This window comes from Panthera leo, chromosome A3, assembly GCF_018350215.1.
Source record: "Panthera leo isolate Ple1 chromosome A3, P.leo_Ple1_pat1.1, whole genome shotgun sequence".
NCBI classification, from domain to species: domain Eukaryota; kingdom Metazoa; phylum Chordata; class Mammalia; order Carnivora; family Felidae; genus Panthera; species Panthera leo.
In genome coordinates, this window is record NC_056681.1 from 136,847,734 (window position 1) to 136,919,822 (window position 72,089).

General features: G+C 44.6%; 2 long non-coding RNA genes across 2 annotated transcripts; one reads left to right on the forward strand and one right to left on the reverse strand.

Annotated features, from left to right (window-relative positions):
* Nucleotides 1-3,365: 3,365 nt before the first annotated feature.
* LOC122215180 lies at nucleotides 3,366-5,810 on the reverse strand. Its single transcript, XR_006200292.1, has 2 exons — nucleotides 5,645-5,810; nucleotides 3,366-4,247 (listed from the first exon to the last, which is right to left on the reverse strand). It is a non-coding gene; the product is annotated as an uncharacterized LOC122215180 (long non-coding RNA).
* Nucleotides 5,811-5,906: 96 nt separating this feature from the next.
* Nucleotides 5,907-30,792, forward strand: LOC122215181. The gene is made up of 3 exons (XR_006200293.1): nucleotides 5,907-6,057; nucleotides 30,118-30,404; nucleotides 30,597-30,792. It is a non-coding gene; the product is annotated as an uncharacterized LOC122215181 (long non-coding RNA).
* The last annotated feature ends 41,297 nt before the right edge of the window (nucleotides 30,793-72,089 follow it).

Here is a 72,089-nt window from a genome sequence, read left to right on the forward strand (position 1 = left end):
GATGCACCTGTCTCGTATTTGGATAGAAAATAGGGCTCCCGGAGTAGTCTCCTCACTGCAGTACGCGTCCACCCCACCCCACCCCAGCCGCCACGTGTACACCCGCGTAACCCGGATCCAGGTGGTGGCGGCAGCACCCCGGCTGTCAGCATCCATGCTGCTGCCCCACCTGCTGTACTTGCTGCACAAAGTGACTTTTTGCCTGAGATATTTGACCGCCGGCACCTATTTTATCCTGTTATGCAGTGGTGGGTGTGTGTGTGTGTGTGTGTGTGTGTGTGTGTGTGTGTTCTTTTTTTTCAATTTTTAATGTTTATTTTTGAGAGAGAGACAGAGAGACAGAGCATGAGCAGGGGAGGGGCAGAGAGAGAGGGAGACACAGAATCCGAGGCAGGCTCCAGGCTCCAAGCTGTCAGCCCAGAGCCCCACGTGGGGCTCGAGCCCATGGACCCTGAGATCATGACCTGCGTGGAAACCAAGAGTAGGTCACTTAACCAACTGAGCCACCCAGGCGCCCCAATTTTTATCATTTTCGAAGATTAAAGAAGAGGCATAAAAGATCAAGACTTAGCTTAATCTTTCATGAGTTAAGTCAACAGACTTTTATTGTCTGCCTTCTATGGACAATGACTGTTATTTAGACCAGTAGTTAGTTCTCAAGCTAGCGCCCAAAGAACATTTGCGAATTTGGGGGATTTTGTTGTTGCTGTTGTCATAATGGGGGGGGATGCTCTTGGCACCTGGTAGGTAGAGGCCAGGGATGCTGTTAAACATCCTATCAGTACACAGGACGGCCCCACGGCCAAGAGTCACCTGACCACCAAGTCAACAGTGCTGAGGTCGAGAAACCCGGGGAACCACCAGTCACACCACCGGCCACCATGAGTCACTGGCCTTCGCCCTTTAAAAACACAGATGTTCAACAGTCATCAACTTAGGGCATCATCCTGGAGGGAAATTTAAAGCGACTCATTCCATCCACGATTTGGCCTCTTACCGCTCAACATGCTTTCATGACATTGTCCCGCTAGGGAGAGAAAAGGGTTCAAGGTCTGTCAGAAACTGTGGGTGGTATAAATGCGCACAGAGCAAGGTTATCCTCAGCATCAGGGACTATAAGCCCACATTATCAAGGCGATAGATATTATATTGTACCGAATTCCATCTCCACAGGTATGCATCCAAGGATTAATTACATCCCAATGAGATAACGGAGTTATTCCTGATTTATAGATGAAGAATGTTACAGTTAAGTGACTTGCCCAAGGTTTTTCCAGGGATGTGATTTAGGTTCTGAAGTTTCAAAACACAAAAGGCACAGAGCAAAGCATCAGCAGACACTAGTTTGTGATCGTAAATGGCACATGCCAGTCAATGCTTAGGAAAAACACGTGCATATATTTTCTTTGGCTTTATTATCCATATAAATCCCAGCTTCTGCTCTGCAGGATTTTATCTGAGAGATTATTTCTCATGTGTCTTCCTCTACCCTTTCGAGCACGCCGTTATCAGTCAGCGGGGGTGGCCACAGCAAAACACCGCACACTGGGAATTTGAACAACAGTTTCTTACTTACCTTCTTCCGTTTATGGGTGCTAGAAGTCCAAGATCAAGGGGCCAGCGACTCTCTTCCTGATGAGGGCTTTCGTCCCAGCTTATGGGGGCCACCTTCTCACTGAGAGGGAAAGCAAGCTTTCTGAAGGCCACTCATCCCACATGGGGGGTGGGGGCCCACCCTCATGACCTCATCTGAACCTAATCACCTCCCAAAGCCTGCACCTCCAACTGCCATCACACTGGGGGATGAGAGCTTCAACATACGAATCTGGGGAGGGGGGACACAATTCAATTCACAGCATGGATCATTTGATGCTGGAAACTGAAGTTTCCTCTTCTGAACAACTGGGCAAGGTAGACTAAAAAGCAGGCAGAAGAACAACAAGAAAAGGCTAGACTTTGAGCTAAGAGGCATAAATAGTTCAACCTCAAAAACCATCATTTCCACTTTTTAAGACGGTGGACATTTTCTCCCAGCTAACGTGATTGAGCCTTCTGTGCTTTTTGGTAATGGGCAAAGGCAGTTAGTGTGTACGGGTAGAATGACTTATTTATTTGAACAATTCACTGCTCTCTCGAGAAAAAAAAATGCAATATTTCTACGTGAGATCCCCACAAACCTTGCCAGGTATGGGGTGGGATTTTGTGTGTGTGACAGGCTGTGTTGTCAGATCAGACAGAAGCCCAAGGCATCATGAGCGGCATTGTTTATTCTGTGTGTCTTCAGATCCTGTGAACCCTGCCTTTGTCTGTGTGAAGCAGACCCGTTCACCTACCCCTCCTGCTCACGCGGGTGGGTCCTCAACATCCCTGGCTGCTCTGGCCCCCAGCCACCCTGCCTGGTATCCCCTTTCCATTCTTGCTGTATGCAAAGTGCTTTCCCTCATCTTGCCCTGCCCGTAAGTGGTCTCCCCTCTTTCTGAAAGTTTGCCTCTGCAGCCATGACCTTTCACCTTCCTCTGGCCTTTTGAATTCGGCTGAGTTCTGCCTCGGTCTTTTTATTTCTTTGTTTTGGGAGAGAGACAGCAGGCGAAGGGCAGAGAGAGAGGGAGAGAGAGAATCCCAAGCAGGTGCGGGCTGGAGCCCGATGTGGGGCTCGAACTCATGAACCACGAGATCATGACCTGAGCCGAAATCAAGAGTCAGACACCTAACTGACTGAGCCCCCCCACCCCCAGGCATCTGTCTCTGTCATGTTGTAACTGTGGCTTCCCTGATGGTTGCCACGTGATCCTGAGACAGAGAGATGAACTCTGTCTGTAACTCACAGTTATGTAGAACTCAGCTCTGTCACCCGGGTCGGCCTGAGGAGTAGAGAATTAAAGAGTTCTTTGCACCAAGCTGTATCTGCTCATGAAGATCTAAAGGGGTTTATTGTGCAGAAGGTATGTTTTCGAGGCCTTACAAGATCCTCAGACGATGTCATATTTCGCTTTAAATGAGTACAAGTCTACAACACTCAGCGGTCAGGATGGTTCACGTTTACCATTCCCAGTGCTGCTGGTCCTTCATACTCCGCTGATACAACCGTTCAGAAAACAGTCTGAAGTTACAAGCTACGTACAAGGTACCTTTTACTCATGACCAAACACCTTCATTCCTAGGCACACACATAGATGCCCGCACACAGGGCCGTGTTATTAATCATACCCCCAAGCTGCAAACACAAATCCGTTGAGGGAATAAGTAAATCCGTACAGGCTCACGTACGGGGAGGCTATACAGCAGCATGAGGACAAGCTACCAATTCTAATGCAGGTGGATCCGGCCAACACTATGCTGAATGAAAGAACTCAGACACGAGAAGGGACTTACTGATGGTGTGTTTTATATCAAGTTCTAAAAACACTGGCAACATGAACCAAAAGTATCGAAGACACGTGCTTAGTTGGTAAAATTTTATGGAAAAGCCAGGGCCGTGACATCCATAAGAGGCTAGTTGTCGACTTTGCAGGAAGGAGACAAGGAAGGGTGTGGGTGACGGTCTGAGGCCCTCTGGAATGCTGGCCGTGGATGCCTCCTACCTGGGCTGTGGCTGTGTTATTGGGATCTGCACGGTGACAGCCGCTCAACTATTCCTGCACACGCGTTAGCGCCTTTCTGTGGTAGTGCTATAGCTTACTGGTTAAAGACTGGCGCGTTTATTTCATGCAGACTTTTGGGAAAAGTCAGGTTTTTCCTCCCTGTTTAGGCCAGTTTCTTTAAGCAGATGTATTGATTTTATTAACCAAAATAATGGCCCGCACGTGTGAGGACACCTTCCGTCTTCCAGAACACGTAGGCTCTTTGCTTTGAGTTCTGAATCCATCAGGCGACCCGGGTCTCTGCCCGACCGGCTCTCTGGCTCCACTGTCAGGCTGTGAGCCTTCCGGAAGGGGCTGAGGATTCATGACAGGAAGAGGCTCTTCTCCTACTAAGGCTGCCCCTGCCTCCTAACGGTCCTTCACTAAAGATGGTTGAAGAGAGGTCTGGAGTTTAGTTCACGGCCATGCGCAAATGTCCGCTTCTTCATTCCAATGGCCGTGCCAGGATAATATAAGATGTCGGCATTGGATGACACCGAGGGAGAGGCACATGCAAACCCCTGTACCATCTTGCCAGCTTCTGTGTCAAGCTAAAGAAATTCCAAAGTGCCAAGTGTATTACACGTCACATCTTCTCTTTCCTCTTAGCAAAGAAGACAGAGAGTCCTGGAGGAAAGGATTTAACCAATACTTCTTAAGTTCCCACAGAAGAGAGAGAATTGCAAGTCTTCAGAGATAGAAAGAAAGAAAGAAAGAAAGAAAAAAAGAAGGAAGGAAGGAAGGAAGGAAGGAAGGAAGGAAGGAAGGAAGGTGGAAGGAAGGAAGGAAGGAAGGAAGGTGGAAGGAAGGAAGGAAGGAAGGGAAAGAAAGAAAGAAAGAAAGAAAGAAAGAAAGAAAGAAAGAAAAAAGAAAGAAAGAAAAAAGGAAGGAAGGAAGGAAAAGAAAGAAAGAAAGAAAGAAAGAAGAAAGGAGAAAGAAAGAAAGAAAGAAGAAAGGAGAAAGAAAGAAAGAAAGAAAGAAAGAAAGAAAGAAAGAAAGAAAGAAAGAAGGAAGGTGGAAGGAAGGAAGGACGGAAGGAAGGAAGGAAGGGAAAGAAAGAAAGAAAGAAAGAAAGAAAGAAGAAAGAAAGAAAGAAGAAAGAAAGAAAGAAAAAAGGAAGGAAGGAAGGAAGGGAAAGAAAGAAAGAAAGAAAGAAAGAAAGAAAGAAAGAAAGAAGAAAGGAGAAAGAAAGAAAGAAAGAAAGAAAGAAGGAAGGAAGGTGGAAGGAAGGAAGGAAGGAGGAGAAAGAAAGAAAGAGAGAAGAAAGGAGAAAGAAAGAAAGAAAGAAGAAAGAAAGAAAAAAGGAAGGAAGGAAGGAAGGAAGGAAGGAAGGAAGGTGGAAGGAAGGAAGGAAGAGAAAGAAAGAAAGAAGAAAGGAGAAAGAAAGAAAGAAAGAAAGAAAGAAGAAAGAAAGGAAGAAAGAAAGAGAAAAAGAAAGAAAGAAAGAAAGAAGGAAAAAAGGAAGGAAGGAAGGAAGGTGGAAGGAAGGAAGGAAGGAGGAGAAAGAAAGAAGAAAGGAGAAAGAAAGAAAGAAAGAAAGAAAGAAAGAAAGAAGGAAGGAAGGAAGGTGGAAGGAAGGAAGGAAGAAGGAAGGAAGAGAAAGAAAGAAAGAAGAAAGGAGAAAGAAAGAAAGAAAGAAAGAAAGAAAGAAAGAAAGAAAGAAGAAAGAAAGGAAGAAAGAGAAAAAGAAAGAAAGAAAGAAAGAAAGAAAGAAAGAAAAAAGGAAGGAAGGAAGGAAGGTGGAAGGAAGGAAGGAAGGAGGAGAAAGAAAGAAGAAAGGAGAAAGAAAGAAAGAAAGAAAGAAGAAAGAAAGGAAGAAAGGAAGAAAGAAAGAAAAAGAAAGAAAGGAAGAAGGAAAAAAGGAAGGAAGGAAGGAAGAAAGGAAGGTGGAAGGAAGGAAGGAAGGAAGGAAGGAAGGAAGGAAGGAAGAGAAAGAAAGAAAGAAAGAAAGAAAGAAAGAAAGAAAGAAAGAAAGAAAGAAAGAAAGATGGAAGGAAGGAAGGAAGGAAGGAAGGAGCATTTACTTCCCGCGTCTTCCTCCAAACGCCCCCCACCCCTCACTCAGCCTTCCGGATGGAGGGTCGGCCACTGGTTGGCGGGACCGGAGGAAGCCCCGTGGGGGAGCGGCTCCCGCACCACCGGGTTCACTGTGCCAGCGTCTTCCCTGCAGCACATAACCTCCTCTGCGCATGCCTGCCCTGCCGAGGAGACCTGCGGTTGGCTAGGTCTTTAGTGACGCAGAGAATACCGGGGCGTGGGCAGCGCTGAATTATCCGAGTTCATCTGGGCCTGAGAGGGGCCGTGGGCTTCAGCTCAGCTTAGAAAGTAAAGTCAGTTACTTTGATCCTCATCTTCATGTTCGCGTTCACTTCTGCTTGTGCGCCCGGAAGTGAGCTCTGTTTCACGGGGGAGAGTTGAGTCTCAGTGCCCGGATTATGTAAATTTGTTCATCTTTACCCGTCTCTGACTCCCTTGACCAGTTCCACGTTGCCAGCGTTTGGGCAGTGAAAACCCAGACCGTGTATATTCTCATCCGGCTTCGGATGTAAAACAATAGGGAAAAGAAGATTTCCTGATATTTACGATAGGATTGTGATAACATAATTTGAATTATGTTGTCTTCCAGCCCTGGTAGACAGTTTTCTAGATTGGCTTTTATAATGAGTAGCAGATGGATAGCTTATGATATGATATGATATGATATGACATGATAGATAAAATATAATATCTCTGTTGCAAACACAGGATTTAGGAGAGTTCAAAATTAAGGGAAATAAGATAAAGTCATGGTGAACCTTTGGAAGGCTGTGTGTGTATGTCTTTGCTTGCTAATGATGCAGTAAAGATAGCACACTAAGGACTTCTAAAGTATATTTTATACTTTTTAAATAAATATTAATACGTGCTATACTGTTAATGCCCATTAAGCATTTTCTCCCTTAAACTTATTTTAGCTATCCCATTCCCTGAAATTTCAATGGGATGACCGTGAATTCATTTTTCTTTGTTGAAACTGAAACAGAAGATCAGAGACATTTTTCTTTGTGTGGCTGGCCATCTAAAGGTTGGATGTAATCTATGCTATTACTTCTGAATTTCATGGTTTCCCCTCCCACACTATGCCTCCTGGACTTACGAGTGACTCCCCTGTACCTTTGCCTGCTCATCCTGGCCAGGCCCCCCCCCCCCCCGGGCCACACTGTCCCAGCCACGGGGTCGGGGTGGGGGGGAATGTTGTCTGAGCTGCTCTGCTTCCAGAGGTATCATTTTCTGCTCCCCATAAAATTCAGAATTCAGGACTAATGTTTTTTCTTCATTTGTATCGAGGCTTGGACACAAAGAGACACACAGACAGGTGGATGGATACATCGATAGGTAGATTTAAAATCTTGAGGCTTTCTCTGCATCTTTGGTGATTCCCATTTCATTAATTTCTTCTTCTTTATTTTACACTCTTTTAAATGTTTTTATTTTTGAGAGACCATGAGTTATGGAGGGACAGAGAGCGGGGGCGGACAGAGTCTCTGAAGTGGATTCGGTGCTGACAGCAGATACCCCCAACATGGGGACTCCAACTCACGAACCATGAGATCATGACCTGAGCTGAAGTCAGATGCTTAACCAACTGAGCCACCCAGGTGCCCCTCTTTCATTTTTTCTGATTAACAGCCCCCCAGTGACTAAACATTTATGTATAATGAAACAGAAATGACACGTTTGACCAGAAGTTACTCACAAGGGAACAAGCTCTTGTGTGTCTGGGGCCACAGGAGGAAAATTACGAGCTGGCGAGACGGGCTTGCGTAACTCGATGAGACTTGGCTTTTCATGAGTTTACGATTCAGGTAATACTTGAGTGACTGATGCAGAAGCGCAATCGGGAAGCGACAGTGAGAAACACGTGCGTTCTAAACTGGTGTGTAGAGTGGTCAAGACCCGGTCACCGACATGACCCTGGACGAGGCATTCGCTGTCCTGAAGAAGAGAGCATCTGAATTGTTAAGAGGATTCTAAAAATCCATGAAATTACCCACAAATTTTCAAGAACTCAGCCCTTACTTTACCTTTGCTTATTTTATTTCAGTTTTACTACCCGCGAATAGCGCTCCTTAAAGAAACGGAAGAGCGCTTCGAAATTCTGCTGTGGCCCGGGAGTCCTCTGTCTTAGCCTGACTGAATTCAGAGTCTCTTTCTGATTGCTGAGGTGTGGTCAGGATGAGGGGGGCTCCCTGAACCCTCCGTGTAGCATGCACGTGACACCCCACATCACAGGCGAGAGCCAGGGTTCCAGGTGATTGACAACAATGTCTTTCTTACCAGGATAGACCATCATGCGCGTCTCCATTTTTACCTTTATGACCCCAAGTGCGGTCTCTACTCCTCCCCACCACAGAGGTGTGTGTTTTGCCACATCATCCCAGGAATGGAGCCCTGCATTTACCGTCTGTGTTTTGGATCGGCGTGCCCCTTCAGATGTTGGCAATGCCATAAAATTTGCTTATCCCGCTCGGCCATGTTGAAACTGACTTCAAATCCCCTGTCACTGGAAAAACACCGAATATGGCCGGTGTGTGCAGGTGTGCAAGTCTGCAAGGTGTGCAGGGAATGGGGAGAAGGTCGAAAGGTGGGCTAAATCCATGCATTTGGTAAAACATTTGTCCCTTGGGGACAATGACTGAGGAGCTGCTTCGATGGGCTCTCAGAGCATCCTCACTGTCACATTTCTGCTTAATTGCCAACAATATTGGTCATTTAGGAAGCACATTATTAAACAGTTTGAACTTGGATACAAGGAGAAATGCTTCTCTCTAACCACTGCCAGCACACGCGCTCAATCCCACCACCTTTCTCTGCCACTCTGGGACATCTTAGGCTCCATAATCTCATACCAGCCAATTTTGTGACTTGAACATGTGAACGCATCCTGCAAAGCCTGCGTCGCGCTTCGTCCTCCTGTCTAATTCAGTCTCCCTCCTTGATGTGCACCTCCCACAGCTGCCCCTCTGGGTCTGATGGTTGCCGAGGGGTCTCCTATGGATGGGAACACAGATGGCCTGTTCTCTTTTTCTTCCACCTCTTTGTTTCTTCTCTTCTGGCTAATTCAGGGTCAAGTAGGGAAAGAGATATTAGCAGAAAAGGGATGAAGTGCTTGTAGATTTGTCCGTTACCTTAATTGCTTCTGCTGGTGCACCTGTCTCCTGGCTAACCCCGGCTTGCCATTGACTACCCTGGTGGGGCGTGTTAGAACAGGCGGTGTCAGTGCAGGAAGCTTCCTGACATCGTAAGCTAGTCCTCACTCTTCTGCCCCGGGGAATAGCCTCTAGACCGCCTTCCCCTCAAACTCTCACTTGGGTTGACTGCCATCTTGGTGCAGCGTCTGTAAGACGGCTCAAGCCTACCAACTTCGATGACATCTGCTTGGCCGAAGGATGTGCCACAGAGCGACTACCTCCTTGCCTGCCATCTCAGGCTGCTCCCAGCCTCTCACCTTCAAAATTTTCATAGATAAGAAAACGCTGGTTCAATTACTTATCCCAGTTCCAGCAGACGCATGTCAGATTTCTCTCCGTTGTGCTCCGTGTCGAGTCAGGGGAGCCCGAGTTTCAAAGCTCTGCAAGCACCCAGCCACGAAGACAGAAAATGCCCTTTGTTGCACCACAAGGCACGCCCACCATGTTGCCGACTCATTATGTGCCCCCCCCCCAACCTGGTTGGGATGGAGTCTTCTCACAAGTGATGATACACTTGTGCTGTGAACTCGCCACCTCGGTGAACGGCTCTGGAGGGCTGGTGTCCCAGTTGATCGTATATTTGCGGGAGGAGGTCACATACGGGTCCTAGCAGGGTATAGGCAGGGCTGGCTGGCTTTCCCCTTAAATGCTCTGCAAGAGATTTCTCACTGCCCACTGCTGCTATCTTTGCACAGATGCTTCCCAGCTTCCGTGTTCCATCTGGGGACTTCAGACAAAATTCTGAGACAGGAAAAGTAGCAGTCAATATCCTGAATGACTGCTTGCTGTAAATTGTTTATGGATCTTGATTAGCAAGTGCACGATGTTATTTTACATTCATGGAACATGAGATCTGCAGATCATGAATGAGTGGCTTCAATGACTAAGATAAGTCTCTAAGATTATAAATTGGTTCTTTTTAAATTTAGAACAATATTGAAACCTTTGGTTTTCTTCATCAAGAAATCTGTGCAATTTAAATTAACTTGATTTCTTTCCTATATATGTATACACACATACATATTCAGAGCAAAATATAAACCGTAAGATGGTACGTACTTTGCAGAACACATCGTTAGACACGATTCCCACAGAAAAGTATTTTTTAAGCCAAAAGAAAAATCAGAAGGAAGAACCATTGGTGATTTTTTAAATTATTTTTCTTGCTTACGCAGAGTCCCTCCTCATAAAATTTCAATATACTAAGCTCGAAAGATATGGTGGTACTTTAAAGCTAAATAAAAACAAAATTCCTAAAGAATAAAACTGAAGACGCAACGTTTCAAAGCTGCTGCGATGTCTCAAGATCATAGCTTGATAACACGGTGCGTGGATGGTTCGGAAAGTACGTTAACACATTATTTCATAATTTCGTGGCCCTGACACCTGAAGCTCTTATCGTGTTTACTCTCCATCGACCATTTGATGAATTCAGCTCACCGGAGCCTGGCAGCAGCAGGCTGAGTGCAGTAATAAACCGTATTTACGGTCACGGGTGATAGAGCTGGGGGGGTTCGTGACAGAACTGTGTCCGAAAGAGGGCTGGAAGGTAAAAAGAGCAGGAATGTCTGAAACAGGGAAAAGAGGGAGCCAGAGCTGAGGGGGGTGGCCACGTTGAGGGCCGGGCATGGCGAGCGTCTGGAGCCCTCGAAGCAAGCCAGAGTGCAGTGGCTTCCGTCCTCACACCGTGAGGCTCGGTGTTGGACCCCTGACTGGTATTCACCTTGGTGGGGAGAGGGGGCCCGAAAGGGTCCCACAAGGGCTGAAGCGATCGTGCCCTCCACATGCTTTCCTCCCATCCTGGTTTCCCTCTGCTTACTAGTTTTGTGCTCATACATGTTGAAAGAACCCCGTCGGCGGATTTCCTCGGTCATGGTTTGCCTGTTTGTAGTCAGACCTTTCTTGGCGGTCCGCACGTGCAGACAACGTTGATGTGTCCAACAGGGAATGGAATCTCCCATTTCCGGCGAGTTCTTACCTCTTCTAGTGATATGTTCTTCCCACCACCAGTGCCTTGCTCTTTGCCGCTTGGAACCAATATGTGGCTGAGAGTCCCTAAGACATTTTCAGGACGCAGTGCTGCCGGCCGACAGGGTTATTCCGCCTCTACTTTTGCATGGAGGCGGGGGTGGCGGGAGGCTTCAATCTCCACCAGGGTGCAGATGCCACTTCACCTTGATCTTACTGTCTCTTCCCGGCCGATTCCGTCTTCATTTCTGTACGGAGGGTGGGAAAGGAGTCTTCAGGAGAGAACCATTCCCTTCTCTGAAAGTGGTGCTGGAAGGAACGTTCAGCTTTGGGGGTCAGTAGACCTCGCGTCTCTGAGTTTGGGGAGCGTGAAGACACAGTATCTTCGAGGTCTGCACCTAGAAGCAAAGCCAGCGTCATCCTTGAGAAGAATCATAGGGGAGAGGGCTTCTTAATATACATCCATTTTTCTCCCACTGAGTATCAGATTATGTCCGATTTAGAGCTTTCAGGGGTTGTCATTTGATATTTTCAGCGTGACGAATTGTGGCCTCTCTTTCTAGCCCTGTGGCGTTCCGGTGCGGACACGGGTGCGGAGGCATCGCGGGCTGCCTGTGAGACATCATGTTGACCCTAATGCCCCAACGTGAGAGTCTGAGTGATCTTCTCTCTATTACAAATTAACAACTGGACACATTATTTTATAAAGTTAAAAACCACAGTTCCATAAACACACTTCAAACACTGATGCACAATGCATGATCTTTTCTTTAAAAAATATTATGACACCTCTAGGGAACTAATAAAATTTTCCGCATACCTTCTGGGCCCTTCATCTCTTAATCAATACTCTCATTTGGAGGTAATGTGCTGAATTCAGGACTAATTGAAAGGATGCATATTATTAATGCCAGACATTTCCCCCAGCTGCACAATCCAACAGGGCTCATTTTTGAGATGAGCAAATTAAAGATTAATTCCTATGGCAGAAAAATACCCAGCGAGAGAACCCAATCAATTTATATAGTGAGCCATCCCTTTTGGTCCAAAAGGCATATAGATTAGTAGCTAATGCATTCAAGCTTAGACCAAAGAGACAGGACTCTAACTGCAGCTTTCTCAACAACTCAGTGGTATACTATTATTTCTCTTGGGCTAAGTTTCTCGTGTGGCAAAACACAAAACCTACTTGTTTCCTTCTTAGCCAGGGACACTACAGAGATCAGAGATTTTAGAAATTCCTACGTAGGGGCGCCTGGGTGGCTCAGTCAGTTGAGCGTCCGACTTCAGCTCAGGTCACGATCTCAAGGTCCGTGAGTTCGAGCCCCGCGTCGGGCTCTGGGCTGACGGCTCAGAGCCTGGAGCCTGCTTCCAATTCTGTGTCTTCCCCTCTCTCTCTGCCCCTCCCCCATTCATGGTCTGTCTCTCTCTGTCTCAAAAATAAAAAATAAACATCAAAAAAAAATTAAAAAAAAAAAAAGAAATTCCTATGTAAATTAGCCTGGAAAATTATTGCTACTTTGTTGGTCCTGCCTTTGTCAGGTGAGATAACACAGTCTTCATGCTCAGTGGCACAGTATTGACATGCACACTCAATGGACCTTTGAGATGGTGCATGACGCACTTGAGAGAGAAAGAAATTCATTCTAATGAGAAGAGTAGTTGGAAAAATAGCGTACTAGGCAGGGTTCTCCAGAGAAACAGGCCAAGAAGGCATCTATCTTCATGTATATATTTAAAGATTTATTATAGGCATTGGGTCATGCAATTATGGGGTCACAATCTGTCGTCTACAAGCTACAAAGTCAGTTCTGTAATCTGGCCCCAGTCCAAAGGCCAGAGAAGTGGGGACCAATGGTGTAAGTCCCCGTCTGAGTCCCATATTCCAAGAACTAGGAGTGCCAGCACCTGAGGGCCGAAGAAGATGGTTATTCTGACTCAAGCAGGGAGTAAATCCTTATTTCCTCTGCTTTTTTTGTTCCGCTCAAACTCTCAACATGTTGGACGATGCCCACCCGCATCGTCTTTACTCAATCTACAAGTTCAAATGTTAATATCTTCCAGAAACACCCCCCATGGTAAAAGTGATGTTTTACCAGCTATCTGGGCATCATGTAGCCCAGTCAGGTTGACACAGATTTAACCATCACAAAGAGTACTCCCCCTTTTCTAGTAAATAGAATGTTAAAGGTGAGGCTCTTGAGGGCGCCTGGGGGGCTCAGTCGGTTGAGCGTCTGACTTCGGCTCAGGTCATGATCGCACGGTTCGTGGGTTCGAGCCCCCCGTCGGGCTCTGTGCTGACAGCTCAGAGCCTGGAGTCTGCTTCGGATTCTGTGTCCCCGTCTCGGTGTGCCCCTCCCTCACTCATGGTCTGTCTCTCTTTCTCTCAAGAATAAAGAAAACATTTAAAAAATTAAATAAATAAATAAATAAATAAATATGAGGCTCAAAGTGGTTTTGAGGAGATTGATATGCGAAAACTGGACAAGAAAGTACTGATGGTCATTTCCCAGCTCACCTGGACCTCACTGCTTTGGACTTCAGAAGGAAGGAAAGAAAAATATTTCCAGTTGAGACCGTATCAATGATCAAAATAGGTGCCTACCAAAGGGAGAAGCGTGAATTCTTTTATTTTCACTGCTCAGTCTTGTTCGTTCATTCGTTCAGCTAGAGTATCCGCTAGGCTTTGGGATACAATATGTTCTTTACCATTAATTGTCATCATTGTTTTCTGAATAACAGTTGTAGTATCGTCTTTGTAAGTAAGTATAGCCAACTAGTTGGGATGGGATGGAATAGTATTTCATTTAGAACGTAACGTACGCAATCTGGTATTCTAGCTACTTTCTATATTTGCACATTATGTATTCCGTTGTCTTCTATTTGCTTCGGGCCGTAGAAAGATGCAACGACTGCTGTATCCCTGTGAGTGAGTTTCTGTTCGCTATGCGTTTTCTGGGAGTTATTTGAAAATTTCCAGCCATTTCAGCAGCTCAATGTGTCACTGTTAGAAACACTGCTCATCTCAGGAAGGAAATATAATCATGAACGTCCCTCTACCCTGGCAACAAGAAAGAAGTAAAGAAAAGACAAACCAGTCTAACAGCTTCTCGTTGCCATATTATTTCCACCTTCCTGGTGGCAGGCAGGCTCCAGGCGCTGGCGGTGCAGGGGCTGAGGAGGGGGTTTTTCAGGCTTGGATGCTGGCCTTTCCATTCCAGTGCTGTGACCTGGGGCACATTCCTCAGCCTCTGTGTGCCTCAGCTACATGACTTAGGAAATGGTGACAGTCATCGTTGGACTCGGTTGTTGTGCGAATCAGATGGGCCGGTTCTCGTCGTGTTTAGATCAGGTCCTGGGATACAGTGGCAGCCAGTGAAGTAATTAGCAGTCATAATACCAGGGCTGATACCGTAGCAGTTAGCCAAACCGAGCCTGGATGGAAATGAGGAAGAGACAAGTGGAAAACAATAAGTGTAAAATGTTTGAATGTGAGTCGGTGCCATGAGGCAAGGCGAGGGACTAGGGATAGACGGCAAGAATCACAACACATATTCTCTCTGCTCACTTCTCCAGCCGCATCCTGTGCCCACTTCCCTCACGGTCTACCCTGTTTCCCCACTGATCTTTCAGCGTCTTGCAGTCAGCAATGCTCCACTGCAAAAGCACAGTCTTTGAGCCTCTTGTCCCTCGGGTCTGGAATGGCCACCCCCTCCCTCCCTGGCCTCGATGACTCTGTTCTTTCTTCCGACCTCTGCTCAAGCTCTCTCACCTTGACCTCACATGTAGCATTGGAGCAAGCACTTCTCCTTTCCTGCATTCATCAAATTTGGAATCATAAACTGATTTGTGAAATTCTATGAATGTCATCCTCCATATGATATTATTAATACATTTGGGGGGAGATTCTCCGACATTCCCTACCACGGGCCCTCATGAAATATTTGTAAGAATGACTGACACTGTCTTCAAAGTCAGGATCAAAATTCGTCTTCAGAACTATCATCCCAACGCTTGGATGAGGTTTGCCCCTTCCAGCGCTGAGGTACAACGGCACCGCACGTGATTTCCGTTATAATTATTTATGGAGAGGGTTTCTCTGCCTTACGAGATCATAAGCAACCCAAGAATGGGATCCATTTATTTGATGCATTTGTTTCTTCCAGCCAACCCAATGAGAAACTTACATCTAGCTTTATGAGCAGAAGGCACTAAGGAACCTTGCTGGGTAGACAAAGTCATACTTGTGAGAATCCCGGGCTTGCTGACTACCACAAAGAAAGAAAACAAAGTTACAAAGAAAGTAGTTTGCAGGTACATTTCAATGATTTTCTCAAAACGTTAGTGAAGGAAGCTTGTACCTTAGAAGTTATCTCGAATACAAGCCGGTTTTCGCTGCAAAAAGAGCTTGCATCAGTGTATATTCATAATATATTTAGCATTGCGTTAAAATGAGATTTATATGTCTTCGGATCTATGACTCTAGCACGAGTAACCTCCTGAATGATGTGAGAATACCAATGTTAGCCTGTCCTCCACAGACGCCTCCTCTGGACCACAGCCAACAAACCCATCTACCTACCCCACCCCCGCTTTTTAAAATGAATTCTCTTGGCTTATTTTTGTTTGGCATACTATTTATGTATAGGTTCCTTTCCTCTCCTTTTTGCATGAATAAGGCACAAACCGGTGCTACTGTGAAAGAAAACTGCCTGCCTTGAGAGAATAGCCCTGCAAGCTGGTTTCCTCCAAGGAGCTCAGAGCTGTGTCTGAAATTGATCACCAACAGATACTTACCTAGATGCGCTCACGAAGTGTCGGGAAAAGTGAAAAAAGACTCTGGGTCTACTGTCAGGGCAAACAGAGACAGATTCACAATTTGTAGATGGCTCTGCGTCTACGTTGAGATTGGGGGGCAAAGCACAAAAAAAAATGATTGCTTGGGAGTTAAATTGTTTTTTCTGTAATGCAAGAGGTGTAACTCCAAACTGGGGCCAACGCTTCTACTCCTGCCCCTGTCCAGACACAGCAGAAAGTGCCAGCCACTCTTCTGAGGTCTGAAGGGCAACCCGCTCTGAAAATGCTCAGAGGTAAGAGCTGTGCTGTCTGACAGGATGGCCCTGCTGCATGCAGTGACAGCTTCCACCTTTCTGGAATACTGCCCATTTCTGGAATAGACACTGATACTCTCCTTTTCACGTTGATGGATGCCTTCAAAGAAAAGAACATTTATTAGTCTTCACAGATGTCAGGGGCTTCCAGCTCCACGATGTTAGCTAACTGTCATAAAACCTTTGTGAGATTATGGACATCGAGAGAAATTCCAAAGGTCGTCTGGGGTCTCACTTCTAGTCGAGTGACCGGGTCAGGAATCAAACCTCAGGTATATCACACTACAAAAGTCGTGCTCCTTCTGGCACACGGCATCGTCTTTGTTTCTTTCTTTGTTTTGAGGAGGCAGTCCCCATGCATGACACAAAATGCAGGAGTGACAGTAAGGAAGAGTGGGGAGATCCCTCTCCACTCATGGCCCTGCCTTACCCTGTTCCCTCCCATGTCAACCACTATTAACCAGAGACTTTTATATCCTTCCAGACACATCCCATGCGTGTGTATTTACAAACATACCGACTGCATAGTCTTTTCCCCCAAAACATGGTAATTCCAAAGCAAAGCTCTTTTCCAAAATCTCTTAGAGCTTGATACATATATCACCATAGATGAAGCTTTTTCACCCTCCTTAATAGATGGAGACTATTCCATCGTAAAAATAGACCACGATTATTTAATTGGTCTCTATCAGTGTCGTTTCATTTGGTACAAACTTGTCCACCCTCCCACTCTCTAGAAACACAAAGAATTGCCTTTAAAGCTTAATATTAGGAGGTAATTGGAGGATGGAATAGAGAAGGGGTAGACAGAATAAGGGTGCTCAACGCCACACCAAACCAGATAGAAGACTTTGGAAGAGGTGTTGTCAGTGAGTAATTTTTTTCTCAGACAGCCTCTTAATATCACTCACATAAATTAAAATAAGAAATAATGTAAAGAACAAATACAGTCAGCAGGTCGACAGGATCTTAAAAACGCAGCCAGCTTAGGGGCGCCTGGGTGGCTCAGTCAGTTGAGCGCCCGACTTTGGCTCAGGTCACGATCTCGCAGTTGGCGAGTTCGAGCCCCGTGTCGGGCTCTGTGCTGACAGCTCAGAGCCTGGAACCTGCTTCAGATTCTGTGTCTCCCCCTCTCTCTGCCCCTCCCCCCGCTCACACTCTGTCTCTCTGTCTCTCAAAAATAGAATAGAAACATAAAACAAACGCAGCCAATTGCCACAGCACACAGCTGCTTTCCTCTGTTCAGTGTTTCAGGCAAACTGCAGCCATTTCCCCAAACACCACTCAGAACGGAAAATGTGGCTTTGTTCCCAAATATCATCTTACCTCGAGATTAAACTAAAACACTACTCCTTTGTCAAGGTTACGGTTGTCACCACGGTAGCACAACCTTATTAGCTACACACATTGGGTTTATCCCAACTGCATTCAACTCTTCCTTGCTTTAAAACACCTGTTCCAAATAAACACATTTTCATAAGTCTTTCAGGCAATTATAAACATGTGCTTTCAAATTTTTATTATTCATTTCAGTTTTGCCATTTTTTTTTAAGGGAGAGAGGATTTGCAAGCTGAGGGGAGGGGCAGAGAGAGAGAGAGAATCTGCAAGCTGAGGGGAGGGGCAGAGAGAGAGGGAGACACGGAATCCCAAGCAAGCTGCAAGGCTCCAAGCTGTCAGCACAGAGCCCGACACTGGGCTCGAACTCACGAGCCATGAGATCATGACCTGAGCGGAAGTCGGACGCTCAACCGACTGAGCCACTCAGACGCCCCAACACATTTATGTTTAAAGAACGTGATATAATCCGAATTTCAGGATTTCGGCCACTAAGCTCTCAAGGAAAGAAGTAGACACACAAAAGAGCATCGTTAGTAACATCCCTGTAGTCAACACAGGAAGTCTGTGTGGTGTAAATATTGAGAGGCGGGGGCCCGAGAGAGAAGAAGACTAACACTGAGAGGCCAGAAAGAGAGCAATTCAGGAAGGCATTATATTAATTTGGTTACCCCATTACTACTTCATGATGTGTTTATTTGGTAATTAGGAGGGAGCAGTCAAATATCTAGACTTCACTCTGGTCCTCGAAAGTCAGACACTCCCGTGAGCTCTGCGTTTTTCCCACGGAGGTATTTCCCGCCATGTGCTGATGGACAGCATAAGGCTACAAAATGATTTTTCTTGTCAGGCACCCCTTCCGTGCATAAAAATTGTCAGTTGTCGCTGACCTATAGAGCCAATTAATTAATCCTAACAGTAGACTGCAGTGTATTCAGATGTAGTCACAGAGCTATAATTATTTATGGCACGGAAGTTAATTAGATAATCAGCTGAGAAAGTAAAAGTATAGGAAAACGTCCAGCATTCTTCATCAATGAACAAGAAAGTCATTTTTTTTTCTGAAGAGCCAGTGGTTGTGTTTTATATACACATCATTTCTTTCGAAGGTTGCAAAAGAACACTGCCCTACAGATAGAACATCCCAGAGACGTAGCTAACATAATTTTTTTGGTACCTAGTTTAGTTCAAAAGGATTAGGTAAGTGTATTCAGAGATTTTAAGCCAATCAAATTGCAAAGCCAATCCCTGCGTTAATTTTCCAGCTAACTTAATTATACAGCCCCAAGCTCTGACTTCTCTCATCAATTAAGTCAGCTGTAAAACCTGGAGCCCAATTCTACAATGTATTAATCAACACATCTGATGTAAGGAAACAGACTTTATGATGGTCTCTGGGCTGGAAATCAAACCAGTAACCACTGTTGATTTAACCATATTGAGCTTAAAGACGCATTAATACCTTCATTAGTCAGTTTTTAAAAGTTGGGCCAGCTGACCAGATAAGATAGCAAAGCAGATACATAAAAAGCAAGGGGGGGAGAAAAGGTGCTAGTGACAGAACGTTAACTAAAGCATTTTTTTTTTTTAATTAAATGAAAAGTCAGAAGACAGGTACCAAGTAGCAAGAGCTGTTCAAATAGGATAGAAAAGAGGCGAAATGACAATGGACCATCAGGAATCGTCCCGAAAACGGCCACATAAAACAGCCCCTTTCGTCGCTCTGCCCCGGGTGCATTCGGTGGCGCATCTAGTCAGGCCAGACTAGAAAGGTCCAGAGCTATTCCGATTCAAGATGCCCTGTTATCTCATTAGAGGCTGTCCCTCCAAAACGTCTCCAAGATGATGTGCTGGGCTTGCGTGATCGCCGTCTGTCAGGCAACACAGAAAGATGGAACATGGAGTTAGTGACAGCCCATCCCTTCCTTTTACCGCAGGATGACGTAAGCACGTGGCCCAATGGATCAGACGTCTTTTGGTACAAAATTAGCAGACATCTGAGACTCGTGGTCTGTAGTTTTCAGGATAGAAGGAAAACAATTTTGGAAGGACTCTCAGTTAATTTCTTTTTTTTTTTTTAAGATTTTATTTGTTTAAGTAATCTGCACACCCAACATGGGGCTCGAACCCACAACCCGGAGATCAAGAGGCACATGCTCCACCGACGGAGCAGCCCGGAGCCCCAGTTAATTTCAGTTAATAACAGTTTAGCATTTGTACACACTGGCATCTTCCAGACACACGTGGTATTCAGGTCAATCTTAACTAAAAAATCAAATGGGTTATATGCAGTTAAGATGTACTTCCTGCCTAGAGACCAAGGTCCAAAAAACTTGCAAGGATGGTGTCTCATTTTCCTCTCATCCCATCTCCATGTGACAGATAGAGTCTCAAAATGGACCCAAAACCCCCATGCTTCGAGCTTTTCCCTCTTTGGTCTGCTGTCACCTCTGTCGAAAATCCAGGGACCATGGAACGAGAGTAATGGATGGCATATTTGATATACGTTTTTTCGGAGGTAGAAAAGTCAATAAACTTTTTCTTTTTAACTTAAAGCCAAGAGAAAGTAGTTAGTGCTTGCCAGGAAATGGACTCATAAATGTGATATCTGGGTCACATGTCTTACCCACTAACAGCAAAGTCCCACCTCATGGGACTCAGGGAGATTCCACCATGACCTTCTCCTCTAGCGAAACTTCAGACCACTGCTCATCCCACACCCTTGATGAGCCATGTCATTCGCCTTTGGGAAATCTTCCTCCTTCCTCTTCCCACCCACCATCATCACCCTCATTTCATATGTTCTCAAAGCTTAAGAGACATGTTCTTTCTCACACAGAGGGTATAATCTAAAGCTACAAGTGTCCATAAAGTCTCCATTAGTCCCAAGATCTGGATGTCAACTGTATAATCTTATCATATCCCTATAAGCTTATTCTAGCTTACTTCTTAGTTTTTGCAGCAATTAGACATTGTATATATATAATGTAATATAATTATATAATTATATATAATTATTATATAATTGTATATTATATATATGTATATATAATGAATAAATATATATAATAATATAATAATATAATTATATATAATTATTATATAATTGTATATTATATATATAATGAATAAATATATATAATAATATAATAATATAATTACATATAATTATTATATAATTGTATATTATACAATTATATAAATTATTTAATTTTTATATAATTATTGACGAAATATAGATATCATGATTATATACTTCTAATTATTGATGAAATACATACATATCAATCATTATTATATACCGTCTCAACTCCAAAATCTTTGCATTTTGCATTTACGTCTTTTTCATTTTTCTTTTCTTCCTCCAATATCATTTGCCTGCGTTTGTCACAGTAAGAATATGTCCTGTTTGATGAAAGTAAGATTTTTTTAAGTTTATTTATGTATTTTGAGAGAGAGAGACAGAGCACACAAGCGGGAGAGAAACAGGGACAGAAAGAGAGGATCCCAAGCAGGTTCCGCACTGTCAGCGCAGAGCCTGACACGGGGCTCGAACTCACGGACCATGAGATGGTGACAGCCGAAATCAAGAGTCGGATGCTCAACCGACTGAGCCACCCAGGCGCCCGACTTCAGCTCAGGTCATGATCTCACACTCCGGGAGTTCAAGCCCCGCGTCGGGCTCTGTGCTGACAGCTCGGAGCCTGGAGCTCGCTTCGGATTCTGTGTCTCCCTCTCTCTGTTCCTCCCCTGTTTGCACTCTGTCTCTCTCTCTCAAAAATAAATAAACGTTAAAAAAAAATTAAACATCAATTGAAATGTAATGTTCTGTATTAATACCTACACATATATGAAATTCAAAGAGATGAGTTTGAATGAGTTTATTTCATAGAATTTATACAGTGGATAATAAGCGGGATTGAGTGTGGGCCCCTACGGTCATGTAGCTGCCAGTTCGTATCAGTGACATTTACTCAGGCTTAGCTCCTTCATCCACGACAGGGATATAATAAATCATCACAAGTTTATTGCGATAATTCAATGACTTTCAAGGAGGTAATATGAGTGAAGACATTAGCCACGTACTTGGCATGTCATGAGCACTCGGTGTATGGAAGCTATTATGCAATAAGAAAGAGGCCATTAGAGAGGATCCTTCATTCGTAAATATTATGGAATAGCTATGATGACTAAGTGGTCAAATGGTCTTGGTGTAGCTTTTGGAGGAGTGAGTTAATTTTGGAGTCATGTAATCTCAGAGCGGGAAAGAGTCCTGGAGATAAACTCCCATAATCTTCAGGGTGCACACGCGGGCGGGGGGTGGTTGATCACGCCCTCCCCCCAGAAAATCATGTCCAGCCAATGGACACTTGTACTGCGAGCAGTTTCTTCAATTTACTTATAGTTTATGTGATACAATCTGCTGAACAGTCCTGTAGCATTTTCTATTCTCCAGGGTGTACAGAAGGGGCAGGATGAGAACACAGAGGTGGGAACGAAGAGGCAGGAATGTTAAGTCTTCTATTTCCAGCCACGGTGCACATGACAGCGTAAGCGAGGGGGTCACCGACACTTCTGACTCCGGGATTTTTCCTTCTGTAAAGAGACCACTGCATGACGGAATGTAATTGCTTCCTTTTACCATCCACTTGCACTAAAACTGTATTCCCCTCAGCCAAAGAATTATAAATAGCTTTGGAAAAGATTGTTTTTAAACAAAACCTGGCTTAAACGAGCCCGCGGTACACATCATATGCTCTGCTTCCAGAAGAGTCCTTCTCTCCACAATGACAACCACAGGCAAAGCCCCTTTCAACACAAAGAAAATCTGTCTTTGATCTCAGCGGGAAAGGTCCTTTCTAATCACCCCTGGAAGGGATTTCAAACAGCAGGTATTTTTAGCTTTCTCTCAAAGTTAGAAGAGGCGTGTGTGTTCGCCTGTATGTAGGTGTGTGTGTGTGTGCGCGTGTGTGTGTGTGGGCGTGCACATGCATGTGTGACAGAGAAATGTGTCTATGTGTGTTTAGTTCTCTTGGATTATTTTTACACATCCACATTCTGTATTCCATCGGACTGCACAGCAGATAGCTCATGAAGGAAACAGCAGAGAGAACTAAGATAGGACTTTATTAATTAAGGTAGTTATTTTAATCTATACTTGAACGTATTAATGCCGGATAGTATGAAAATACCAATCAGGGGAAAGTTTCACCCAGGGACACCATGCTGCCCGCCCATATTGGGAAGACACTGCCCTTTCGAAGTTGGACCGACTGCTGGTAAACACCCTGTACTTTTCATTTAAAGAAATCTTGAGTACTTTTCCATTTCCTTGTCTCCTGAAACATAAATTTAAAGAAAGAATTAGGAGCCGGGAACCAGAGGGCAGGAGAAGCCTAGGGCACAGAAGCAGGTCTAATAATATCACCACTTCCCTAGTCTGGTTTGACAAAGGGATCTCTGGGGAGGGTGCTTTCTTCCTTTCTAAGCCCTTGCAACAAACCACCTCCGTGTCTCACAGTGTTGTGTTCACTGTTCGGCAGAACTGATGGGGGGAATGGCCGGCTCTATATCAAGGGCAAAGAAAAGAATCCCTAACCGCCTGTGCACAGCTTCTCACCTTCCATGATGAGGGGAATAGCTCAGTGCAATTGGTATTTTGACCAGATTTTTAAGAAAAGCTAGAAGTATCTTGTCGGTAAAATTACAGGACAATTTTGTTTCCTGGAAGACATTTGCCACAACCTTTCGGGAGAATGAAACAAAACGAAGCAACACACGCCCAGAGACACACACGTTACCTGCTGGGTGGGACGGGCAGGGCCAAAAACCCAGCCCTCTTCCGTCAGTACTTTTTAGTAATCTGTAGAATAAAGCACTTCGCACGCAGTTATAAGCAGTTTAACAATTTCCAATGCTGTTTCTAAAAACTTTGGAATCAGAGAGTCCTTGTTTCGATCCCCGCCAGAGCTACTTGGCCAATCTATAGCAAAGTATAATCTATATTTTTTGACTTCCGGCAGATCGCTTCGTGTTTTCAGCTTAGACTTCTCCACCTGGTGAAGTGGGGTGAGTGGCGTTGGCAGGAGCCCCGCCCCCTGAGGTTCACCAGGGCCATTTGCCCACATCGCCCCCATCCTTTGCGCTCAGCTCGGACCCTGGGAGCTGGAGTCGGTCGTGGTGGGGGGATTTTGCACCCTCACAAGTGGCGAACCCTAAATGTGTGTTTCCTCGATAGCTATAGCTAAACGTTTACCAGCACAAACCGCTCTTTCGGTCGTGATGCGTTGTGAACGAGAGAAGATTCGGGACCAGCAAGTGTTCGGTGATTTGGAGCTGCCATTTCTTGCCCTGATGAGGTTGGCTCTTTCCCTCCTCCAACATTCCCTAAAACAACCTCGGGTTTGCCTGACAGCTGTACAGAGCTCACTGGATTGAAACAGAAGGGAGATTTTTGATAACCGATTCAATTTCTTCACTGGGTATGGGTCTGTTCAAATTTTCTATTTCTTCCCGTTTGAGTTTTGGTAGTGTGTGGATGTCTACGAGTTTGTCCATTTCTTCCAGGTTGTCTGGTTTGTTGGCATATAATTTTTCATAGTATTCCCTAATAATTGTTCGCATTTCTATGGTGTTGGTTGTGATCTCTCCTCTTTCATTTGCGATTTTATCTATCTGGGTTCCCTCTTCTTTTTGAGAAGTCTTGCCAGGGGTTTATCAATTTTGTTTTTTCGTTCAAAAAACCAACTCTTAGATTGACTGAAATGCGCTACTCTTTTTTTCTTTTTGGATTCTATATTATTTCTGCTCTGGTCTTTATTAACTTCGCTTCTTCTGCTGGGTTTGGGGTTTCCTTGTTGTTCTGCTTCTGGTTCCTTTAGGTGTGCTGTTAGATTTTGTCTTTGGGATTCTTCTTGTTTCTTGAGATAGGCCTTGACTGCAATGTATTTTCCTCTTAGGACTGCCTTTGCTGCATCCCAAAGGGTTTGGACTGTCGTTTTTTCATTTTCATTTGCTTCCATATATTTTTTTAAGTTCTTCTTTAATTTCCAGGTGGACCCATTCGTTCTTTAGTTGGATGTTCTTTAACCTCCATGCATTTAGAGGCTTTTCAAATTTTTTCTTGTGGTTATTTCAAGTTTCATGGCATTGTGATCTGCAAATAAGCATGATATGATCTCAATTCTTTTGTATCCAACAAATAAGAGTCCTGGCACATGGCTTCCCAGGGGAATTCTACCAGACATTTAAAGCAGAGTTGATACCTATTCTTTCCAAGCTGTTCCAAAAAATAGAAATGGAAGGAAAGCTTCCAGACTCATTCTATGAAGCCAGCATTACCTTGATTCCCAAACCAGACAGAGACCCCACCAAAAAGGAGAATTAAAGGTCAATATCCCTGATGAACATGGATGCAAAAATTCTCGGCAAGACATTAGCAAATTGAATTCAATGGTATATCAAAAGAAGTATTCACCATGATCAAGTGGGATTCATTCCTGGGCTGCAGGGCTGGCTCAATATTCACAAATCAATCAATGTGATACATCCCATTAATAGAAGAAAGGATAAGAATCATATGATCCTGTCAATAGATGCAGAAGAAAAAAACATTTAATGAAATACAGCATCTTTTGTTAATAAAAACTGTCTAGAAAGTTGGGATAGAAGGAACATACCTTAACATCATAAAAGCCACATATGAAAAGCCCACAGCTAATATCATCCTCAATGGGGAAAAAATGAAAGCTTTCCCCCTGAGATCAGGAACACGACAGGGATGCCCACTCTCACCACTGCTGTTTAACACAGTGTTGGAAGTCCTAGCCTCAGCGGTCCGACAACAAAAAATAAAAGCATCCAAACAGGCAAAGAAGAAGTCAAAATTTCACTTTTCACAGATGACGTGATACCCTATATGGAAAACCCGAAAGACTCCACCAAAAAGCTACGAGAACTGATACATGAATTCAGCAAAGTCACAGGGTACCAAATCAATGTACAGAAATCAGTTGCCTTTCTATGCCCCAATAATGAAGCAACAGAAAGAGAAATCAAGAAATCGAGCCCATTTACATTTGCACCAAGAACCATAAAACACGTAGGAATAAACCTAACCAAAGATGTAAAGACCTGTATGTTGAAAACTATAGAAAGCTTATGAAAGGAACTGAAGAAGACACAAAGAAATGGAAAAACATTCCACGCTCCTGGATAGGAAGAACAAATGTTGTTAAAATGTCAGTACTACCCAGAGCAATCTACACATTCAATGCAATCCCCATCAAAATTGCACCGGCGTTCTTCTCAGAGTTAGAACAAACAATCCTAAAATTTGTATGGAACCACAAAAGACCCCAAATAGCCAAAATAATGTTGAAAAAGTAAACCAAAGCAAGAGGCATCACAATCCCGGACTTTAGCCTCTACTACAAAGTTGTAATCATCAAGACAGCATGGTATTGGCAGAAAAACAAACACATAAAATACAGAACCCAGAATTGGACCCACAAGTGTATGGCCAACTAACCTTTGCCCAAACAGGAAAGAGTACCGCCTGGAAAAAAGACAGTCTCTTTAGCAAATGGTGCTGGAAGAACTCGACAGCTACATGCAGAAGAATGAAACTGGACCACTTTCTTACACCAGACACAAAAATAAATTCAAAATGGATGAAAGATCTAAATGTGAGACAGCAAGCCATAAAAACCTTACATGAGAAAACAGGCAACGACCTCTTTGACCTCAGCTGCAGCAACTTCTTAGTCGACACGTCTCTGAAGGCAAGGGAATTAAAAGCAAAAATGATCTATTGGGACCTCATCAAGATAAAAAGCTTCTGCACTGCAAAGCAAACAATCAACAAAACTAAAGGCAACCAACAAAATGGGAGAAGGTATTTGCAAATGGCATACCTGATAAAGGGTTAGTATACAAAACCTATAAAGAACTTACCAAACTCAACACCTGAAAACAAAACAACCCAGTGAAGAAATGGGCAGAAGACATGAATAGACACTTTTCCAAAGAACACATCCAGATGGCCAACAGACATGTGAAAAAACGCTCAACATCGCTCATCATCAGGGAAATACCGATCAAAACCACACTGAGATGTCACCTCACACCAGTCAGAGTGACTGAAATTAACAACTCAGAAAACAACAGATGAAACAGCCCAAACATCCATCAACTGACGAGTGGATAAAGAAGATGTGGTTTATATATACAATGGAATACTACTTGGCAATGAGAAAGAATGAAGTCATACCATTTGCAACAACGTAGATGGAACTGGAGGGTATTACGCTAAGTGAAATAAGTCAGTCAGAGAAAGATACCATGTGTTTTCATTCATATGTGGATCTTGAGAAACTTAACCGAAGACCATGGGGGAAGGGAAGGGAAAAAATAGTTTCAAACAAAGAAGGAGGCAAACATTAAGAGACTCTTAAGTACAGAGAACAAACTGAGGGTTGAACAGGGTGCCAGGTGAGAGGGAAAGTGGATGACGAGCATTGAGGAGGGCAATTGTTGGGATGAGCACCGGGTGTTGTATGTAAGTGATGCATCATGGGAATCTACCCCTGAAGCCAAGAGCACACTGTATACACTGTATGTTAGCTAACTTGACAATAAATTATATTAAAAAAAGAAACTAAAGGGAATCGAGTCAGGGGGGAAAAACATTGGGGGGAATTGTCTGCCCCACAAGTTCCTGCTGTATAGTGTGGCTACAAAAAAATCTGGTGTGCCGAATCTGTTTGTTCGCCTGAGAAATATATAGGTAAATACTGCCTTGTGAAGTCAGTATAAAGGAATATAAGAGATGTCCCAACTCATTTAGGGGAGACAATTTAATGTCCTTATTTTTTGGTGAGATTCTGAATAACTAAAATAACAACAACAAATGTATTTCTCACTTTCCTTGAAGGGGTGCATTCCTGGGGCATCCCAGAGACACATGTCAGGATGTTGTAATAGCCAACAAATATCACACCTTTAAGGTGACTTTTTCTCAGGTAAGTGCATTGTTCACCCGAGCACCAGGCGAATGCAAATAGTGCTGAGTAGACAGAACCTCAGACAAGGCTTCCCCAAAGGGAGGGTAATGCTTGCAGAAACATTTAACAGCTAATCTGTAAAAGGCCACTTTATGCACGACAGTACAGAGAAAAAAAAAAACAATCAAGTGTTGGTTATTATGAGTATTAATTATAATAAAAATAAATTCAGAGCAAAAAAGGAGACATAAATTTGCTTGCAAATGATGCAGAAAATGGTGGTGACAGTCTTTCACAAATATAATTCTGTGGGTCAGAAGGATATGCTCTTAAACTATGGAAGGGAAACGAGGCAGCAAATCCTGGGACACGTGATGCTTGAGATGAAATCTTTTTCGCGATTTTAGCATGTCCTTTTTTTCGGCCCCAACTTGCAAGATTTCTGTTTTCCTGTTTGAAAATGAAGTCCTAGATGTGTGTATAGCAGTCATCGTAGATACAGTCACCTTGGGTGGTTTAAATTTTAGTTTGGGTCTTATATAATCTCACCCAGCCCACCCATTGCTTATTCTTCAAGGACTATTTACAGAAAAATAAGAGGCTACAGAGAATATACATTCTGGTGGAATTTTGTAATAAAACAATCTAATTTACAAAGCCCTTTTCTCTTGTAAAGGCAGTTGGGGAACAACATAATTAAATGACTACCATAAAATTAAGAGCATCGATTTTCTAATCTCATTTGAAAAGTTGGCTGGGATCTTAACATAATAGCTACATTATTTTTATAGTTTCTGTCTTCCTGTTTTTCTGCATACATTCCGTCGTCTTCTCCATGACTTCTTTTGGCTCTTGCTTTTCAAGTGTACTTTGTGCCATGAAATGCAGAGTGTTTCTGTATGTCTGCATAAAGAAATAGTCGAAAACGATTGTGCTGCACAACTTACTCTTATTAATATGTCTAAGGAGGAATCGAACACCCTAATGTTGGCAGGAGAAAACACATCAAATTGGTTCATGGTGATCCTAAAATAGTCACTCAGCTATTTCCCCTCATCTTTGCCACTGACCCTTAATTCCCCCAAATACGCCACCCCGAAAGCTATATGACCTCTCTCCAAGTTCCAGAATCCCTGAAATTCTGTTGAGGCCCAGAGCAGGCATTTCTATAAAAAGTTGGAAACAGAGCCCAACTATCGTTCTCCTCAAGTGTGCTATCTATCTTGGAAGGATTTTGCTTCTTTTCACTCAGATTTTGGTGATAAAATGTTTTCGTGTCACTACAGATGGCCCGAATGCTCTTCCTCGCATTCTCCTCTCAAGTTCTTACTATGCTTGGACCCCTCTCTTCATCTCTCCACCTTCTCTGTCCTTCCCCCTTCCACCCACAGCCTGCAAAGCTCTCGTGGGCCAAGTGGCCCCTTGGCAATTACTCACAGACAGACTTAGATTTTTCTCTGTATGTTTCCTGTGTTCTTGCCCCCTGCCCTCCACCCCTGGTTAGACTATAATTCCCTTGACGTCAAGGAAAACTAACAGAAAAGTATTATGTAAAGACCAAGTGTGGGCCACTCAGGATTCTGAACAGGAAATAGAACACAGTGCAGGGATTTAAATAGAACATAGTCTCAAAAGGAATTCGGTGGTCCAAACACTGTTTTGGAAAAAAGTTTGGAATGAATTCCAGAGGGAGAAACGACATACACACCAGTGTTCTACTTCCCACAAGACGACTGCCAAAACTATCAAGTTCAAGGATGCACGTCGCTGAATCTAAGAAACTGGGCAGCCAGAAACCAGAAGCGTTCACCACAGGAGCCACGGGCGCAGCCTCCTGTGGTCACCGGGAAGCCTGAGTTGGCCACTGTAGGTGCCACAGAACCGCGTCGCTACAATCTTCAGAAGCAGCCCACGTGGTGCGAAGATGGCCTCCATTTTATTTCCGCATCGCAAGAGGGTCCAGCGCTCAGTGGCCAAAGGATCTGCAAAGGGTCATTTTGGCTCTCTAGCTCTTGTGGCGCCCAGCAGGGCGAGGCAGGGAGGGATGGAATTTGAGCAGCTGACGGGAGTAGCCACACGCCATTTACCTGGCACCATGTCGAGACCTTTCATATGGTGCCATGTGCAATCCCTCCAAACCCGTATGTGGCTGATAATATTACCCACATAGTAAAGACAAGGCAATGGAGATTCCAGGGAAAGGGTGGGCAGTGACTGCTTACTGAGCACCTACCTGTGCCAACATATCGCTAGATGCCTTGCAGACGTGCTTCCCCTTAATCCTCCCAATGGTCTTAGCATATCAGTATCAGACAGAAGACACTGAGGCTCAGGGAGGCAAAACGTTCTCCCCTGACACAAAGTGAAAAAGTTGCCATTCGAATCCTTGTTTGTCTGGTGGCGAACTCCATGATCTCTTCATCAACACGTGATTTCCGAATTCTTTGAAAATGCTATCGCACTTCCTTTGATGTTGAGTACACTGTTCAGTGATCAAAGTAACATTGATTTATTGATAATAACTTCTGGAATAGCTGATCTCGAGTAAGAATGATTTGTACCGATCTGATCATTATAAAGGCTTATCCCTCCCCAGGCTGGAAAGCAAACTGTATAGGAAAGGTAATATTATGCAGCCGTCTTGGACAAAATATAAAAGCCGTTCTCCGCATTTCTAGGGAGAGGAATGCAAAATTTGGTAAATGAGGGTCTACCAGCCTCATTTTTACACAAACACACACAAACTACAGCATCTGTTCTCTGCTTTTTTGTCACTTTATCTTATATCCTCAGAATAATAACTTTTAAAATACTGTCTTTATCTTGCCAATAACTCTAAGCCTTTAGGGTAACCAGGTGCAGGTAGACTGAGTAAGCCCAGGAAAATCTATGCCACGATCTATCTGGTCAGAGAATTGGTCAGTTTCCATACGGCCAATCTTAGGGTGAGAAATGACTTTTCCAGCCCTGATCGTGGGAGACGGAGAACGAGGAAATGTGGCTCTGTTTCCCCCAAAAAGTGCGTAACTGACTTACGGAGAGAACAGGGTGGACATCCTGAGAGCATATCAACACCGTTTCCTTCTTGGTGCTTGTGGCTTGGCGTACAGATCTTCTGGTCAAAAGAGTATCAGGTGAGATGGATAGATTGAGGTCATTTGGCCTCTGTAAAAATTTTAAACTAACAAATAAACAAAACCAAACTTTGACAACTGACTTGGGATTTTCTCCGAAGGCCAAGACTAAAAACGTAGGGCTTTTCCAGGCGAGCTGCCAGCTAGTTCTTAGAGAGAACCTTTTTTTTTTTTTTTCCATTTTCACTGCAGAGCAGAACTATGAACAACGCTGACAACTCCAAACAGTCTGCTTTGCTGATAACCAGCCTGGGTGTTAAATCGGAGATGTTTAATCATAAAGGCGGTTGGCTGTATCGTGACAGCAGGGTAGCCAGAACCCGCAGCTATATACAAAGCAGTGTTGGAGGCCCCGGGTTAGAAGAAACAACAACATCCTGAGCTCGAATTCCAGCGCACTTTTCCTTTAGAGAAGATAAAGAGATCTCTTTTTCCCTTGGGCTGAGGCTTTGTTCCATTTTGTGGTCTTCTACTCCTCTCCTCCCCCCGCCCCCACACCTGCCACTTTCCAAAACAGTGATATTTGCCTTAAGAAAGTCAGTGTTCTTACCACGAACACCTTTTTGGAGATAACGAAGGCATGATGTATTAGAGTTCTCCAGAGAAACGGAACCCTGGATATAATATACACACACACACAGATACGAGACAGACACAGAGAGAGACAGAGAGAGAGAGAGAGAGAGAATGAGAGAGAAAGATGTTAAGGAATTGACTCATGTGGTTAAGGAGACAGGTAAGTCTACAATCTGCAGGGTGGCCCAGCCGGCCGGGCTAAAGTACTGCTATCTGCTGGCACAATCCACCCCCCGCCCCTTGCTCAGGGAAGGTCAGTTCTTTGTTCTACTTGGGCCTTTGACTGATTGGGGGGAGCCCACCCACATTATGCAGGGCAATCTGCTTTACTCGAAGCTGACCAATTTAAGTGTTAATCGTGTCCAAAAACATCCTCACAGAACTGTCTAGAATAATGTTTCACCCAATGTGGGGCACCATGGCCCAGCCAAGTTGACACATAAAGTTGAGCACCACACGTGCTTCGGCTAAGAATATTTTTGCAAGTGAAGCTATGTTACATTGATATTTGTACCAAAATAAAAACAACCCTTCTATCTTAGGGTAAGATGTAACTGTTTGTAGTAAGACATGGCCCATTCTGTAGATTATGCAGCCCGGTGAGAAACAGAGCAGTGGTTATTAGCTGGGTCACCAAGATGGCGGGCAGAATTGGTACCATGCTTAACAGACTGGTGACCGGCAAAAGTAAAGGAAATAATCATAAAAACAGACTTTAATTTTTGCAAAAAGAGTTCCAGAGGCAAGAAGTCCTCATTAACACAGGAAGTATTAAACTCTGGTTTCTCTAAACACTTTTCAAATTGTCTGGGGCTTTTTAGACCTTCTGCCACTAAAGCTATTTTTTATAGACTTGTTTTCACAGAGCCAGTATAAGAGAAATACGGCCAGAAATATGGGATCCCAAGGGTGAAGAGTCATTCAATGTGAATATTGGAACAGGTCTCAGATTCCTTTGAGGGTGCGTAACCAGACCACAAATTAATTCTACAGATTCCTACATCATACCTTCCTCATTAAACCTGTGTTTTACAAAGAAGTCTGCAACTAAAGAAAACATTGTAACAATTATTACTCAGACATTATTCTATGTGAATCGGTAGAAGGAAACTCTATCATTGACTCTTCTGCCTGATACCTGACAAAATGAGCAAAACTAAAGGAAGACCTACTAAAAATACGGTCCGCGAAAGGGGAAACACTCATCAATAATCCTGAAAAAATTCTGGTAAAGGGAAGAAACAATTCTGGCAAGGATCAGCATGTTCTCTCCCTTCCCCCATTCTTAAAAGGCCATTCTGCAGAAAGGAATAAATGTAAAAGATCTTTTTTTTTTAATGGTTATTTATTTTTGAGAGCACGCCAAGTGTGGGAAGGGTAAAGAAGGGATGGACAGAGGATCTGAAGCAGGCTCTGTGCTGACGGCAATGAACCCGATGTGGGGCTCAAACTCAGAAACCGTGAGATCAGGACCTGAGTCGAAGTTGGACACTTAACTGACTGAGCCACCCAGGGGCCCCTATAAAAAATCTCGGATATTAGTACCACTTCCCCAAAAGGTGGGGAAAAGCCCTCAGGGGAATTCAATCGGTACGTCTGATGAAGAAGGAAAAGCAGAAGAGTCTCAAATATGGAAACTTTTACTCCCGAAGTTTGGAAGAGGCAGGAAATGCGTGAGTGAGCGTCTCATTCTTTACCAAGGCATCTAGCGAAAATAGGAAACAATAAAGATTCTGAAGGTATGCTTTCACGGGTGTAGGTTACCCTTATAACTTGGAAAATTGAATTTTGATAAAGCACATTTAAGAAAACCTCAGAAAAAAAAGAGCAGGGCTATGGTTTCCAACAGCCCAGAGCTCCTGTTCCAATCCCTTGCCCTCCAGCTTAGATTTAAGGGGAATGAGAAAGATAATGGAGAAAGTGTGAGCCAGGCCTGAAGGGGAACCTGAGAAGGTGAAAAGAATCCAATGGTCATAATGCACAGTGGCCAGAGAGAGGACAGGGGGGAGGTGGGGGGAGGAGTGGGAGGAGAGGGGGAGAGGAGGGGGGTAGCTCCAGGCACAGATGGGACCGGGAGCCCTGGGCAGAGGGGGCTAGGGGAGCCCTGGGCAGAGGGGACTGGGGAGCCCTGGGCAGAGGGGGCTAGGGGAGTCCTGGGCAGAGGGGACTGGGGAGCCCTGGGCAGAGGGGGCTAGGGGAGCCCTGGGCAGAGGGGACGTGGGAGCCCTGGGCAGAGGGGGCTAGGGGAGTCATGGCCAGAGAAGGGAAAGGGGAGAGAGACCCAGGGCCAATGAGGGAGACAGAATCTTTGTGAGCCTCAGATAAACACTCAGATGGGTCGGGTTGGAGGGGCAGGGAGTGAAAAATAACATAAGCGGGAGAAACTCTTTCAAGTTCTCCCTGCAGAAAAGCTTAATAAGACCCTCAATTCACTGAGTTTAGCAAAGAGATGCTGTTCAGGACAAAAAAAAATTACAAAACACAGAGAGAGTGCAATTAAAGAGCAAACAAAACAAAATGAGGACTGACACAATGTCAGAACAGGACAGAAAAATATATTAGAGACAACTAAACAGGGCTGGGATTTGAATTACTGACATAGAGAGAGGTTAAGCAGGAGGTAGCCTGACCGAATGTTAGGAAAAGAACTCAGAGATTACAGCAATTAAGTAAAGATAATTGCTGTGGAGTACAAAGAGGCCTTTGAATAATCTGTGTCCCTGAGGTTGAGTATGTAACAAACATGGAGGAAAAACAAAAGAATTTGAATATATAACAGAATCATGTTTCCTCTAAAGAAAGACCGAAGTCTGCAGAAGGAAAGGGTAAAATGTTTCCCAGAAAAGGAAACTGATACAGCACGATTAACACTGGCATATCCTGGATAAGTTATTAAACGTTGAGGAGAAAGGAAGAATTTATTCAAGAATTCAGGATGCAGCCAAGTCGCTTTGGGGGCTGGGGTGGTGGAGGGGCGGTCCAGTCAGATTCCCGCGTTCTCAGCAAGAAGACAACAGACTTCAGGTGACAAGGGTTGATTGGAAAGAAAATGGGACCTCAAAACACAATATCCGGCCACGCTGCCATTTATTATAAAGACAATGGGCAAACATTTCAAACAAGAGTAAAGTCAGAGAGACGCTTCCATGAGCCTTTCTTGGGGAGGAACAATTCTTTTATGACAAAAGCCAGCCAATCGAAAGAAAAATGCAAAATCCATGATAAAAGTATACGCACAGTGCACAATGTCAGAAGACAGTAGAAAATACCCATGCAGTTCTGGGTAGATGGATGTCCCTCACAGAAATGCCACCCGTGTGGTCCCTGGGAGTCCTCCCTGAAAACCAACTTGCCAAGGAAATCTGCCTGTTGATGCAAGGCAGTGGAATAAGCGATAAAAAGGAAAGACGGGAGATAAACGCTGGATACATTACAATCCAAGACAGACAGCCACGTGGAAGTCATGGGCACGGGTGGCACGTTCAGTTTTATAAAACTCGAAAAATTGCACTACTAAGTCATAGCAGCAATGGAAACTGGCCTACAGCTAGAACTATCTCTATGAATTTTAGCAATAACTTCTGTTCCCAATCATTGTTTTTCTTCTGTTAAACTGAAGTATTATTTAAACTTTATTTTTTTCTGAAAGTCAAGACTGGAATATGATCCCATGTTTTTCAATTTATTTCGTGCTACATCATCTCGCTCCCTTTCATTCTTTTTTATGTGCATAGTAGAGAAATATAAACTTAATGGTCATTTCTGAGAGATTTCACATGACTTTTTAAAAATGTTGGTTATAATCTGTATTATACTTTTAATTTAAAAAAGAACACGTTTCAAAAAAATTAAAATAATAAATTATTCTTTAGAAACATGGTTTAGATAGAAAAAGAGTCCCCCAACCAGCCATTAAAAGTCTAAGGAAATAAAAAATGAAATTAGCCTTCAAACTAAACCTCAACCACAGGTAACGATAGTTCTGCTTTTGACTTAAGAATTCTTTCAACTCTGCAGAAATTCAAAAATGCAGGAATGCTATTTCTTTAAATCACTCACTGCATAGACGTGGTGAGAGGTGAAGTGACCCGAAATCACACCAAGTTCAGAATCTGCACCTCTTTCTCCTGACAGTGGCGTGTGACTCGGCCGCCATTGTTACGACATACACACGCCTATCGTAACTTTCTGCTGCCCCCGTCCATTAGCACCTGCCGCCAGTGGTCACCACAGCCCTGCCGTCTGAAGCGGTACTAATAAGTTGCTTCCGTGTGGGTGCTTTTCAAACTCTCTTTGAACCACCGCAATGATGGGGGAATGAATTTTAGCAGTATTCGGTGGTGGCGGTAACGGTGTCGTAGTAATGCCAGTAACAGTCAAAATAACATCGGTGTTATTTCTACTACTGGAAATAGCACGAGTGTTGAGTAGCTGTGAGCCTCGTGAGCGTACCAGTTTCTTGGTGCTGCTGAGATCAATTACCATAAACTGACTGGCTTGAAACACCAGAAGTGTCGTCTCTCACAGTTGCAGAGGAAAACTACAGAATACAGGTGTCGGCAGGGCCCCCACCGAAAAATCTAGGGAAGAACCTTCACCTCTTCTGGCTTTTGTTGTTGGCCTACCTTCCTTGACATTCCTGGACTTATGGAAACATCACTGCAATGTCTGCCTCTGTCTTCATATGGCCTCCTTCCCTGTGTCTCTGTGTCTCCGAATCCCTCTCCTTATAAGGACACAGACGTTGGATTTAGGGTCTGCTCTAATCCAGTATAACCTCATTTTACTTGCTTGCTGGGTTTTGATTGCTTAGGGTCTGCAAAGACCTCAGTTCCAAATAAGGTCATGTTCACAGGTACCAGGGATGAAGATTTCAATATATCTTTCCAGGAGAAAACCGTTCAATCCACAACAAGCACTATTTAGGCTGACCTATCTCTTTTTAAGCTACATGAAGGACAACTCGATATTGTATAACCTAAAATATCCATTGGCAGAGTTGTTTCAACTTGTGCATGATCATTTCTCCTTAGGTAGCTGCACTTAGACCTTCCAGAAGCCTTCCGAGCATTACTTGTCTTGTCACTTCCTTCGGCTTCCCAAGCAAGGAGTCCTCATGCACTCATTCATCTATTAAGCTACTCTTTCAAACTTCCAGCCTCAAAATATTTTCTTCCTGGCATTTGAAGTACAAGGTTGACATTTCACAGTTCTTTTTTTTTTTAATTTTTTAAGTTTATTTATTTATTCTGAGAGAGAGAGACAGAGACAGCATGAGTGGGGGAGGGGAAAAGAGAGAGAGAATCCCAAGCAAGCTTCGCACCTCAGTGCAGTCTGACGCGAGGCTCGAACCCACAAACCATGAGATCATGACCTGAGCCGAAACCAAGAGTCGGACACTTAACCGACTGAGCCACCCAGGTGCCCTGAGGTTTCACGTTTCTTAAACACCTTCCCCAACTCCGTTTTTTTACATTTCCCTCTGACTATAGCTAAAGGTTTTTCACACTTTCATCTATGCATAAGTCGGGGAAGCTCTAAAATTCTGAAAATACTTCCAGGTTTGAAACCTTATATTCAGGTACATCTTAACTCCTCCGTGCTCTGGCACAGGAAAGAAGGAAAGAAACGAAGGTACGTTTTACTTAAACATTCCCCTATTCAGAATGATAATGAATTAGAAAGTCTGATAAAATGACTACCTTAACGTCCATTAACTGCGTGTTTGCTTCAAGGGAAATCCAAGGAGTTGAGGAATTCCGCCCCAGGGGTGCCGTCGATGGCTCGGTCGGTTAAGCCCACGACTTCGGCTCAGGTCATGATCTCACAGTTCGTGAGTTCGAGCCCCGTGCTGACAGTTCAGAGCCCGAAGCCTGCTTCAGATTCTGTGTCTCCCTCTCTCCGTGCCCTTCTCCTGCTCGTGTTCTGTCTCTCTCTCTCTCTCTCTCTCTGTCTCTCTCTCAAAAATAAACATTAAAAAATAAATTAAAAAAAAAAAAAAAAGGAACTCAGCCCCAAAGCGTGCCATCCACATCCCAGCTGGATGCCAAGATGTGGTCTCGTCTCCACATGGTCCGGGGTCAGGCTGAGAGGTCAGGCCGGCTGGGCCGCCGAAGGGCTTGGACTGAAGACCATGTTTGCAGGTTACAGCCGCCCACCCCATAGCCTTCCTTCCAGTGACACAACCTCATTTCCCTTGAGAAAACACGCTCACCTCCCCGTGTTCGATTTTGGCGAAGACTCCTCCGTGAGGTGCCCTCTCTGCACCAGGAAAGCACGTAGCAGACATAACCTACACCCCGTTAGCTCTTGTGCAGTTTTGAAGTAGGGGAAGAACAATGGAAAACTGCAAGGGGAAAAAAAAAAGGAAAGAAAAAGGAAACACAACACTGGAAATGATTCATTCCCGCAACCGTATCTCAATCCACGTGCAAGGCGTTCGGGCCACTGGTACCCAGCTCCGTCCTTCCTGGCCTTTTTTTTTTTTTTGAGTCAGCTTTTTCACTCTTCATTTCTTCTTCTTCTTTTTCTATTTCTTCTTCTTCTTCTTCTTCTTCTTCTTCTTCTTCTTCTTCTACATATTAAGAATGCTCAATGTCACATAACTAGTTTAACTGGTTGGCACTGAGATCAGGGAAGAAAAAACAACAAAGAAACCTTGATTGCCAGTTCATTACTAGTTCCCTTCTACCCTGTTACTCTCCTCAAACACAGTTTTATAAAGTCTAAGCCATCAATGGCACCGGTAGTTTTGAAACGGCATTAGGTTGTCCAGAAGCTGCTTCAGGAACTGACGGACAGAGTCTCTGCGCCTTGATCCAGCTGGGTAGCTCATCTTCCTTTCTCCTACAAATGGAGGTGTGTAATAAATTGGATTTGGAAACATACGCTTCTTAAATGAAATATCCTCCAAATATAAATACAAAATTACAATATTTTAGGTAAACAAGCAATGAAACTTTTCATGACAATAGTGCTTCACTAAAGAAACTATGAAAATAAATTCTTCAGATGGATAGAAGTTGATTCTAGAAGCTCAAGAATGAATGGAGAAAAAGAAGGGATAAACATATGGATAACTAGATGAATTTTGATTATGTAAGACAGCAATGATAGTCCATAGGGTTATGGAACTCAAGTAGAATTATAACACACTACAACAAAGATGCAAAAACTGAGAAGAAAAAAAATTGATTTGAGGCCTTCTATAATCCTTGCATTGTTGGATAGTGACCAGAAAATCATATTTGAATATAATATTAAAACACATTTGGAATCTGTAGGATAACTGCTACAGAAATAGTGTGATAACGTATGATTAACAAGTTGGTGGAGGAAAAAATGGAAAGACAAAATTAACCCCCCAAAATAAAAAATAAAAATAAAAAGATTTTTAGAAAAGAACATAGGAAAGGTAGCTTAAATATAGAACACTTGGTAAAATGTAATTTGGCAACACTAATTGTATCAAAAAGCACGAAGCCATAATGCTTCTCTTTGGAACTCACACAACCAGATTTACTGAGGTCACCTGGTAAGCACAGGTGTGATTATATGCACTGGGGTCAGAGTCGTGGACAAAACAGAAATTGCTTCTGCCTGCATAGACCTCACATTGTAGCTGGGGAGAAAGACATGGAAAGAGGGCAATGATAGATGGTGGTAAGTACTGAGGAAGAGCAAACAATGTGTGGAGCCAGAGCATGACAGAACACAGTGGGAACCTCCTTAGATCCTAAGATGACTCCATCGTTGGCAAAACTGTCTATTTGGTAAGAAGCGTTTCTCCTCTGGACGTCATATGGTAAACAGGGCCTTTCTCTGTTGAACTAGCTGATGATAAGCTGTGACCATCGGTGAAACCACTGACCAAAAATCCCTCTGTTTGATGGAGACCCATAAAGATAGGTCCGTCTCCTGGAAGCTCTCGCCCGATCGCCTTTCAGTCACTAAAGGGGCTAAATTGCAACACGGCCATTCAGCATTGGCTTCTCTGTTGTCTCTCTTTTTGAGAAACGTTAAAAAATTTCATTAAGTGTGAATGAATTCCAAAATGGCTTCCCTTGATTGCCCACCACCCAGACAATGAGATAGCACACCAGAGGTAATGTCACGTTACGTGGAAAATGGGATTTTACAGATGTCATTACAGCTACTTCAGTTGACTTTGAGTCAATCAAACAGGAGGTTAATAATGATAATAAATGCAAATTGCTCAAGTTGCTACCTTGGTGCTGATATGTTGAGAGAAAACTCACAGTCAGGTTAGCATGCGTTTCATAAGAAGGCATTGATTAATAATGCAAGTCAAATAGTGTACATATCCCATAATTCAGAAACTTCAATTTGTTACTTGCCGTTAACTCAACTTGCGATGGGGTAAAGAATGTACGTCTCTGACTCAATTTCAGTATCTGTAGAACAATGGAGGCAGGCGGGCTGCTCTCTAAAATGTCTCCCATCTCGTAAACTCTGTGATTTCTGGGTGCTTGACATCTGTTAGGAAACTTTCGGTCACCCTCCCTACAGTAACATTCATGACAGCCACTCTTGTCATAAAGGCATCTCCTCGTTGTCCAGAGTGGTCACCCCGTAGATTTTATTGGCTCACTTTGAGACAAGAACCCAATTCTTTAGATTTCTTTTTTAATTAAAAAATATTTTTAAAGTTTATTTATTTTTCCCTATTTGACTTTTTATTATTTATTTATTTATTTGTGTGTGTGTGTGTGTGTGTGTGTGTGTGTGTGTGCGTGTAATTTATTGTCAAGTTAGCTAACATACAGTGTATACAGTGTGCTCTTGGTTTTGGAGGTAGATTCCTGTGATTCATCACGTACCTACAACACCCAGTGCTGTCCTCGTTACACTCTCATTCCCTCGATGGCTCATTCAGTTCATCTTATTTTGAGAGCTACTGTTAATTTAGGGAATCTGCATAGAAAGGCAAAATTATATTTTCTGAATGCTTTTCCACATACCTTGCCCTTTGGCCATATTTACATAAGCACCCTCTTGCACTGTGTATTTTGATACTTTGTTATCTCGCCCATAGCTTTCATGATTATGAAATTATAGATGGAATAAAACCATAGGCAAACAAGAGGCCAATTATCCTACCAAATTTTTTTCATTCTGCAGATAACTTCCCCACCCTACCTATGAACGACAAGACTTTCCACGACCTCACACTCTCGTAAGATTGATCCACCCATCAGGCTCTATGTTGATAATGCAGAGCCTCCTTGGGATTCCCTCTCTCTTGCTCTCTCTCTGCCCCTCCTCGACTGACTGTCTTTCTCTTACTCTCTCTCTCAAAGTAAATAAATAAACTTTACAAAAGAAACAGCGCAAGACCTTTGGATCATGGCTCCAAATTTGGTCTAAGTCTAAAACACCTGCTGAGAAAGGATAAATCAACAGATATAGAGGCAAGGGGCAAATCTCCTTCTGGAGGAGTGGGAACCCTCTGTGACGAGCAGTTGTAACATAGAAGGGGAACTGAATCAATTCTTGTGATCGGTCCACGGAAGCTATTCTGTGTAACCGCTATTTTGTTTTTCAATTTGAGAATATACTTGTAAGTTATCTACAAAGAAAGGGTCTCCATTTTATTATCATTGCTTTAATGTTATCCTTAGATATTGTAAATGCATACATAGTTAAGCCCATTAGAATACTTTTCCCTGACAAAAGATAAATCAGGAATGTGACACAAGACCTCAAGCTGACTCTCATTACAGTCCTGTGAGCATTAAGTGAAGAAGAAAATAATTGAAGATACAGTCAGAGGTTTAAACAAAGGTGTTGAACACAGCCCGGCATAAGAAAGCCATAGCACATACATAGGCAATGGTCATCAGTAGAATACGGGCTAAGCAAGCTATGAAACACTCACTTAGTAGAAGAATACAGTCATTGAAAACGATAGTGAATATGGGCTAATATAGAACATTGTATATTCAAAAGAATAAAACCAACTCTTTCTGTGGCTGTCTCGAATGAAAGGATTACGAGTAAATTGTATTCTCTTTGCGTAACTGTACTTTCAGTCTCTACTATATGAGCATTTAGTTTGTATGTAATCTAAAAAGTGTTTCACCACGTAAAGTCTACCCCACTTTGGGATTTATCACTAAGCATCTTGCACGACACAACTGGGTGCACACTGGTGCATGTGTGTGTGTGGTATGCGCGTGTGTGACTGCGTGTGTCTTCGTCCGAGCACTTGGCGTCTTCCCCGTGGCCTCGGTTGGCACTGGCGCTGGGACTTAGCCGAAGCAGCCGTGAGAACAGGGAGATCTTCTCAGTGTCTCCGACCTCATTGAGCCCGACGTGGTACCAAGGCCATGCTTTCCGAATACCTTGTCTGTTTGGGGCACATTTACTTAGATTTTTGTTCTCTTGGATCTTTACCTGATAATCCATGACTCTTTCCCTCCCTTTGCCCTTCCCTCCAAGACCATCAAATTAACTTTCTCCTTTTTAAAAAAATTTTTTTTTAATGTTTGCTTATTTTTGAAGGAGAGAGAGACAGAGCACGAGCAGGGGAAGAGCAGAGAGAGAGGGAGACACAGTATCCGAAGCGGGCTCCGGGCTCCGAGCCATCAGCACAGAGCCCGACGCGGGGCTCGAACTCACAAACCGTGAGATCGTGACCTGAGCCGAATTCGGATGCTTAACTGACTGAGCCACCCAGGTGCCCCAAATTAACTTTCTTCTTGAACTGATTGTCTTGTTTGTTTCCTGAAATTCACCCACTTAGGGTGACAGGATGCTCTGGTGTAAAGAAAGGCAGCCCGAATGCTGGTATGTCTTTTCTTCACTGTCTGTTCCCAAAGTGGGTGAACGTTACCTTGACCGGAGGCTTTTGTGATGTACGTATCATATTTTAACAAACAAACATTTATTTGGTGCCAACTCTGTGCCCAGCACTGTGTAGGTGTGGAGAAAATAGACTTGGTCTCTACTCTCATAAATGGAGGAGGCAGATACTAAATAAATGCATGTATCGCTATTATGTCACTTGGCATAAAGTCTCCGATGAAAACGTGCAGTGTGCCAAGAGCCCACTAAGGGGTGAATTGTGTCCCCCCCCAAAGTCACACGTTGAAGTTTTCACCTCCAGTCCCTCTAAATATGACCAGACTGAGAGACAGGGTCTTTAACGAGGTAATAAGGTTAAATGAAGTCATTAGGATGGGTCCTAATCCAGTATGACTGGTGTCCTTATAAAAAAAGATGCAGAGACAGATGTGCCAGAGGGAAGACCACATAAGGACACAGTGAGAAGGTGGCATCTACCTGCCAAGGAAAAAGGTCTCGGCAGAAAGGAACCTTACTGACTCTTTGATCTCAGGCTTCCAGACTCCAGAACTGAGAGAATACATTTCTGCTGTTTAAGCCACGCAGCCTGGGGCGTTTTGTTACGGCGGCCCAAGCAGATGAACAGCCTGTATCCCAGAACCCTAATTTCAAAAGAACATACATCCCAGCTGACCCTGAACACTGCTGGTCTATATCTGTTGTTTCAGCATAATTACTGGTGATGCGCCCTCCTACCTTCAACAGTGTCATAGCTTAAATGGTAAATTGCCTGGGACACAGCGCCTCATCCAATGCTCTCCTTAGAAAGAGATACTTGATCGCCAGTCTAAGCCACGTGGATGAATCAGACCAACCAATGTCGGGGGGGTGGAGGAAGGGGTGGGCAGAGTGGAAAGTGCTCCAGAAAATGGTAACCGATGGTCCAAGAGATACACGCCACACGCCGCAGTCCGAACCTGCCCCGTCATTTGACCCTCCTGCTATTGCGGCTACCAAGGGATCTATAATGCAGAAAAGAGAATCCAAATGGGAACCAAGTACCATTTTATTACAAATCCATAAAAAGAAGTGTCTAGTATGTTTGGGTGATGGGCAACAAAGCCTATCTCTTAAACTCCAAAAGCCAGTGTCAGATTCTATGATACCGTTCAACCAGAAGGGAAAGGAAAACCAACAAGGGAAAAGGAAACATGGCCCTCGGTGGAAATCGCTTCCCTAACTTACCAGCTGTCGTTAAAGTCACATTCCCTTTCATGTGTCCTAGGTTTCTCTTTTACATACGTAATCCATTCTATCTGGTATAAATATTCTGAACTTTAGATTACATTTCCTACGCATCAATTTGGTTACTCGGTAATTTTTCAATCAAAACTAAACCAACTATTTAGCCTCGTAGGGATGAAGCATACTTTAATGATTTTTGCTTCGACTGGAAAGTATTATAAGGCACTTCAAAATACCGTAAAATCAAAGGGTCTACGGATTTTCATTTGTACAGCTGACGCTTCATGCAAATACTTGATATCTACGGATATACAACCACCCTTCCAAAATATCTTCAACTCGGACCCCACAGTGTCTGGATCTTCACGCAGTCATTACAGAGGAAGTCATGACGCGCATATTAATATGGAATTAGGTCTGCACACGCGAAACACATTTCTTATGCACGCTCCAATCCCAAAGAGGTTTGAGAGATCATTATTTCCCGGGAAACCAGAAGTACCTTGCCAGAATTTCCCATTACCTTAAACGAGGAAAAATTCAACCAAAGCAAATGTATTTTAAATTTGCTTAATTTCTTAAGGAATGTTCCTCAGGGCACAGAAGAGACAGAGAGGACACCATTCCCGTGCAGGGAAGGTACAGCAAGAGTGAGTTTCACGAATTCCCAAAATAACCTTCTGTGATGTGTACGAAATACAGAGCAAGTGATGATACTGTCCGAAGAAATGTATCAACAGTCTGAGTTTGAGCGAACGCTTGGCATCTTGTTATCTCAAGAAAACAGAAGTAAACCTTTCCGAAATTAACTTCCCTTTACAGGATTCGAATGGTATGTTTCGTGGAGAATGAATGAGACTTGTCTATTTTTTTCTTCCTGTCCGTATTAGTGAGGTCTCGTCACGTGGCACCGTATTCATGCCAATCAAAGGCGTCTTTAGTTCAGGCTCAGAGTGAAAAGAGACCTTGCAGCTGCACACTTTGAACTCGGAAATTATCGGTGCGGGGCCGGCTCCCGAGAGAAGCAGACTTGGGTTTTGGCATATTCCAAAGAGGGCAATTGTTCAAAGAAAAATTTTAATGCAAAGCATTTAGGGTAATGTTATGTAAATAAGCAGTAGGACTGTGGCTTTGGTTCTTTTTTCTTTCTTTTTTTTTTTTTTTTCCTTCCTTCCCTTAGCTTTGTGATTTTGCTTTGAAAGTTTTTACTTCTCCGAGCTCCATACAAACTCCTTATTTCTTCTTGGCGTTTTCTTTAAGAGACACAACAGCTGCATAATATTGATAAACTCTAAGAGAGCCAGAATACCCTACCGGCTCTGCCTTTAATCTAAATGGACCATATATAGAAAATCTCAGTTGGCATTATTTCTGATGCAAAACCTTCAACTGGGTCTTACACTAAAACTTCAGTGTCTAAAAGCTTTTCACAGGAACTCAGAACACCTTTATTCTAGCCTAGTAGTCTTTACGTTTAGTGTATTGCCATTGAATTTGATAATAAAAAGGTCTCCAACATTATACACAATCAAGATCGGTCCATAAGAAAAGATGACTCAATAACGCCATTCTCTTTTAGAGTTCTTCTAGCTTCTTTCAATGTAAAGCCAAGCTATCCGTTAAGGTGTCAGTAAGAAAGTCCTATCGGGGAGAGGACAACTGGTCACCATAAAATAATGGTGAGACAACAGAGGAGAAGGAAATGATATGCGGGTCTCAAAAGTAAAAGCCAAAATAAAAATAATTTAATAGGAATAACATAAACACATAAGAAATGTGGAACAAATATTTGCAGCAAGCGTCCAGAGAGGGGGAAAATGTTTTTTTAATAAATGCCTCTTAACACAAAAAATGCTGATAGAAAAATGGACAAACGCCGTGTTTAGCCAATTTGCCCAAAAGCAAAGAAGCAGCATGAATAGTCCATAAGTGGATAAAAACCCTACTTGGCTCATCAATAATCAGAGCAAATGTCCAACAAAATGCTATTAGCTGACGGTGCTGAAGGTGCAGGAGACACGGTCACCCTGCCGGTGAGACTATCAAAATAACTGGCCTAACGTTCCGGAAGGAAAGTTGCCGACAGGTACCAGGAACTCACCAAGATCATTCTAAACGCCCACGGCTTTGTGTAATCCGTCCATAACCACCCTGGAAGTCGGCGACGGGCTCATCCCGGTTATACACATGACGGAACAAGTACAGATGAGGTGCAGCGGCCCAGGTGCAGGGAGGGGACCGGCAGTGGGCAAGCCAGGATCTAAGCCCCGGGCCTCCCACTCCAGGGCTCGTGCTCTTAATCGGCCAACTCTAGTACCTCTGGGAAGGAGCCGTGCTTGGAGAGTCGGCTGGCAGCCCGTAGTGGAGTCACACGGAAGGGCTTTGAGGAAATGAAGGTCTAATCAGGAAAAGCACAAGGCAGGAGTTGGGGTCGGCTGGGGTTTAGGAGGCAGTCAGTGGCAAGGAATGCCCGATCCCCATCCGATCCATTTGTAGTTTTCGGTTCTCACTATCTGAGCGACTTTTTTTTTTCAACGTTTTTTTTTTTATTTATTTTTTTTATTTATTTATTTTTGGGACAGAGAGAGACAGAGCATGAACAGGGGAGGGGCAGAGAGAGAGGGAGACACAGAATCGGAAACGGGCTCCAGGCTCCGAGCCATCAGCCCAGAGCCTGACGCGGGGCTCGAACTCACGCACCACGAGATCGTGACCTGGCTGAAGTCGGACGCTTAACCGACTGCGCCACCCAGGCGCCCCTCTGAGCGATTTTTAAGAATCTCTGGGTACTGCCCTAACAGCCTCCCTCTCTGTATTTACAACGCTCTAGATGGTGAAGGAACAGGGGACACGTCCGAGTGAGGAACCAAGAAAAGTGGGCCCTGGCAGATGAGGAAAGGCAGAGTGGGATTCAAATCTCAACAGAGGCAAGAAGGGGAAGAGAGGGGAGAGCTTCCCGAGTTCCCCGAGGGAAGAGGGCTGGTTTCCTCACAGTGTGGGGGTGACGAGGGGCTTGGAGGACTTCCCAGCACCTCGGGCTAAATAGAGTCCAAAAGGCAGCAGCAGCCATGCTTACCCCCGGGGGACAGGTCTAGACCTTGCATGACTCAACCCTGATCTTGAGGGAAGAGGAGACCATCGACTCTGAGGGTGTTCAGAAGCCCGGGCTCTGGAAGTCTGTGGAAATGAGAGGAGAACAGACCTTTCCAGACAGGATACAGCTCAAGCGTAAAAATATCTCCCGACACTGGTTTTGTTTGTCCTGGGGTCGTCTGGGCTCTGCTAGAAGTTGGGTACATAAGGCAGCTCACCACCCCCGGGCCAGTCCCTGTGAAATCAGACAGGACTACTCTGTCCTGAAATCACCAAGATGGATCGGCCATTGTCCTGGTAAGGGGACTCCTGTGAACACATAACTACACTAAAATACGATTAGGATTAAGAGGGAGAAATGCCTAGAGATCCCTGAAGACCGTGGGGCCTGGGTGGCTCAGTTGGTTAAGCGTCTGACTTCAGTTCAGGTCATGATCTCACGGTTCATGAGTTCGAGCCCCACGTCGGGCTGTGTGCTGACAGCTCAGAGCCTGGAGCCTGCTTCGGATTCTCTGTCTCCCTCTCTCTCTGCCCCTCCTCTGCTCATGCTCTGTCTCTGTCTCTCTCTCTCAAAAATAAATGTTTAAAAAAATTGTTTTTTTAATTTTACAATTTAAATTTTAAAGATTTAAAAATTTTAAAACCCCTAAAGATCAGCAAGGGGTCAACCGGTGAAGACTGGACAGGGTCAGGGAAGGCCTCCCGGGGGGGAAATAATACCTACAAGTTGATGTTTCGGGGCCACACCGGAGGTGGCCAGATGACGCAACATGGGAAGAGGGTTCGAAGCAGAGGACATCGCACATTCCAAGGCGGGAAAGCAGGGGACCCTGGTGCAGGTTGAGGGACCGCCGCGTACGGCTAGATCTGTAGCTCGGGAGGTTTCCCTGAAAACGTCAGGTGGCAGCATCCAGGCCTGGTGAAACCATTTTGAGATGGTCGGGGGCCAGGCTTCTGATGAGTAGACCCAGCAACCCATTATGGCCCGGCCAGCCATTCACAGGCAAGAGGAGACAAGCCTCAGGGAATGTCGTGCATTTCCAGAAACGGCCCGTCCCCACGAGGAAGGGTCTGGGCCAGACAGTGCACGCCTCTTCGTTACTTTGATTCGTGCACCACAGCCTTAGTACCGTCAGGTTTTCTCTTTGATTATTAACAAAGACATACATGTTCTGATGACTTTAGCCTGAATAAGGCGGGCCTGCGATCCTCTCGAAAGGAAAGGGCTCTTCGGGTGTCTCGCTTATGTCTTCTTAGGCAGGAAACAGGGTAGCGGTTCCTTCCTCCGCGAGGAACCCAGGTCGTTTCCGGTGCGGTTGGACCGCGGACGCCGACGCTAGATTGCCTGAATGGGAAGGCGGTTGTGTCATTCGGTAACCGTGTGGTCTCGGACAAGTCTTCCAGCCTTCTGTGCCTCAGTTTCCTCAGCTGTAAAGTGGAGGTCACGAATACCCGCTTTAAGCTTGTGGTGAGGAGTAAGCAAGTTGATACACGTAGATCTCTACCACAGACCTTGGCACGTGCCACACACTCAGCAAATATCAGCCGTATCAGAGTTTTGGTATTTTAGAAGGTTTACGCCGTGATGTCTTCAAAAGAAAAGGCTTATTCCATCTGCTTCCTCACGCCGATGTCTCCATTAGGGCGGAGATCAGTACATACTAATTCATATCTTAGAAAACTCGGCATGGGATTTTCAAAATGATCGATTTCAGAAATGTCTCCTGTTAGTTTAACTTAGTAAGTGGTGCTCTCAGCCTTTATTTGGGTTTACTTTGGGTTTTGACCTCTGTCTCCCACTAAATTATAAGTTCCCTGAAGGCAAAGACTTGTGCTGTGTTTACGGCTTCTCGGGTAAGGCCCAGCCAACATCTGTTTAATAGACTGTCGAGACGCTAGCATCATGCTCAGTGGGCAAAGGCATTCTTTTCTTGGCCATTAGAGTATCACCATTAGTGCCACAAAGTGTATCATTTTCTGCATCCCTAGGGACAGTGCCACATAGCAACATACACGGAGTTTCCAAAAGCTCAGAAACGATCATTTGCAATGTTTTTTGCTTTATTAAAACATAATAATAGATGGAAGTGTGTATTTTAATTTATTTTTTTTTAATTTTTTTTCAATGTTTTTTATTTATTTTTGGGACAGAGAGAGACAGAGCATGAACGGGGGAGGGGCAGAGAGAGAGGGAGACACAGAATCGGAAACGGGCTCCAGGCTCCGAGCCATCAGCCCAGAGCCTGACGCGGGCTCGAACTCACGGACCGCGAGATCGTGACCTGGCTGAAGTCGGACGCTTAACCGACTGCGCCACCCAGGCGCCCCTGTATTTTATTTTTAAACATCAAAACTTCCACACTGAAATCTGCTGGACACAACTGTACGCAGAGGGGCACCCAGGTGGCTCAGTTAAGCATCCGACTTTGGCTCAGGTCATGAGCTCGCAGCTGGCGAGTTCGAGCCCCGCGTCGGGCTCTGTGCCGACAGCTCGGAGCCTGGAGCCTGCTTTGGATTCTGTGTCTCCCCCTCTCTCTCTCTGCCCCTCCCCTGCTAGCTCTGTCTCTCTCAAAAATAGATAAACATTTAAAAAATAATAATTGAACACAGAGACGATGCTAGAGCAACTTTTATTTGCCATTGCAAACATCTTAGAAAGTGTTCTTCTGGACACTTGACCATGTTAAACTTACCTCATTACAGGGCATTGTCCAGTGAGACAATGAGGCACAAAATGTATCATATGTTGACCATGTAAGTCCGTTTACAAGCTTATTGCATAAATTCCTCCAAGGCTTTAGGCAAGTGGAGCCTTTATTTGACTAAGGAACTCCTCCTAAAACATTTGCATAACTTTTCTAAAGGTGCAAGTGCTCTGGGAGACTGACCAGCCATCCTCCCTTCACGTCCCCTGGCTCACCTCACACGGAAAGCACGGCCTTGGCACATTTGCCCAACGTGGAGAAGCAGCCGACCGCTCAGCTATGCACCCGGGGCGCGGTGACCTTCAAACATGCACAGGTGCTCCTGAGGAGGGACCCGAAAGAGCAACAGTGAGGGGGCAAAGGCTATGATCCATTCAGAGTGAAAGCCCTCGCCTCTTTGGGGACACCAGTGGCATCAAAGACACCAGCTACCCCTGACTAATGTAATTGTGACATTTAATCCTTTTACCTTCCAGAAAAGCCGACCCACTCATTTATTACGTATCACGAAACATGCTGTAATTCAGAGCGGAGGATAGCGGTTCTGGAAGTCCACCTGGCTGAAGATGTAAGTACGGATGACGGGGCAGTAGGTTGGGGGCATCTGGCTGGCTGTCTACTCCACGGAATGGCCGTCTTGCCTCTTGGTTTGTTTGTTTTTATAACAAGTTCCTGGAAAAAGCTTCGAGCTTGGCTGTGTTTTTTTTTCTTTTTTACAGGAGGCAGAATAGACACGTCCTTTGTAGTCTCCTAGAGAGCGTAGCTGGCCTGTCATTCTGCAAAAATAATTAGCAAATCAAAGTCAGTGGCAGCCTGTCCCCCATACCGTGCCTGAACACAGTGTTGCAATCTGTGGCTGTAACTCTCAATCACCGTTCCGAAGGGAACTCTGGATTTCCTCTATCTCTTAACACAAGGGTCCCGAGATGCCACATTTAAGATTGCATGACTTTTGGGGCACCTGGGTGGCCCAGTTGGTTAAGCAGCCGACTTCGGCTCAGGTCACGATCTCACAGTCCGTGAGTTCAAGCCCCGCGTCGGGCTCTGGGCTGACAGCTCAGAGCCTGGAGCCTGTTTCAGATTCTGTGTCTCCCTCTCTCTGACCCTCCCCCGTTCATGCTCTGTCTCTCTCTGTCTCAAAAATAAATAACGTGTGAGTTTTTTGTCATTTGAAAACAGTATAAAGAGACTATTAAAGGCACAATGATTTAAGAGAAAAATGGTATAGTTCAAACATAATAGTAAAGTCAGGAATCGCGCATTTAATTTTAACCTCTGCCTGTACCCAGAGTCAATAAGCACTCTGAGTTTATACTTATCTGTCAAATCAATAGGTGTAGCTCCGTAATTTTTAAAATACTCTCCAGGCTTATGCCCTATGACCTTTCGTTAGGTTGTAAATCAGCCAGCTCTTCAAACGGTGCTTTGAACCGCTCATGTGAAGGTAGATGATGACAAAATTATTATGTATAACTGTGTGCTGTCTTCTCCAGAGCAGTGCGCTACGGCAATGGGGAAAAACAGTAGTTTTTCTCGTGGCCGGAACCCTGCTGTATACTTGGATTTAGACCGGAAACCCGTAAGGAGAAACTCTACATCTTATAGGGAGCGTGATACAAAAATAATGGTAGTTTGTTCGGTGATCGGGATAACGGGCGGGAAAGAATCTCACCACCTAGCACAGAGACGCAGCCCCAATGCTTTTATTGCCTGAGCTGGGGGAATTACAAACACCTCACTTCCTTCCTTATACAAAAAGGGGGGATCATATTTACCTCGAAAAATAGTGGGAGTATGCGGGAACATTGGACACATTGCGATTTTTTGCATTTAAAATAATGAGGAGACACTTTGCTCATAAGAACCCAAATTGGGAACAACGTAAGTGTTCAACAGGAAACTGAAAACAAATATGTGACATATTTAGTTAATGAAATATCACCCATCAGTTAAAAAAAAAAAAAAGAAAGAAAAAAAAGATCAGAAAGGAATATATGTAGCCTCCTAGGTGAATCTCAAACACATTACGCTAAGCAAGAAAAGTCAAATAGAAAAGTGCTTGTTACATATGTCAATTTATAGGAAATCTATTATAAGTCGTGTCCCAAACGCAAGTGATAGATCCCTAACACCCAGTACCTTGGAATGTGGCTGTATTTGGAGGTAAGGTCTTTAAAGTTGTGATTAAGTTAAAATGAGGCCATTACGGTGGCCCTGATCCAATGTGGCTAGTGTCCTTGTAAGAAGAGGAAATTTTGGGGCGCCTGGGTGGCGCAGTCGGTTAAGCGTCCGACTTCAGCCAGGTCACGATCTCGCGGTCTGTGAGCGGTCTGTGAGTTCGAGCCCCGCGTCAGGCTCTGGGCTGATGGCTCGGAGCCTGGAGCCTGTTTCCGATTCTGTGTCTCCCTCTCTCTCTGCCCCTCCCCCGTTCATGCTCTGTCTCTTTCTGTCCCAAAAATAAATAAAAAAAAAAACGTTGAAAAAAAAATTTTAAAAAAAAAAAAAAAGAAGAGGAAATTTGGACACACACAGAGACCTTCAGGGCATGAGCGCACAAAAGAAAGACCGTGTGAGGACACAGGCCATCTACACGAAAAGGAAAGAGGCCTCAGGAGAAAGCACTTCTGCTAATGCCTTGAGGTTGCACGTCTGGCCTCTAACAGTCCGACACAATGAATATATTTCTGTCGGGTGAGCTTCCAGATTGTGGTGTTCTGTTATGGCAGCCGGAGGAGACCAATACAAAGTCTAAGAACAAAAGTAAGTCAGGACAATCACCTACACCCACGTAATTATTTTTTTTTTTAAGTCTGAACAGTAATGGTTTCTTGGAGGTGAGACTGAAGCAGGAATCTAGGAAACTTTCCTCATAGTGGCTGGTTCTATGTGATCAAGATACGTTCTACATGCTCAAACGTCAGTAAATGGCACACTAAATAAAATATGTGTGTTGCACTATGTAAATCTCACCTTATTTAAAACAAACAAACAAACAAACACTCTGCTTGGAGGTTACAATGGATTGAATGTTTATGTCCCCTCAAAATTCGTATGTTGAAACTGTAACCCTTAAGGTGACGGCATTAGGAGGTGAGTCTTTGGGAGGTCATTAGGTCATAAATGGATCCTTCCTGGTGGAATGAATGCCCTTACAAAGAAGGGCCCAGAGAGTTCCCTCCCCCCATCCACTGCATGAAGATGGCCGTCTATGATCCAGGAAGACCGCTCTCATCAGACATTGGATGTGCGCATTCCTGGATCTTGGACTTCCCACCTTCCAGAAGTACAAGAAATAAGCGTTTGCTGTTTAAACCATGCAGTCTATGATATTTTTGTTAAAGTAGCCTGGATGGACTAATTTATGGGTATAAAGGTTTTCAAAGCTATGTCTAGCTGTGTATTTGTTTGTAATAATCTCTGAAATAATGGACTATTCTTAGAATAAACTAATGGATATAATAAAAACCATTTAAGTGGTTTCATCTGAAAGTGTTCTTATGGTAGGATAATAGTTCATTGGCTTTTTTTCCCTATTGTTAATCACTCATTTATTTATTCCATTTTTATCAAATCACTATCGATTCTACACATGTTAGGAGTGGATATAGAAATCAGCAAACTTCTTCCCCAAGACCTTTTCTTTTTTTCCAGGACTCATTTTTTTGATAAGGGAGATAATACAAATAATTTCAACACAAGGCAGAAAGTGGCTTACAAAATTGGGTGTGGGTATTCAGGGAAAACAGAGACCCAGAATTACTGTATGTTCCTGACCATTTGAAAATGAATGTGTTTAGCACAGTGGAGTCCCCAGCTTCTATCACTACGTGAGCAATTAACTTAATAACAGCAGGGTTGTTTGAAAAATAGAATAAAGTACATTACAGCATTTGGTCCAGACATAGCACATCGTAGCTGTTTACGAAATGTATACATTTTAGAATATACATATTTTCAAACATGCTCTTAAGAGGGATGGAATGAGCTTGATTCTTTTTCCTCATCAAAGAAAACTACTACTGATTGGTGAAAATAGCTGTACATTTCATTTTAGCACTAGGAGAGAACACACTTTATTTTGCATTTCCAATACAATTGGTATGTGGCATTCATGGAACTGAATACAGTTCACAAGGAACTCAGTGTTGATCATCGTTGTAGTGATGGCCCCTGGTCAAAACAATGTGAACACTTGTGGGGTTTTTTAATTTCTTTTTGGGGTTTTGGTTTTGCTTACAAATCTGAAAATGTTCATCTTCAGTAAAGTACCTTCACTAGCTCCCTGGATAAATAAGTCTGCTGATCCAGACACACGGGGCCCCTTAGAAGTGGACACCAGAGGTGGACACCATTTGAAATCTTCCGGTGGTCTTCAAATACATCCGGTGGCCATGAGTTCCTTGTTTCCACTTCGTTCTCCCCCCACCATCCTGTTGCTAGGGTTACCTAGTGAGCACTCACCTGTTTTTCTCAGATCAAAGTCGGTTTCATTTATAAAGTTCCATACGCCAGAGATTTAATATCTATAAAAACAACATGCATCAATATATTAACATTTCAGGGTTATAGCTCTCCTTTTCTCTCCCGAACAAGGTGGAATTGTTTTGTGTTTCTCGTTTGTATTCCCACTGCCTATCATGGAGCTTGAGAGCTGTGTATTGTGTCCTCACTTAATAATTGCTGGAGGGATGGACGGATGGATGGATGGACGGATGGATAGATGGATGGATGGACAGATGGATGTATGGATGGATGGATAGACGGACGGACAGACGGACGGATGGATGGATGGATGGATAGATGGATGGATGGACGGATGGACGGATGGATGCACGGATGGATGGATGGACAGATGGATGGATAGATGGATGGATGGACGGATGGATGGATGGATGGATGGACAGATGGATAGATGGACAGATGGATGGATAGATGGATGGATGGACAGGCGGACGGACAGACGGACAGATGGATGGATGGATGGACAGATGGTTGGACAGACGGATGGATGGATAGATGGACAGATGGACGGACGAATGAATTTTTTCTAGAAGCACGCAAAGGGTGCAGATGGGGTTGGAGATGAGTAGAGAAAGATGAAAACATGATCCTTTTAGATTCTGTAGTAACAAACTTTTCCAAATATGTTTTCCAAAAGTACTTCACAACACAGGATTTTAGGACTATACGATGTGCAAACCGCGTAAAGGATAGTTTATCTGAAGGGAGGCAGAGATGACGTATTTTACTGATCCTGGCCACAGGTGTATAGTTCATGTAAGAATACATTTTTACCAGATAACGTTGCCATATTTTATTAAAGTGAAATTTACATGTAAATTCTACTCTGGCTGTGATCATCTTAGTTAATGCAGAAAGGAGAAAATCAATGTGTGACACAAATCAAAGCGGCCTCAAGGACTGAGTGAGACTGGAGGGATAGCCGCACGAGCAAACCCTTGATGTAGGTCAAGCCTCGGTTCACATTTCAAATTAAAAGTCTGTTGCTATGTTTTAAGGCTACAATAGTAACCATGCATTTAGCACCAACCATGTGTCAGACTGTGTTTTAAAAATTTTTTTTTAATGTTTATTTATTTTTGAGACAGAGAGAGACAGAGCATGAACAGGGGAGGGTCAGAGAGAGGGAGACACAGAATCAGAAGCGGGCTCCAGGCTCTGAGGTGTCAGCACAGAGACCGACGCAGGGCTCAAACTCACGGAGCGTAAGATCATGACCTGAGCCGAAGTCGGACGCTTAACCGACTGAGCCACCCAGGCACCCCTCAGACTGTGTTTTAAGAGCTTGCCACAACAGTTTACTGAATCCCACAATGGCCCCATGAGACAGGTGTTGTTACACCCCTTATGCCTGGGTAGAAATCCACCCTCAGAGAGGAAAAGTAACTTACCCTTGTAGCATGTTCAGTGAGCAGGGAAGCTTGGACTCCTTTGAAACGCAACCACTGTAGCGGTCCCTGGGCAGCTCAGTCAGTTAAGCTTCCAACTTGATTTCAGCTAGGGTCATGATGTGGAGCCCCCCGTGGGGCTCCATGCTGAGTGTGGAGCCTGCTTGGGATCCTCTCTCTCCCTGTCCGTCCTCTCCCTTCCCACAAAATAAATAAATAGACATAAAAAAAAGACATGCGTTCACTCTGGAGCTAATGGCTAATCTCCTAGTGGCAGCCTTCTGCTCCCTTGTGACTCCTGGAAGGCTGTCTGACCTGGGGCCTCATTTTTGTCATCTCTAAAATCTAAGGGCACCAAGACTTTCAAAAGTTCTCTTAAATACTCATTGTTTTTTTTTGTTTATTTTCTTTGTCTTCTGGAATGGAGATTGGCCAAAGTCACTCTCAACGTAAATACCGTCACCGAAGATATGCATTTCTGTCATATATGAAAACACCCAGAAGTGGCCGCGTGCTCAGACACTATGATCATTCGTTTACCCAGGGTGGGGACGCTTTAACCTTGCTGTCAGGATAAAAATCTTTGATTTGCCTCACACTGAAAATTGCAATTGGACTCAATCTGTTCCACAGTTGCTGGGAAACGTCGCCTGTGCCCCTGGAGATGTGGTAACATGACAATTTGTCGGGAGCAAAAGCTCTTCAGAACTCTGTGGTCGGCACCAAACGTGGGGAAGTTTTGAAAATAGTAGCAATGATCTGACTCTCACTGCAAGAATTTTTGTATCACTTTATTCAATTAAAACATGAAATGCATTAAGCGTCGTGTCTGAAATACGGAAACAGCTGTGAAAATTATCTCTCTGTCTTCAGCCTTGTGTCTTTCTAATTCATTCATGATACTGTGGATAAAATGATATTTTAAAATGCAAATACGACCATTCCGTTTCTAGGTTTAAAGTTCATGGATACATCTCCCTGGCCTCAGACGAGCCTAAACTTCTCAGCACGACCTCAATGTCCACGTAGACCCACTTTCTACATGTTCTGCTATCCCTCCCTCCCTCCTTACACCTGACGCCTGAGAATCCTGGGTGGTGTTTTTCCAACGCGTCCCTCCGTCTGCCTCACTTCCACACGGGGCCAGCTACACGTCCTTCGGAACTCGGTCAAACGGCACTACTTTTAGGAAAGCTTTTGTGCTGTGATCAGTCCGAGCGTGATGGCTACCCTAGATGCAGTTCTGGTTCAATGCTGAAAACAACAATGTGAGCCAGACAGAGATCTCTGTCAAGGTTGCAAAGCCGAGTGAGACCGAGGACCTGAACAAATTCTATACTGGGGAAAAGGCAGAGTATGGATGTACCCATGAGGCACACAGGACAAGGCAATGGCACAGCCTGATATGCTTTTCCCCAAAATACTGTTAGAATAGTTCTAAAGGGACCTCAAAAAGGAACCAAAATGCATCTTTAGTGAAATACTGAAAAACAGTAAATTAAGTCTATAATTTACTGTTGGTTACAATTTCAGGAAAAAAAATACACTTACATTTTTTTCACAGTGTAACCCAAATATATTTTATGGAGGCTTAAGTATTAAAAGAGTTTGGTGTTGGTATCTGGCAGATGAAGATATGTAGAGAAACTGATCCCATACATGAAACGGTGGTGAAAGAGAAGAGTATCACTTTAATAATATAGCTGAACAGGTGTTGAAATAAGAGGAACTCCCAGAAAGCAGAACCAGCCAGAAGGCTGAGTCCAGGACCAGAATTTCTCCTGAGAGCATCTGCTGATTCCAGGTGGCCTTGGGCCATATTTCTTTCTGGCTTTCCTAGGCAAACAGGCAAAGAAACAACATCAGAAGCCCTGTTCTCTGCAGGATCCTATCACAACATTCTGCATAAAAATGGACAATGCAAGTGTGACCTCGTCATGAGGTGAGACAAGCATCGAGGCTTGGTGATACAGATCAATGGAACGGAATGGAAAATAAAGCTTTCCACTTCTTCCCAAGTGATTTTCTGCAAGGCGTGAACACAACCCCACGGGGAAAGAATCGTCCCTTTTCAACGGATTGTGCGGGGATAATTATGTATTAAGTGTGAAAATTAATTAAGTAATGGAATGAGACCCTCTAAGCATAAAGCGGTCTATACACACAATGGACTATTATTCAGCTTTAAACAAGAAGGAAATCCGGGCACACGTGGATGGGTGCACCGTGAGAACATTACGATGAGTGAGTAAGCCAGTCACAGAAAGACAAGTGTTCTACGATTCCACTCTACGAGGCGTCTAAAGTACTCAGATCTACAGAACCCGGGGAAAGAATGGGCATTGCAGGAGCTGGGGCCACTGTTTAACGGGTCTGTATAGAGTTTGCAAGACGAAACAAATCTGGAGAAAACAATTCCACAGCAACGTGAATGCACGCAGGTAACGCTACTGAACTGAACCTAAAAATGGTAAAGGGTGGTACATTTTGTGTCACGTGTTTTCACCACGAAAGCACACGTTACAAATGAAATCAGACTCCTAGCATGCCGATTCGCCACCCCGACTTCGAAGAAGTCATAGACTTAAATAGAAGAGCTTAGGCCATCGACATCTAGAAGAAAACATAGGAGAATCTCTGGCGGTCAGGCCAAGTTCGTAGGCAGGAAGCCAACAGCACGGTCCGGGAGGGAAGAAGGCGGAGGAAGCAGGCCTCCCCAGAACACAAGCTTGTATTTCAGAAGGCGGCATTTTAGAAGATGAAATGACCGCCAAAGAGCAAATCCTTGGACCCGCTAGCTGACCAAAGACTTGCATCCAGAAAACCAAAAAGAACTCTTCCAACTTACTGATAAGAAAAACACAACTGAGAAAAACGGGCAAAAGATTTCAGTGGAAATGTCACTGAAGATGCACAGACGGTTCACCAACACCTGCTAAGGAGTCCGACAGGGGAACGTGTGACCCTTGCCGGTTTCCAGTTCGGACGGAGCTTCAGGAGCTCGGGGACAGCTGTTCCATTGTAGCAAGTATAAGGGGGAACGGGTGGAAACATCAGCAATTTTTCTCGGATCTGGAATCGATGGGGGTGGGGACGGAAGGCAAACGCTGCCCCAACACTGAGGAGACCGACTGGACTGTGAAAAGCCAGGGCTCACCTGGACACAGACCAACAGTGGACATGGCCTTGAGAACCAGCCCGGGCCGGGGCGGCGGGTGGGGAAGCTTCCCTGTGATCGAGGTCATTGCTGGGGGCTCAGTGTAAACCACTCTGAGAGATCAGAGCTCCAGAGGGATGCAGTCATAGCCACCCCCCACCATACCCTATGAGACTCATCTCCAGGGGCTCACTGGTACCCAAAATAAATATTGCAGAAAAAAATCCCGCTGGGGAGGGAAAAGGAACCATTCTGAAATTTGCCAGAGCCCCGTGTCCCTCCCAAGGCCGGCCCTCAGCGGAAACTAGGTAACCAGACCTAACCTGGCCTGACCGCCCTGGGGAAGGTAAATCCCGAACTCCAGCCCCCTTCAGCCCTCCACGTGGGGGACGGTAAAACGACAACAACACAATGTGATACCCTCATGTTCCCAACAGAGGAGCTATAATCAAGAAGACAGACAGTAATAACTGTTGACAAGGAGAAATCAGAACCCTCCTAGGTTAGCACCGTGGGATGTAACACGATTTTACGGAACGTAAATGGCCCAGCCGCTTTGGAGCACACTCGGTTAAGCAACTTCTTCAATAAACAGGCGCTTAAAATTAGACTGGACAGTTCCATTCTGTTGTAGCCACTGTGCAGAAGGAGGAAAAACCCCCCACCTGAAGTTTGGGTTAAAGGCGGACACTATAAAGAAAGTTTGCTACTCGCAAATGAAGCTTTCTGAGGCAAGCAGGAAAGAAGCCCGGTTGGGGGTGGGGGGTTAATTGTGGGCGGAGGGGGGACCAGGAGAGGCTTCCCATGTGGGCAGACGCTTGCATGGTTTGAATTTTCTGCCTCGAAGGCGCACGTGAGTATTCTGATCCAGTTTTCCAGATGTGGGACACAAGGGGAGAGGGAGAGATGATATTTTAAAAGGTATCAGCGGTCAAACATCAAAAAAATGGAGGGAAAACCACAAATGTAAAGGATACCAGTCAACGCTACCTGACTCCAAGGTGGTCTCAGGATGACAAGAGGGTGCCCGAGGCCAGCTTGCTTGGAGACAGAAAGAAAAGAAAGTTCCTCGGCAGAGGTGCCACTCGGCATCAGGCAGCAATCACCTCAGCGTGAGAGATTCGGATAGAGGACCACTATTTCTCTTCAGTGGTTTTAGGTCAGAGGTTGGTCTCTGGAAAACCCTAGTATTGTATACAATTTGCGATTCTGTAGTTTTTTTTTTTCTTTTTCCTTTTCTCACTTTCTTGATGAAAATGCCAAGCAAGCATATAGTGACGTTCTGAATGTTGTTATAACTGATGAGAGTTTTGGGGTGATCGTGTGGTTCGTGGGGTCCAGAGCCCATGGCCAGAAAAGAGTTCTTGAAGACATTCTTTGGTGCAAAAAGGTGGTTTTATTAAAGCACAGGGACAGGACCTGTGGGCAGGAAGAGCTGCCCTGGGACCACGAGGAGAGACGGGTGATATGCTATGGGGTTGGAAGAGATCAAGTCCAGGGGAAGTTTCCAGTGAGATTTTCATATGCTAAAGAGGACTCCCAAGTTCCTGGAGGCCTGGCTATTGTCAAGCTAAGGTTTGTTTCCCTCCAGCAAAGCATGAGCATTAAGACAGAGGAGAGTTCTGGAGAAACTCTGCTGCCTCAAGTATCTGTCAATGGGCTGCAGGTTTTAAGGAAATTTAACTTTATCTGCCATTTGCTTCTACCTTTGTTCCCACATCATAACCAGTAACGAAATGGAGTCAAAAACGAAATTAAAACTAAAATCTCACAAGTAGGAGCGCCTGAGTGGCTCAGTCGGTTAAGCATCCCACTCTTGATTTCGACTCGGGTCATGATCTCATGGTTCGTGGGTTCGAGCCCCACGTTGGGCTCTGTGCTGACAGTGCAGAGCCTGCTTGGGATTCTCTCGCTCTCCCTCTCACTCTCTCTTCCCTCCCCTGCTCACGCTCCCTCTCTCCCTCAAAACAAATAAGCACACTTTAGAAAAAGTATTAAAGTCTCAGAAGGAAAAACGCACAGCCCATTCTTGTGTAAACACTTCCAGAGAATAGGAAAAGGAGGAATCTTGCTTGATTCGTTTTATGGTTTATTTTAATCCTGGATATTAGATCCAGAAAAAGAATAAGAAAGAAACCGTTGTTAAATAAAACTCATTTGAAAACCTTTGAAAAATATCAGCCGATAAAATCGAGAAACGAACCGCTTATCCGGCTGGCCTGTCTCCAGCAGGTTCACATCGAGTCGGACATCGGGAGATTGTGTGTGTGTGTGTGTGTGTGTGTGTGTGTGTATCACCACTCATATTTTTTATTAATTCATAAAAGTTAACTACTCTGTGATCATCTCGATGTATCCTAAAAGTAATTTAGCAGATTCTGCAGGGATTCGCAAGAAACACTTGTGGCAAACTAGAAGACAAGGGAACTGTCTCCATCCCGAAATGCTACGCGCAATTCACTAGAAACTGAACGCATGGTCAAGTATCAATGCAGGAAAAAGTCAAGGAGACTGGAGGCCCTGCCCCTGCAATACTTCAAAGGAAAACCCAGGGCTTAAACTTTACAAAGTTTGGAAGAAGTAAAAAGGTCACCACTGGCGATGATCCCATTGTCTAAATCAGGCTGCCTAAAGCTTCTGTTACATTCTTTTCTTAAAATGGTTACATTTGTACAGCACACTGAGTTTTAAAAATCTGTTTACTGCTGGCTGCAGGCAACAAGCCCCCAGGCTGCGGGCAACCTTAGGACTGGAGGAGCTGAATTGATAACATTTTCAACATAGTTACGGTTCACCCCAGGCACCTGCTCGGAGACCACGACTGGTAGAAACAAAGTGTTAGAATCTCAAAGTAGGCTGGGCAAGGTGGTTTTTCGCCGGCTCCTGCTCTCCCCCTTGGAGGGGCTGGAGAGACGCTGGTGGGGCTCGTGCCCAGGACGTGACCCGTGGCGCCGGGAGGGTGAAACTGGCAATTCTGCTGGTCACAGGGTGGGACACGACCCCACAGGGGCTGCCCTTGCCAACAGGCTGAACCCCCAGGGGCTGCAGGGGGCGGGCTTTGTAATATCAGGAGGGGCAGGGGTCACTGGGTCCCCTGGCTGCACGTGGCTGGCTTATTTGAACAAATCAATGGTCTTGCAGGCCCATACTCTTGGATAAGCGGGAACTGCCTGGCTCCCTTGATAAGGAGGTGGTTTGTCTACGGGGTATTATGATGAGGTGTTTGGGGTGACAGTGGGGTTTGCGGGGTCCGGAGCCAACAACCAAGGGAGAGTTCTTGAAGACGCCTTTGGTGCAAAAAGGTGGTTTTCTTAAAGCACAGGGACAGGACGGTGGGCAGGAAGAGCCGCCCAGGGCACCATGAGGAGAGACTGGTTATATACTTGGGAGTTGGGAACAGGTGAGCCCCTCCCCTCCCCCCCTACCCCCCTTCCCCCGCCTCCAGGGAAGTTTCCAGTGAGGTTTTCAAATGCTAAAGAGGACTCCCAGGATCCTAGAGGCCTGGCTATTGTCAGGCTAAGGTGGTTTTCCCTCTAGTGAAGCATCAGCATTGAGACACCGCCTCCAGTGTTTGCCAATGGGCTGCAGGTGTAAGGACATTGAGCTCCACCTGCCATTTCCTTCTGCCTTTGTTCCCACGTCCCTGTGGAGGGTGATGGAGACTCAGTTCCTACAGGACTGTGACCTCTATCAGTTAAACCTTTGTTTTTCCCCCTTTCCTCTGTTCTTGGGCAGCCGGGAGAGCCTGGGGAATATCACACATCTCCCACCTGGGGTGGAGGGGTGGGTGGGGGGTCAGCTTGTCTTCTGCTCCCTCCTCATGTTCTGGAAATAAAGTCAAGGGGGGAACCTGCAGGCCTGCCTGGTTTTCCCGGATGTCAAGGCAGCACATAATACTGGGCCACACTTTTAGGTCTTGCACCACAAGGGGACTAGATATAAAATCCTTATCAAAACTTCGCTACGGGGGCGCCTGGGGGGGCTCCGTTGGTTGAGAGTCCGACTCCTGATTTCAGCTCAGGTCATGATCCCAGGGTCGCGGGATCAAGCCCCGCATCAGGCTCTGCACTGACAGTGTGGAGCCTGCTTGGGATTCTCTCTCTCCCTCTGCCCCTCCCCTGCTCTCTCTCTCCCCTTCTCTCTCTGCCTCTCTCTCTGTCTCAAAAATAAATAAATAAACATTAAAAAAAAAAACCTCAGCTACATTTCTATACATTGATGACAGGATTTGGGAAACACAAATTTTAAAATACTTCTTATAAAATAAAAGAAAATAAAATACTTTTTACAAAATATGAACAAACAGACAGAGACCAGCAAGAAAGCTATCAGCAGAGGTTCCAAACCTTTCTGGGCACAACTGTAAGCCTTTGCTAAAGGTCATTAAACGAGGCTAAATAAATGGAAAAATGTGGGTACTCATGGGTTGTAAAAATATCAGTTCTTGCAAACACTGCCTGAAGAATCAATTAAATTTTTCACGGAACTTCACAAATGCACTTCCCAATTATAGAGGATTTGCAAAACCTGCCAATTTATTGCTGCAGAAGGGCCAGGTGGAGCAAAGCCCCCTCCCTGATGTCATGACTTATTACACGACGTATTTAGGGTGTTGTGTGCCCCTCAGACTTAGGGAAACCAGTTTTAGCACCGATAAGTCTAATACGGAAGAAATCTCCAACAAATGGTGTCAGGACGACCCCAATCCATATTGTTAAAAAAAAGCTAAATTGATACTGATTCCATATGATTATCCCCCAAAAGTAATCCCAAATGGATTACAGAATCGAAAGCAAAGCCAAATTTAAAAAACGTTATAAGGAAAGTGGCAGAAACTTTTCATGTCCCTGAAAAGGAATTAAGTCTATGATACCTAGTCCTTAAAGAAAATAAGTAAGTGTTAACATTAAAATTATATTAAGACAAATACATTTTATTCAACTAGCCACCATAAAGACATTGACCACTGGGAGAAGATATTTGCAAAGCATACAACTAAAAATGGTTAATCTTCCTAGTATATAAAAAACTGAGAGGGGCGTCTGGGTGGTTCAGCCGGCTAAGTGTCTGACTTTGGCTCAGGTCATGACCTTGCAGCTGGGGAGTTCGAGCCCCGTGTCGGGTTTTGTGCTGACAGCTCGGAGCCTGGAGGCTGCTTGGGATTCTGTGTCTCCCTCTCGCTCTATGCCCCTCCCCCACTCACACTCGTCTCTCAAAAATAAGCAAACATTTAAAAACCAAAACAAACAAACCAGAAAGGAGCACGGGCACACACACCAAGCAGAGGAAGGGAGCGAACGAAACGAGGCATCATTGCACAGAAAGGAAAGCAGAAATGCCCAGAAAACTAAGCATATAGATTCCCCCTTCTCGGTAATTGTGAAAAGGAAAATTAAAACCACAAAGAGATTACATGCATGTCGACTAGTATCAAAGGCTAGTTTTGGAAAGTCGTTGGCATTTCTTAAAAAATGATAACATGTATGCAGGCACTGGCAGAGCGTTTCCCCTGCTGGGCGGGAGCCCTGGCAAATTCTGGCAAATTCTGGCTCCTGAACACTAGACGAGGAGCACGAGCAGGTTTGGGTCCACAGTGGGTCACTCCCACACGACGACTCCAAAGCCACACTTCTTGGCCCCGCTGCGTGCTCCCAGGGAGTGGGGGGGCCCTGCCCGGAGATCTCCTTTGCCGCCTGGCTCTAAGCTGGGCTCTGTCCGTGGGCACCGCTGGAAAGTCATTGCAAAACTGTACCAGGAAAAGGCTTCCTTTCCTGGTTCTGGGGTGCTGTTTTCACTGCCTCCAGGGGTCAGCGTGCAAGACGCCCCGTGGCATCCACCTCTGTGGCCCCCGTGGCCAGCTGTGGCCCGAACCCTCCGCAAACGCCCCCGCCATTGGGCCAGCCCTACGCACGTCCTGCGGTGGCTTCCGCGATCGCAGGGCCTCCTCCAGGATGGCAGGGTCTCGGCCTGCTCTCCTTTCCTCCCTCCCTCCAGCCACCCCCTTGCAGGCATGTTTGAGACGAAGACCACCTGACTGGTTCGCGACTCTTCAATTACGTTTTCACAGTTCTCAGGGCACCTGGGAGGCCCCGTCAGTTAAGCGTCTGACTCTGGATTTTGGCTCAGGTCACGATCTCACAGTTCATGAGCTCGAGTCCCACGTCGGGCTCTGCGCTGACAGCGTGGAGCCTGCTTGGGATTCTCTGTCTCCTTCTCTCCGCCCCTCCCCCGTTCTTGTTCTCTGGCTCTCTCAAACTAAAGAAATAAATAACTTAAAAAAAAAACTCACAGTTCTCCTGACCGGACCTTGACTGATACATGTTTATAGCAGTGTGCTTTATAGCAGAAAAATATTGGAAGAATATTAAATATTCATCCGCAGCGGAAGATATCATTAAACCACCTACACAGGCGCAAAGTAATATGTCTGGGACTGAAAATAAACACACCACAGCTATCGCCATGAACATAACTGAAACTGAAAGGTATCGTGGTGATTGAAAAAGAAAGTCCTGCCACACCGTGCACGTGGTACTCACATACACATTTTTAACTGGCAAAATCAAATAATATATTATTTTGAGATGCAGGCATTTTTAAAGTCTGTCTATTTATTTTGAGAGAGACAGAGGCAGCGCGAGAGGAATAGAGGCAGAGAGAACGGGAGAGAGAGAATCCCAAGCAGGCTGCACACTGTCAGCGTGGAGCCCGACCTGGGGCTCGAACCCACAAAGCCATGAGATGGTGACCTGAGCTGAAACCAAGAGTTGGATGTTTAACCGATGGAGCCACCCAGGTGCCCCAAGATAGAGGCATTTTTTTTAACCAATATAATAGCAAGGGAATTCCCAAGCAGAAAATTGGTCTTAGTGTCCACCCTAGGGGGGCAAGGTGACGGATGGGATCAGGTGCGATGCCAATGTTTCTCTATTTCTTTTTTTTTTTTTTAATTTTTTTTTTAACGTTTATTTATTTTTGAGACAGAGAGAGAGCATGAACGGGGGAGGGTCACAGAGAGAGGGAGACACAGAATCTGAAACAGGCTCCAGGCTCTGAGCTGTCAGCACAGAGCCCGACGCGGGGCTCGAACCCACGGACCGTGAGATCATGACCTGAGCCGAAGTCGGACGCTTAACCGACCGAGCCACCCAGGCGCCCCACTGTTTCTCTATTTCTTAAGCTGTGGAGAAGCGCGTAGAGTTGTTTGTCTCAATATTGTGCTTTTAAAATGTGTTCGGGTATACACGCATGCGTATATAACGTTCCACCTGTTTCTTTTGAATGTGTATGAGTAGAGCAAGACTTGCTAAGTCTAAAATCAAGAGGAGATGGCACAAGTTATAATAGTTCCAAAAGTAAAATTCAGATTTCCAAATCAACTGGGAAAGAAATTGCTACAACTGTAAGCAATAAATTAATAGGTCAAAATTATAAAGTCAATATATGATGAATGTAAGCAGATAAATAAAACGCAACAGAATGATAAAATGATGATGGAGAAATAAGTCAGTAGTGTTTGAAAATAAACATTAAAAACCTTGGTAGTGAGCATATCAATACAAATTGATACAACGTAATACGTTCCTTTATTTAGTTAAGTTTCAAGTAAATGAAACCACCCTGATGTCCAGGTGGCCAGCATTTGGGTGATGTTGTCTCTGTCGCATCTTTTTCTGAATCTTATTTGACAATAATTACCAGGAATTTTTTAAATATCCAAATCTTTCCTCCAGCAAATCCACTGCTAAAGAAGCGATTTCCGTGCAAACACTTAGAAATTACGTGCACGTTATCCCAAACCGGAAACCTCCGGAAGGTGCAATGTATGTGGCTGCATTGTCTGTAGTACATCTCTAGAAGTAAATAATAGAACTGCTCAGACTGTCGATGAACAATATTTCCTGAGGTGGAAAATAATTGTCCTAACGCTAATGATACAGTACTTTACCGCATACGTATATGATCGTACACAATAAAAAAAAGAGAGACATTTGTCAAAATGTTGATTGTCTTAGGTGAAGAGATCTGCGTGCCATTTCTCTTTTCCTCCCTGACTTGTATTATTGTTTCTAACCCATTTTTGTGTTTTCCAACTCTCCTTAGCTTTGTCACTGTTATCGCAATTGTGGGGGGAAAGTACAGTAAAAACGGAACCCCGGTGTGAATGTGCTTTCTGTCAACTCTTCCTTGTATCAGAGGACAGTAGAGCTGATGTTTTGTTCCCCGGGAGTTCATCAGGGCGTCCGACGCAGCGGCGGAAGGGGAGAGAGAAGGACTGATGGACACGAGCTTCTGCCATTCATACACTCAGGGAAAGTTTGCCTGAAAGAGAATTGTCACGTCTCAGAGATTTGCAGCAGAGAATCAATTCCTTTTACTTTCTCACTTGACTGCCTGCTAAAACATGCCTTCGTCCTTCAGTCATGGGTCCAATTCACGCGCGTCCCCAAGTGGAGACGTCGAGGAGGGAAGGTCCTGACGGCAGGAAACCAGAACATGGCTCAGGTGTCCCAGATTCCTGCAGGTGCTGCATGGCTGGCTGGTCCTCACCGTGGTTGAAGCCTGTATTTCCAGCTTTGTGCAAAGTACAGTAGCTAATGCTTCGAGGTGATTGCTACCTGGGTCCTTGTTCCCATTTGAATCTCTCACAGATCTTTCGCTTTGAAAAATGCAACACTTCCCAGGAATCATGGGCTGGAGACCAGACTTTGCTCATCATTTTGCTTACAAATCCAGGACTATTTCTGTTACTGCAGAGCGCGTCGAGGGCCACCCTTGTAACGTTCCGAATGTGAATAATGATCGGAGCTCCTGGGCAGACAAAAGTAAAAATAATAATAATAATAATAATAATAATAATAATAATAATAAAATATCCCAAGCCCATCGGCTACAGAACGGGACAGCTGCTCCTGGGAATCATATTGGGAAGTCTCTACCTCGTCTGATCAGCAGACCCAGAAGCCGCAGGTTTAGAGGCAGGGCTGTTGGGAGGCCCTTGCAGGTTTCTGACCCACAGGTGGCATAGACACTGCTGGCATTGTGGCTGCAGGAGGGAGACTTCTGGCATCCAGTCTTCAGCCGTGACCGCGAGGCACTTTGCTGCGTGCGGAAGGGGTGGGCGCCCTTGCTCCGAAGCTCGGCGTGGAGCCCGCAGTTTTCACACCCAATGTCTTTCCTGCTCGAAGCAGACAGAGGTTTCATTGTTGCAGCAGAGAATTCTGACTGCTAAAAAAAAAATCGGTCCACCCCACTGCATGCACGGATACGGAACACAAGGAATATTACCTCCCAGAATCGTCTCCCACACTCCCACAGAGCAAGTTAAAGCTGCCCATCCAGAAAATAAGAAAAAGCAAAGAACGAAAATATTTTTCCTTCCTTCCTCCCTTCCTCCCTTCCTCCCTTCCTCCCTTCCTTCCTTCCTTCTTTCCTTTCTTCCTTCCTCCCTCCCTTCCTTCCTTTCTCTCCTTTCCTTTCCTTCCCTTTCCTTTCCTTCCCTTTCCTTCCCTTTCCTTTCCTTTCCTTTCCTTTCCTTTCCTTTCCTTTCCTTTCCTTCCCCTGTCCCTTTCTTCTTAAACGAGGGCCACAGATCCAGAGGTCCACTAGTAGAAAAACTGAAAACCCAGTCCAGGCCAAATACTGGAGACCAGCGTGAGTAAACCATGCCACGCAGGGAAACAGTGTTTGCGGAGGAGCGTCCGGGTTATGCCATCACAGTTAGGTGGCTGGTGCATCCTCTCCTCGTTCAGGGAACATCAGAGCTCTCCAAATCCATTGCAAGGTCAGGGAAGGGGCTGAGTAAACCCAGAGGCAGGACTCAGGCTTACTGTCCTTGCAAGTCCTAAGGCCGCTATCCCCTCCGGGTCCTGTGGCCGCGGCCGCACGAGGGCTCTTTCCCAAGGAGCAGAGGGACCCCGGATTCCTCAGCTCTGCCCAGGCGAGGGTACTGCCCCCTCAGCCTAACCATAAAGCCGCACATACTTCTGGAAAACTCAAAGACCTAGCCAATGAAACTCCTAGTCCCTCCAGGCATAAAAATAGGAGTGAGCAGCCTGAAACTCAGAGGCAGGTTTTTTTAGCCTAAGTAGCTGTGGGAAATGGTAAGGTGGCAAGCTCTAATATGTTCTATATTTAGGTTATGTACATTCCTATAAGAAAAATTTTATCATAAATTTCTGTATTTAGAATTGACTTTGGGTTGGAGACGCCTTGGGCACAGATAGGGGAGAAAATCCAGTTCTGCCTTTTTCTAGCTAGCAGCTCAGTTCCATCTATGAAGGGTGGGGTATGTGCCCGACCTCACTCCCATGTCTCTTCACAGGAAGCAAATGAAGTAACCAATATCCGATGCCTGGCAAAAAGTAAGGGGTCAGTCCATGCCGATGACTTCATAACCATGAATATACAGAATAGTAACTTTTCCTGTCATTTTTCGTGTGCTCACTCGTTCATAAAGCAATTTCTCCAAGGGAGGGAGTGATGTGCGAATGGTGTTTGAAGGCATAGGAGATTCTAGTTGAAGAGAAATGTTTTAAGGTTTTTTTTGACGTTTATTTATTTTTGAGACAGAGAGAGACAGAGCATGAACGGGGGAGGGTCAGAGAGAGGGAGACACAGAATCGGAAGCAGGCTCCAGGCTCTGAGTTGTCAGCACAGAGCCCGACACGGGGCTCAAACTCACGGACTGCGAATTCATGACCTGAGCCGGACACGGACGCTCAACCGACTGAGCCACCCAGGCGCCCCAAGAGAAATGTCTTAAAGGAGGCACAGAAGACAGCTCTCGGTGCGGACAGCCCGCCAGACTGTGCTGGTGAAGTAATAGCATTCTTCTTCAGGGAGCAAGCATGACTTCAGCTTCCATCCACCCTGGACTAACGAGGAACCACAGACTCTCCAGAGGGAAGCGGAGGAAAATTACGGATATGAGTGAGAATATGTTACATAATCTTGCAACAGTGAACGAAGATGACCTGCTGGAAAATAGGTCACAAAAAGCTGCTATTTACCGCTGGTGTTGATCCCGGAGGCGCAGGTAGGGGCCGAGGCTTCTGTGTCCGAACGTTTTCTTCCCCCTTCAGTATTGTGCCAGCGTAAGGCATAAACTGATCTGCTTAGAATTTTCATAGTTGCAGAAAAGATCTGAGACTGTTTAGATAATTTTATTAAGTTTTAAGCAAAGTTGATTTCTCATTTCTTACATCAGTCCCGAGGCTGGAGGCAGTAAATGGTCCTCGGTTTCTCCTGTTCATTAGTCCTTCTTGTCACACTTATCTTATGGGGAAAAAGAAATTAGAAAGATAGATAAATGGGGACCAAATGACTTCCTTGGGCATTTTGAAGGCAGGAAAGTTGACTGAGAATTATCCTAATTATCTTCCTGACCACGTTGTGTACCCTGTAGGTGGGTGATTGAAGGCCTAACTACCTCTCAGACTAATGAGACTGAGGTGTAATTTTTCTCACCCTAAGTCACGTCTCACGAGATATTTTTCACACTTCGACGTGGGCCTGTCAGAGAGCAAATGGCGCTCTACAGAAATCCGCCGACTTCTGTCTTGCCAACAGATTTGTCCGTGTGTATCTCAGACAGGTTAACACTTGGTTACCTTGGGTTTGGTCTACACAGAAATTGCGTGGCAGTTTGGTTGGGTGTAGGGAACCGTTTTTACGTCTGAATTGTTTCTCTCTCTTCCTATGGAGAGGCTTCCTCCTCTAAAACCCAGAGAGATTATTCTCTCTTAATTGCATTTGTGACAGAAATATCAGAGTAGGGCACACCAATTAAAAATGTGTATTTTTGTGGGGTGCCTGGGTGGCTAAGCATCCATCACTGGCTCAGGCCATGACGTCATAGTTCATGGACTCAAGCCCCACATCGGGCTCTGTGCTGACGGCTCGGAGCCCGGAGCCTGCTTCGGATTCGGTGTCTCCCTCTCTGTCTGCCCCTCCCCTGCTTGCTCTGTCTCTCTCTCTGTCTCTCAAAAATAAATAAGGACTAAAAAAATGTTTTAAATGTGTATTTTTGTAAAGTCAGGAAACAAAAACAAGGTGTGTGTTTCATCATGTAGGGTCTCAGGAAGGTTTATGTGAGATTCCAATGTGGAGATTGACCAGTTCGATAAAATAGCGGCCATGTCCCTAGAAACAAACAACTGTGAGCTCATCAGTCACTCTCTGCTCCTAGAAGATGGTTGCCATTTGTGTGTCAATGGTGTGTGACCAAATCTTCTAGATCAACTGGAGGCAGAAGATTTCAATGGGCAGGGTTCGTTCTACTCTTGCTCACTCAATCATTCAAGAATCATTCATTCATTCACTTAAATAATGATGGCATCCTGTTTGTACCAAGTCACTTGCACGGTCAGTTATGAATTCGCTCCCTGTTTGGAAGAAAGGAAGCTAAACATAAATTGTGCAGAATGTCATGTGTTCTGCAATAATAAAAACACCACCATACGGTAAGGTGTTGCTACGATTCACACAAAGAATGATCTCCCTTGAGGACGAAAGAAGAGGAAGGGAAGGCCCAGGAGAAGAAAGGAAACCCGCCTGCAGACTCTAGACCAGTGGATGGCATGAGGCTTGAAGGGCGCTGTTAGCTTCAGTCCAAACTTCTCTTTCTTTGAACTCTTTTATTCTATCTAATGTAACATATGTGTCTCTTCATTTCGTGCATATTTAATAAGCATAGTTAAAATTTGTTTGCTCACTACATCAGCATTTGGGAGAGTATTCTAGTACGTCTTCAGACAAATAGAATCCTGCAAAATTAAAACTATGTGTAATGAATAACAACACTCACTTCTATCCCCTTCTCTGATGATCAAACTGGACCATGTTCTCGGTGCCCTATCGGCATCCCAGTCCCCTTGTTTCTGATGTCCCAAACGTAGAGCCCGTGAAAGCTGATGCACATTCCATTCCCTCAGCTCCCTCTCTGTGCCTAGCCATGCCTATATGAGGGGATATTCAGTGGTAGTGATGGAGACAGGGTCACAGAGCTTTGATTTACTAACTAGACCAACGCAACAGACAAATCTTTTCCTCCCCCTTCTCTTCTCCCGGAGTTGGATATTAACAGGGCATCAGCATCACCTACAGCATCTTCTGTTTGCGACAGAGAGGGTTAAGAGAATTGAAAAGACATGAAATCTCAAAGCCGGGAGCTGTCTACATACCTCCAGAACCCTCACTTTGTGGGAAATACAAGCTTATTTTTATTGAAGCCACACTAGGTGGTGTTTTCTGTCACTTGAAGACAAAGGCCAACTCATTAACCAATTCTGGTTCCCCATTGGTAAGAATTAGCTTCATTTTTATGTAATGCACCAGACCATTATACTAATTTCATGTACAGCAGAGTAAAGTTTGTGTTCCGGACGACCTGTCACCACATCCTCTATGACAATGCAGATCTGAGGTTCTCACTCCCATTGGTGCTTTTACCGGAAACCTATCAGCTGAACTGTTTTCCAGCCTAAGCTCGCATGGCCCATCTCCCCAGTCATAGGTACACGGCAGTCTCTTCCAGTCCAGTTTAGGATATTTGGAAGCAATAATTGGACCTGGGTCATGAGCGTGCCTATCATAATTCTGCTTGTGAACTACAGGTCACGTTCTTCTTATTGAATCAATGGCAGTGATGTTCGTTCTCGTCGGAAGAGAGGCAATACCAAGAGCTCAGGCTGGACGTTACTGCTTTTACTCATGCTCCGAACAATCTCTCTAAATCTGCATCAGAGTACGTACTGGTACCCAACCTGCTTCTTTTCCTCTCTTCAATTCTGCCCACATTTATTGAGTGCTTACTTTGTGCTGGGCAATAGGGCTGACAGCAAGGGAAATTACACCGTCCCTGTCTTTTGAGAGTCTGGAAGCAGTTAACCTTTAAGTTGATAAGGGACTGATAAGTAGGCTACTTTTGATATCATTAATAAATTTGTTCTTCCACGGTAAATTGTGAGACAATTGTGACAAACTATCCATTGCCTTGCTAGTTACTGCATTCTTGAGATGACAGGATGCAAAGAGTTTATTTTATAAGATTTAAGCACAAATGTTTTAAAAAAAAAACTTGAGAGAGAGAAAGAAAGAGAGAATGTGAGCAGGGGAGGGGAAGAGAGAGAGAGGAAGACAGAGAATCCCAAGAAGGCTCCGCCCTGTCAGCACGGAGCGCCACTCGAGCTCA